This window comes from Sminthopsis crassicaudata, chromosome 1 (assembly GCF_048593235.1).
Source record: "Sminthopsis crassicaudata isolate SCR6 chromosome 1, ASM4859323v1, whole genome shotgun sequence".
NCBI classification, from domain to species: Eukaryota; Metazoa; Chordata; class Mammalia; order Dasyuromorphia; family Dasyuridae; genus Sminthopsis; species Sminthopsis crassicaudata.
Window position 1 is genome coordinate 274,275,724 of NC_133617.1, and position 72,089 is coordinate 274,347,812.

Sequence of the window (72,089 nt, forward strand, 5' to 3'; positions counted from 1 at the left end):
GTGTTATCCCCACCTCTCAATTCTTCAATCTCCCCTCAGTCAACTACCTTTCAGACTCAGTTATCCATGGGCAACTAGAAGGCAAAGTGAATAAAGTGCCATGCCTGGAGTCAGGAAGACTAATCTTCCTGAGTTCAAATATGGCCTCAGACATCTACCAATTGTGTGATCCTGGACAAGTCACTTAAATCCATTTGTCTCAGTTTCCTCATCTGTAAAGTGAGCTGGAAAAGAAAATGACAAATCACTCCAATATCTTTGCCAAGAAAACCCCAAATAGGGTCACAAAGAGTCTGATAAGACTGAAAAATAACTCAGCAAAATTATCCCAGGTAATACTTTTTTGACAAAGGTTCTATGTACTCTCTTCATGTTCTCAAATAACAGATGATTAATCCCATGCCCTCCCTCCAAAAGGAATTAACTGATCATTAAAGTATTAGTTGATAGTGGCTTAAGATATAATCTTTCCCAGAATTAGACAAACACTTAGATGGATCTATGATTTTCACAGTGTAGGAAATCCACCCTTCACCAGATCAGATTACAATCCAACTCTCTTTTCTAGTTCATGCAATTCTACCTATGTTCTTCTGTAATTCTTCCAGGAACAAAGCTACGAAAGTAAAGTAACAAAGAAAGAAAAGATTCCTAACTGCAAGGCCCACTAAAAGGATGATAGAAAGAAGCAGCAGGGAGGACTCTTCCTCCATTTCCATCACCTACTCCCAATTGCCTGTGTACTTCCATGATTATTTTAGGGAACCATTTCCTAGGTAGTGTCTCTGAAAAGGCCTCTGCTAATAAGAGGCTTAATTAGACTATCTCACATTAGAGTGGCTTGTGGGGGAAAGAGCCCAGAAACCACACACATACACACACACACACACACACACACACACACACACACACACACACACACAAACTGGAATCAGAAGGACCTGAGTTGTAATCCTATTTCACTAACTAGCTATGTGACTCTAACTTCTTCCTTGTCAAGTCATACAGCTCTTTCCCTTTCCTTTTCTATAAAATGGGGCTGTAAAAACACAGCATCAATATCATAGGATTATTGTGAACATCAATTGAGATAACATTTGTGAAAGAATTTGTAAACCTTAAAGCACTATACAAATATTAATTATTATTATTATTATTATTATTATTATGTAAGAGCAAATATTTATCATACTATCACAGATTCCTTAGCTCTAATGTAAAGCATATGTACAGGCAAAGTATGTATATGCAGTCAATAAGTCAGTCAGTCAAAAAGTATTTATTAATTATTTATTTATTATGCACTATAGTGCTGGTGATAACAAGTTGTCCTATAACTATAATCCCCCTAGAATGGACTTTTTCCCTAGCATAGCCTTCGAGGGTTTATGTGGATGCCAAAAAGCTCAGCTTGCTGAAAATGTAAGGGTTATAATGCACAGGCATGATTTATTTATTTATTTATTTATTTATTTTAACAGAAAGGATCCCTGTGTTTAACAGAAACTTTAAAGAAAAGCCTAATTTAATATGAAAAAGTATTGAATTTTCAATCCTTGCTAACAAAGGAATTTTCATGGTAAAACTGAAACTGCAAAATCTTAAGCTTGAGAAATTAAGAAATAATTGTCAGTACTGGACATTTTGGGTACCTAACTGTTGAAATTCCATAGCTGAGCATCCCTCACCTCCCACCCCATCCCCCCAACCCTCTGCCACCCACATACAACAAGCTAGGTTATTTCACTTTATCCCCCTTCACTTTATGAAAGTCTCACAAATTCACTGCGGCAGACATATCATACAATAAAATTGTTCCATCTGAGCTTGGGAGGAGGCTGAAGCTTCCCCTGCTCAGGCAAATGTTTGCAATAATAGAATTCATAAAAAGACAGATGGGAGTAGAAAATGTTGCAATGAAGAATCTGGAATGAGATGAGATCACAGCATCGGCCTGTCTTTTGTGGACCTGGACAATGATCACAGAGGCAGATTGGATTAGGGAAACCTCTTGACTGGAAGTTCAGAGCAGTCGCCAGATAAAGGACACGCTTCAGGGAGAGACGGCTGAAATAAAATGCATCAGATTTACAGCTGCAGCGATGAAAATTTAGAAGTTTTCACCACTGTGATTTCATCCAAAGGTGAGTAAAAAAAGCTATGCTCACCAAGAGATCCTTATACATTCTCATCTTTTCTTAAATACAATGGAAAGAGTAGAAAATAAGGTGCTAGACTGTTGTTTAATTCTCAGGTCAGTAATATCTGATTGTTGAGGTTTTGGTTTTTTTATTGTTTTTTGTTTTTTTTTTTTCTGGAGGAACCATTCAGGTGTACGGATTCCTGATTGAGAAACAATTCATTAGAAAACCATTGAGGATTGTTCAGTGTTCTTTGCTCCATTTCATTTAGCCCCTGCAACCCCAAGGTTTTCATTGTTTTAGGAAATAAGAAATAAGTTGAAAATCCCAGGATAACCCTATTGAATCTTCTATTTTTCCATGAGCTAAGGAGTTAATGAAATAAGAACCAGCTGATTCAGAAATACAATTTCACAACAATATCCAGGGAAACATAGGGGGAAGTGCCCCAGTCAATGGGTTATATTTCAAAAGAAGAGGTCAAGTAATCTGCTGACCTAAATACTGATTATACTTGAGAACCCCAAAGTTGCCCATTTCAAAAACAGCCAAGGTGGGTGGATAGGGATGGCCAAATTGCCAAATGTCTGGATCTTTGGGCTTAGTCAGAGGGCTCTGCTTGTGTTCAGTGTCTAGAGGAAGAATTTGTGAGACCTCTCAGCTGACACAGAGAAATCATCTTATTACTGGACAATTCCTTTACCTCCTTTAAGGAATAGTCCCCCTTCTCCCCCCCCCCCTTCATCCTTTATTCTCTTCCTAATCCCATCTGTATTGGAGTGCAAGCCAGTCACTCAAGCGTAGCTCCGGGTTTCATTGTTAGTTCCAAGGCACTGTGGTTTTAAATGAAGTGAGCTGTCTGCTTGCTGGTGTGACTTCCCATCCAGACAATTCTTTCTTCCACCCTTGTAAACAGTTGACTTTACCATTGCTTGGAGGAGGGAAAGCAGAGACTCAGCCTGAAAATGCTGGGAGTCCTAGAGAATGTTAACTTTATACATAACAATGTAAAATGTCTTAAACTGCACTGTCTTTTGGGACATCCAGTATATTGCTAAGTATAGGAAAAGGGAAAAAGAGAGTTAGGATTCCATTCTCATAAGGGTGAGGTCACTCTAGAGGCTGGCCAGCCATGCCATTGGAAGTCAACTGTCTTTTCCAGTTTGACTTGAAGACCTGTTCTGCATTTCTAAAGTAAGATTGAATTCTACTTGAATAAAATCTCTTCATCTAAAAAATATACTTTAACATTAAAAGGAAATGAATATTATTAACTAAGAATGAGTACTCCTGATAGATATTACACATCATTTTCTTCCTATTTTCCTAAACATATGGCTCTGAATCAGGAGTTCTTAGTCAATTTTTCAATCAGGGACCCCTTCTCAGAGTCATGTTTTTAAATGCATAAAATGCAGCAAAGGCAACCAATTATATTGAAATGCAGTTGTCCAAATTTTTTTAAATTCACCTTAACCCAGGTTAAGAATATCTATTCAATGTGCTATACAAATGCAAAGAACTCCAGAGTTCTCTCTGTTCTGACACTTACTAGCTTTAAGACTATCATTTGATCTGTCTGAGTCCCAATATGAGCTCATCTACAAGAGTATAATGTGCAGAATGTCTTACAGACCTGCAGTGGAAAGAGTTCTGATGCTGGGAGCAGAGTTTGTGGGTCTGAATTCAGCTTTATTCCTTCTTAGCTGAGTGACCTTGTGAAGGTCACAACCTTCCTGGATTTCATTTTCTTCCTCGGTATAATGAGGGAGTCATATTCTATGACCTCTGGAGTTTCTCCCAGCTCAAATCTATGATCCTAAAAAATACGCCTCATAAGACTGTGGTGGAGGATCAAATGAAATAAAGCATATAAGGTGTTTTGCCAGCCTTAACAAACAACACAGATGTCCACCTTTCAGGTTTCTATGGAGGAAATGCTTTGTAAATGGATAACATCTATGTAAATGTGAGTCATTTCTGAGGCAATTCAACTGCAGGGAAAGGACATTCTCCAGAAAAGAAAAACTGGCTACTTAAATCCAATAGCAAGTTGAATTTGAAGTGATCCTATGTCCACTTCTTTGATTTAACCTGTTAACCCTACCTTACCTTGCCTTCATCTGAATTAGAGGTATCTTAAGTTTTCAGCAAGAGGCAGTCTTTCTGTATTATCCCTTCAGAAGGAAACTTAAAATTGTAAATTTAATTACTATAGATCCTAGGAAGAAATTGCATCTTTGTTTTTTTAGCAAAAGATTTTGCCTCCTTAGTGAAGCCTCTTCTCAATTAATCCATTTGAAATTGGTATTTATTGTATTGTGGGGCATATGGACAAAAAATTCTCTCTGCACTTAAGTAGTTAACCAATACAACCAATACCTATGAAATACATACTAAACAATAATAATAGCTAGCATTTATATAGTGCTTAGATGGCACAGTGCTTCAGGCTCTGGGCCTGAGATCAAGAAGACTCATCTTCCTGCATAGCCTCAGCCACTTACTGTGGGACCCTAGACAAGTCACTTAACTCTGTTTGCCTCGGTTTCCTCATCTGTAAAATGAGCTAGAGAAGGAAATGATAGAACACTCCAGTATTTTTGCCAAGAAAATAAAAAATGGGGTCATAAAGAGTTGGACCCAATTGAAAGGACTAAGTATTTCACAGATGCTATTTCATGTTATCCCCACAACAATTCTATAAAGTAAGTGGTATTATTATCCTCATTTCAGAGATGAAGAGACTGAGGTCCAAAGAGGTTTAATGTCAATAAATATAAAAGATCAGGGGGGCAGCTAGGTGGCGCAGTGGATAGAGCACCACCCTTGAATTCAGGAGGACTGGAGTTCAAATCTAACCTCAGACATTTAACACTTCCTAGCTGTGTGACCTGGGCAAGTCACTTAACCCCAGCCTCAAAAAAAATTCAAAAAACAAAACAAATAAATAAATAAATAAATAAAAGATCAATAAGTGTCTTCCTGATTCTGAATCCCAACACTGCCATTTCACCAAAATCTAAAACTTATAATAAGTAAAGATGAGGTTATAGTACAATAGGTTTCAGAGAAGGGAATTTGATAAAGGATAGAGAAGATAGAACTTGCTTACCTTTCAGTTTCCAAATGCATAAGGTGAGGCAATTAAACTTCTGGGGAGTTCTGAGCTGCAATTGGATTAAACTACCAACAAGGATCCCTTACAGCTCTAAATTTGTGATTTTATTGACCCCAGGAGGCTATCTGGAAAGGGTAAGGGCTAAACTAATCCTTGAAAGACAAATAGGATTTAGATAAACAGAGAAGATAGAATTAAGAAATGTCTTTCTAATCTGGGAGAGAAGAACCAGAAGCCAAGAGTGAAAATGTCCAGTTTCTGAAACTGGAGGCTAGTCTGATCAGAGTGAAGGATTGCTGTTCATCCTTGGTTCTGAAAATGGACCATAGACATCAGGAAGGGAATGTCTTGACTTGCAAGTGAATTGGATTTTAAGGGAGACGAAGCTGTGCAAAATCATCAGCCTCACCCTCTCCTCCAGAGTCATCTGGATCCAGTGGTAAGATATAGATCAGGATGACTGGTTATGGTCCTAGATGCAGTGGGGCATTTTGACCTTTTTAAGCTAAGATCTTTAACAGGACTCAGTTTGTCTGAGGCAAAGCCCATTCAGTCAGAAATTACTTCCTGAGAATTGAGGCAAAATTTAACCTAGTTTACCTTCATAAAAAAAATCAATCTGGGAGGATAAAACTCACCTTTCTGGCCAGAACAGAAACAATTGCTACTTACATTTACTCTTCGACCTCAAAACCCAAACAAAGAGTAAGTAGGGCCTGTGCGGGACTCTATTATTGCTTAATTGGTTATTGGTTATTATTGGTTAATCAGTGAAAGTCTGAGTGATTTGGATTTAAGCCAAGTACCTTCATTTGAATTCCAATGGGCTTTATCAAAGCCAGAGTCCAGGAAGCCTATTTACCAAGTAGGAAGGATTTAGATTTCTCTCTTTTGAGGTAAAAAATGCTACCTCTAGAGTCCACTACATAGGTAACACAGATGTTCTGCGTCAGAAATAGAGATGAATATGTTGGTAGCTGCTGGAGGCTACTACATGACTGTTTGTATAAGATATTCCTTTTGCCTTAGAGTTACAGAAGCTAAGTGCCCTGTATTCTCCTGAACAGTCCCCATTTAAAAAAAAACAAAAATTCTATTCTATTGTCCCAATAAACTATTGATGAAATGCCCCCAAAAGTTTTAATGTTTCAGTGAATAGTAACTGATTCTCAGCAACACAATGATCCAAGATAATCCGAAAGGGCTCAGGATGAGAAATGCTATCTGCTTCCAGAGAAAGAGCTGATATTTTTTGAATACAGACTGAAATATGCTATTTTTTCATTCTTTTTATTTTATTTGAGTTTTCTTGAACAAAATGACTAATATGGAAATATTTTACATGACTGTATAACCTATCTCAGATTGCTTATGGTCTCAGGAAGGGATTCAATTTAGAACTCAAAGTTTCACAAAAAAAATTATTTTAACATGTAATTGAGGAAATATAAAGTATTATTAAAAATAAAATAAATAGTAACTGAATTCATTATTTCATCAGAATTTTTAAAAACTCACAAAATATGAAAAATCACAGGCTGAAAAAAAAACACATTTCAATGCCTCCACAAAAAACATTCATATTAGCCCTTACTAAATATGCCTCTAGTAAAATGCATTGAAAAGAGTATTGGATTTGAGTCTGAAGACCTAAATTTAAATCTGGGTTCTGTCCTGCCTCTATGACCTTGAGCAATTAACTTCACTGGAGCATAAGGTCATGGATTTAGCATTAAAGAGGACCTTAGAGTATTGATTCAACCCCCTCATTTTACAGGTCACAAAACTAAGGTCTAAAAAAAGTAAATGACTTCAGGCTTATCCAGCTAGTTAAGTGACTGTTGAGGAAGTATTTTAATTCAGGTCTTCCTAATTCTGACATGACAACTGGGTGGCAAAATGAATAAAATGACAGGAGTCAGAAAGACATTTCTGAGTTCAAATTTGGCCTCAGACACCAGCTGTGTGACCCTGGGCAAGTCACTTACCTTTTTGCCTCAGTTGTAAAATGAGCTGGAGAAGGAAATGGAAAACCACTCCAGTATTTTTGCCAAGAGCTTCAAATGGGATCACAAAGAGTTGTGCACAATGGAAATGACTCAATAACAACAAAACTTCCTAATTCTCAAGTCAAATATCTGATTTACTATGATGTCTCTGAGCCTCAGCTCCTTCCCTTTATTGTAAAGTGTAGATGAGGAAGGAATTTGGGATTAGCTGCTCTTTAAGGTCTCTTATGTTTACATAAGAGCATAGCTTTGATGGCCAGGTTGGATGGCACTGGTGATGAGGGACCTCATTGTTTTTAACAGTAAAGGCCTGGAGCCTAACAGGCTCTGAGTGAACCTGTAGGAAAATCAACTTTGGAAATAAGGCAAAATTGATTATGTGTCCCAATTTGGAATTCAGAAAATATGGTTATGGTTTCCTTTGCAAATATAAAGCAGCTTATCAGCTGGGTGATTTAAGTTAGGGCTGAACAAGGCAATCATTCAATATTATACTTTTAAGTTCTGACCTATCCATGGAGGCTCATTTGGGGCCCAGAAGGCCTTGATACCCCTAGCAAGTCACTTAATCTCTCTCTTTTTCAAAAACCTGTCTTAAACCTCCCTTCTTCCTCCCAGTAGAGGTGGCTGAAAAAACCAATGTCATGTTGCTTTTAAAGGCTTTGAATTCCTGCCTAGGTCAGAATAGGTTAGTCTGTGCAAAAAGCTCCCATAAGGAATCTTGAGAAGGAAAAAAACTGTAAATTCAAACAAAAAGAGACAGAGACAGAGAGACAAAGGGGGGGTGTAGAGAGAGAAAGACAGGAGGGAGAGAAAGAGAGGGAAAGAGGAAAAATTTCTGGATCTGGCTCAGATGAGTTAGGTTTGCATTCAAATTTTGTTATAGGTAAACTGGTCAAGTTGCTTAAACTTTCTAGGTTTCCTCTTCTATCAAATGAAGGGATTGGATCAGCTAATCTCTAAGATCCCACACAGTTGTCAATATAATTGAGGGTTTTCATAAAGGGACACCTAATGTATGAACTCCTTCCTCTCTCTCTTAGCCTATTTATTGAATTATAGGACATAAAGTGCAGGTAACAAAGTCAGGAAACTGTTAAAGGACCTCTCAAAGGAGGGTGATTTCATCAAATGGAATAATAGCCCCATTACACCAATCTATGACTCTTATGATCCCAAAATGAATAATTATGTTAGTTTTCCTAAGATATTTGTGTTTTTGTAAACTATGCCTGAATGGCCTGGCAGATATAACAAAATTTAGATACAGAAGGAGAACCATCTCTATTCACCACAATGAAATATTTTGATAGAAAGAATTCAAGAGATTCCCAGAATCAGCAAAATTGAATTTTTTCCTCAAAGCATTTAATTGTCATTACTCCAAAGTGCCAGGTCAAGACTGTGATTGTTTTTGTTGATTTTTATTCTATCACAATTTCTCTCAATTTACATTTTCTTTTTTTTTTTTTTTTCCTTAGACTGGGGTTAAGTGACTTGCCCAGGGTCTCACAGCTAGGAAGTGTTAAGTGTCTGAGACTAAATTTGAACTCAGGTCCTCCTGAATTCAAGGCTGGTGATCTATCCACTTTGCCACCTAGATGCCCCTCAATTTACATTTAAAAAAAAAAACAGTCCTATATTCTGTCTTAACCTAACTATACCATATTATGTAGTCATGACACCAATTAAATGTATTTTTTCCAACCAATACAGTGTTTGTTGTATGCTTGCCAAAAAGACTATTTTATGGAGAACTCACATAGTTCTCATCTTTCTTTGTTTGTCTCTATCTCTGTCTCACCTGAGCAAGTGCTTATCTGGTATTCAAAAAAAAAGGAGATACAAGGACATTCAAGGTCTCACTTAAGAACTTTAGAAATGATTGTATGACATGGGAGACACTGGCACAGGATCACTCACCATGGTGTGGCCTCCTCAGAAAAGATGCTGTGCTCTATGAACAAAGCAGAATTGAATTAGCTCAGAAGAAAGGCCAGAGGTGAAAAGTTAGACAACCCACCCCAAATGTTCAGAGGAACTATTTATTTCTGACCTGTAGCAGAGCATTCTGAGCTCATATTGGTCTGATCGGCCACAGTCGGACACACTGTAATTCAATTCTAACATAGTGATATCATTTTGGTCCTCTTCAAAAACAAAGGACAACAACTATTGTTCTATACTCATGGTCTACATCATTGCCAACAAAATGAAAGCCTTTTTTCATCTTCAAAGCTTTCCTCAATGAATTAACATATCACATTGCTTTTCCTTGTCTTCACTTTCCTAGTACACAGCTTCTTTCCCTAACTCCAGTTCCAACACCAGGAATTCAAAAGAAAGAGAATCCAAAGGGGTAGGGAGGCAAAGTGTTCAAAATCAGTAGATTCTATAATTCTGAGTTCTCTCTAATGCATTTTTTAAAATTTACTTTTCAGTGTCCAGTCCAGCCAGAAGAAAAGTCAAAATCTCACAACATCTTTTGACCAAAAGCGTAAGAGATTTTTTTCTATTTTCTTGTACTTGATTTTTCTCTATTAAAAAAAAAAAAATATATATATATATATATATATATATATGTATATATATATATATATAATATATATCTTGTGTATATTGGAGATGAGATTGGGTTTTAAATTAATTCTTGGTTGCACAACAAAAGATCAAATTTTCCTGACATTTTTTGAAAAACTAAAGGCCACACTTTAGAAGAATTATATTCCTGACATTCAGGAAGTCACAAGGGAAGTAAGTGATAAAAATCACTAATGATAAGGGGAAAAGATTGAACTGTGGGTGATATGCTACCTGAGGAAATGTTACAGAAGACCTTTTCCTTTCATTAAAGTGTCAAACTTTATGAAAGTCCCTTTCATCAGTCTATTACTCTGGATTTAAACTAGCCAAAAGTAATTGATGACCACAGAAAGTTGAGAATCAGGAATTATCCACAACATCATTATCTTTAGCAAACTATTCCTTTCTCTATTTCTGTGTCTTTCTCTGCAAAATCATGCATATTTGCTTTACAAAGACAATAAGGATGATTGTAAATAGCTTTTTAAAATGTAAAGCACTAGAGAAACTAAGAAAGAATGACTGAAAAGTTATATTTTGTGTCAATATTAACTTAAATAAATATAATTTAACACAAAACAAATTTAATTAGGTGTATTGGTATTTATTATTGGTTTTAATAAATCAATTTTTTAAAATGTAAAGCATCAAATCATAACTTCTAAACTAACTAAAAATTTAACTGAAATAATTAAAAAAGTTTAGACTATAAAGTCACTCAATGTGAATAAGATTTATAAACTTTTACATCCTTAAAAAATGCTTTTAAAAAAATAATATAAAGGGTGTCCCAAAAGTATTAGTGCAGTTTTAAGTTCTTAAAACTGCACTAATTTTTTTTGGGATAGCTGTATAATTAAAATTCACTATTTCCTATACATATTGTTATCATGTTGTGTTGATTACCCTGTTAGACTGTGAGCTCCTAGAAATAAAGAACTGTTTTGAGTCTTATTTTTATCTCTAGTTTTTAGCACAGTGCCTGATACATGGTAAGGAGTTAATAAATACTTAGTATCTTTTTTTCCTGAGGCAATTAGGGCTAAGTGACTAGGAAGTGTTAAATGTCTGAGGTCAAATTTGAACTCAGGTCTTCCTGACTTCAGACCGGTGCTATATCCACTGCACTACCTAGCTGCCCTATAAATACTTAGTATTAACAAAGAAAAATGTTTGTATCCTGATATTCAATCATCCCTTATTCTATTGGCCTTGCAGGTAGTTTTCTCTATCTCTAACTTTATTTCCTAAATTCAGATTCTTAGAGCCAAAAGAAAAATAGCTTAGAATTCAAATTCAAAGATTTGGTTTCAGCTTGATCTCTATGAACACACACACACACACACACACACACACACACACACACACACACACACACATATACACACACACATTCAGTTTCTTCATTTATGAGATGGGAGATATTAATACTTCTTGAATACCTATCCTACTACATTAGTGAACAGAAAGTGTTTTATAATTATACTTTATAATTAGTGGTCACAATAAGTTAGAGGTAATTTCTGTGTTTAAAAAACATGTTGACGTTGTTCCAATGCAATATCTAACCCCTAACTTTTCATTTTGATCTCTGAATCAGATCTTTGAAAAGAACTTACATGTTTCAATTGAGTGACATCCAATATTATTGAGTATGAGGATCCCTTTTTAACATTAAAAACAATTTTCAGAATCCTATATAATAGAAGCAGTGGATAATAATAATTAGCCACAAGTAATTTCTATTAAATTAGAAACATTGTCAAATTAAGTTGTATTTTATTCCTCATAACTATATCTACATACATTTGAAAAATAAAATAGTATCACATATGCAAGGCTCAATATTTAAGATAGAGGTTTATTTATTACATTTAGTTATTTCACGCCATCACACATCCTACTTCAACGACTCAGTGTGACATGGAAGTGACTCTTGGTTCTTGAAGCTACACCAGCAGATTTTACTATGCTGAAAAGATTTCAAATATGGTAAAGTACAGACTATCTAATTCTGAGAGCAAACCTAGCTAAGTAAGAAGAGTCTCATCATCAATGGACTAGTACGATAACATAAGAGACAAATAGAAATACATCACAACACTCTGGGGCCATATGTGCTGTGGCAATGGCTCTTATGGTAGAAACTTAGTCATTGGTGCATTAAATGTAAGATCTTGCCCAGTGACTAAAGAATGGCCATTCTAGTGGGGAAACTAAACATCAATCTTGACATTCTATAAATGAAACTAGTAGACAAAAGGAAATAGCATTTAAACAAAAGGCTGGTTCATTCTCTTTGAAAAGAGAAATAAAAGGGTTAGTAGAGTGGGGTTTATTGTATATAAAAAACAAGAAGTTTCATATCATAGGATATTTGGTTATCTATATTGCAATTTTCAAGAAAAATATTTGTAAAAGGACTATCATGAATATAATTGCAGCTCATGCTCCAATATATGTTGTGAAGGATGAAAAGATATAAACATTAGGAATGACCTGATAAGATGCAGTAAATTAACATATGCTTTAATACTCAGGAACTTCAATGCAACAGCAAGAATAGAAGAAAATATTTTAAAATACATTGGAATACATAGTTCAGAGCTAAAAAAATTTGGAATTGAATAAGGTTTCTTCAGGACAAGGACTGTTTTTGCTTCTTATTTGTATCCCAAGTTCTAATCACAGAATAGTAAGCACTTAATAAATGTTTGTTGATTAATTGACAAATAAATGAATACATTCTTCAAAAAGTAACCTGGAAAATATGGAAATAGCACTGAATAAGATACAAAAATAAAATTAATTATGTTCCAATAAATGGGAAATAACTGCTTACTGGTGTGGGGATCAATCCTAAGTTATCTGTATAAATAAGACATCATTTCATTAGAAGAAAGATAAAAAAAATACCAAATTAAAATAAAGAAAAATATGGGAAGATATAGTTTGTGACTAAGACAACTCCAACTTAGGAAGTTATTATTCTAACTATTGATAATGGAAAATGGGAAATGAGTAAAAGAATAGATATCAACACTGGTGTATCACCAGCTGAGTACCAGATAGGTACTCAAGAAGTAGGAAATCTAAGGAAATTTAACTCATATAAATCAATCATTACAATGGAGACCAAAAGTCCTTAAAAATTCCTTTATGCAGAAAAAAATTTATCTTGCCAGAAGAAAGATATAACTAAGTGCAACAATAGTTTAAAATATAAAGACAGTAAATTGTGATTAAATAACAATTTCAGAGAGCATAAATGTGGAAGTAGTACAACTTAACGTAGGGACCATGTTTTTGCTTTTCTTTGTTTTCTCAGTGCTTACAATAGTGTCTAACACAAACTAAACACTTGATTAATGCTTTTTGGCTGAATGAAAAAGGAATAGGCAAGTTTTCTCAACTTGCATCCTATAGCAAGTCATACCTTTACAATTTGAAGGACGGCTGAAAAGTGCATTAATTACAAGATAACATTGTTTGTTGACTGTATAACTATACTTATTCAATCAGTAGAGCAAAAATGACACTTTAAAATCCTCTAAAAATAAATAAAAATTAAAAATAATAATTAAAAAATGATCTCTCCTCTAAAAAGGTGTCTCTCATGAATATGTTAACACAATATAGGATTCCTTGAATGATATAACAACAAAGAAAACATTATCTTGTGACCCTAGGATTGTTAATATTAAATAAGGCAAAAAAAATGTAGGCTTGCCAAAGGTACTTGCTATGATCATGGTGAACATACAGCACTGGATCTAGGTGGTGAAATCCTTCAATTGTTCTTGTTTGAAGAGCACTTCAGAGCTTTCTACATGAGATTTAAACAAATGATTGTAGAATTCCTTGGTGATATAAGTTGGATGGACAATCCATAGTATCCATGAATATACCTGTCTTGGTCAAATACTATGTATAGACAATGTATTAAGTTTGCAATTAAATAGGAGAATAGTGCATAAGATCACTTTGGGGAAAGTATGCAGTGTTTTTAATGACCCAAATCTACTTCTTGAAACAAAGACTCATCATTTTTAAACATCAATGTTCTTCTGATGATACTATACCGTAAGTCTTCAAAGCATGGGGTAGTCTAGATCTTAAAATAAAGCTGTGGTTCACTCAAAGGACATTGCAGAGGTGCCTGGTTTCTGTGAAAAGGCTATGATATATTACCAAGGAATTATTGCTGTTGCTTTTACTGTTTGTCCTTCATTCTGGAAAAAGACCATGACATGAGGAAGGGGATACCATGACAGGCAAGTGAATTGGATTTAAATAAGGCAGAGCTGTGCAAAGTCACCAGCTTCATTTTCTACTCCATCATCTGGGTCCATTGACAAGTTATAGATCAGGATGACTGGAGATGGCTCTGAAATAGTTGTGTAGGAAAACCAATGAAAATGATACATCACAGAGATTTATGACTAGAAAAAGAGATGGTTGACCATACTTCCACTGATATCTCTGCAATGCCCTGATAGAAAGGCCCTCCAATTATTGGATGGACCCTCACTGTGGTTGATTTAGAGGATATAGACTAGATTAACTCAGTATCAAAAAAATGTTAAATTATGGTCTACACCATACAAGGAATATTCTTTTCAGTAAAATTACAATCCATCTGTGGCATTTAAAAAGCTCATAATTTCTGGATAATTTAATCATTTTATTAATTTAAAAGAAGAGTGCCTGAAGGTGTCAATCATCTCTGATTGGTTAACAATTAGACAAGTGGACTCTGTTCACTTCAATGAAGGACTAGAGTGACATCATGTCACTTTTAACCAGAGATACTACTCCTATACTCCAACCACCCCCACTCATGAAGACACTACATTCCAGACACTAGCCTGAGTTAGTTGGGTGGAGTAGCAATATCCAGAATGAGGAGAACATGAATCCTGTCTTCCATCAACCCTATCTGTAAGAAATTGAGCAAGGTAAAAAACTGTTTTTAATTTTTTTTTTTAATTTTTTTTATTATATATATATATATATATTTTATAATATTATCCCTTGTATTCATTTTTCCAAATTACCCCCCCTCCCTTTTTCCCTCCCCCCGACGACAGGCAATACCATACATTTTACATGTGTTACAATATAGTCTAAGTACAATACATGTGTGTGAATATCATTTTCTTGTTGCACAATAAACATTAGAATCCGAAGGTACATGCAACCTGGGCAGACAGATATTAGTGCTAACAATTTACATTCCCCTCCCAGTGTTTCTTCTCTGGGTGTATCTACCTCTGTCCATCATTGATCAACTGGAAGTGAGTTGGATCTTCTTTATGTTGAAGATTTCCACTTCCATCAGAATACATCCTCATACAGTATCGTTGTTGAAGTATACAGTGATCTTCTGGTTCTGCTCATTTCACTCAGCATCAGTTGATTTAAGTCTCTCCAACCCTCTCTGTATTCCTCCTGCTGGTCATTTCTTACTGAGCAATAATATTCCATAACTTTCATATACCACAATTTACCCAACCATTCTCCAACTGATGGACATCCATTCATCTTCCAGTTTCTAGCTACAACAAAAAGAGCTGCCACAAACATTTTGGCACATATATGTCTCTTTCCACTCTTTAGTATTTCTTTGGGATATAATCCCAGTAGTAGCGCTGCTGGGTCAAAGGGTATGCACAGTTTGATAACTTTTTGGGCATAATTCCAGATTGCTCTCCAGAATGGCTGGATTCTTTCACAACTCCACCAGCAATGTATTAGTGTCCCAATTTCCCCACATCCCCTCCAACATTTGTCATTATTTGTTCCTGTCATCTTAGCCAATCTGACAGGTGTGTAGTGGTATCTCAGAGTGGTCTTAATTTGCATTTCTCTGATCAGTAGTGATTTGGAACACTCTTTCATGTGAGTGGATATAGTTTCAATTTCTTCCTCTGAGAATTGTCTGTTCATATCCTTTGACCATTTATCAATTGGAGAATGGTTTGGTTTCTTATAAATTATGGTCAGTTCTCTATATATTTTGGAAATGAGACCTTTGTCAGAACCTTTGTTTTTAAAAATATTTTCCCAATTTGTTACTTCCCTTCTAATCTTGTTTGCATTAGTATTATTTGTACAGAAACTTTTTAGTTTGATGTAATCAAAATCTTCTATTTTGTGATCAATAATGATCTCTAGTTCTCCTCTGGTCATAAATTCCTTCCTCCTCCACAAGTCTGAGAGGTAGATTATCCTCTGTTCCTCTAATCTATTTATTATCTCCCTCTTTATGCCTAAATCATGGACCCATTTTGATCTTATCTTGGTATATGGTGTTAAGTGTGGATCCATATCTAATTTCTGCCATACTAATTTCCAGTTTTCCCAACAGAAAAACTGTTTTTAATTTAATTATTAGCTATTAATATGAAAGAGAAATAATCATTTCTCTCATATTCAATTTAATGATACCTCATATGCATAAAAATTACAAATATATATATATTTTCTGGAAAATATAAATTTCTTTTGGGTGGGGACTGTTAGTCATTTTATCTGTATCACTAATACAATGACATTTGTTGAATTGAATTGACTTGCAATAAAACTGGTCTTGAAGTCCAAAGAATGGCAAACACTAATTTATTCTATTCTCCTGCCCTCAGACAAGACCACATTTAAGCCATTTGAAACAATGACACCTAATCCCGATTTTAAAGACTTCCTGAGAGATTCCAAAATTACTGTCACTAATATTCCATGTTGTCTAACTCCTACTCAGAAAATCATGCTTATGTCTACTATAAAACCTTCAAGCTACAATGTAGCCAGATGTCTATCTCTATTTTATATGACAGGCTTTCCTGTCAGATTTTTTTCCTTGCTCAGAATTCTCTTTCCACATTTTTCCATCCTTTTCTTCATAGCTCTCCCACTCAGGACTCATTCTGAGACTAATGATTGCCAGTCACACTTTCTTCTGATCCTAATTCACAAGAACCCCACATTTTGTACTCTGCACATCCTCCTTACATACTTGGTTTCTAGGTCTGCCTGTTATTATTATTTTTAATTGAACTCCTGAATCAATAACCAAATTGAAACTGAGGAACTAAAGATCCCTCCTATAAAAATCCAAGCTGTCTGATTGCATTATACACTGATGTTTTGGTATTTGTCAAAGTCTTTAGCCTCTATTCCCCAATGTTTAAGAAGGATACTATTTGTTAATTCAAGGAACATGCATATTAAAGAACTGAGCCATCATCTTCCAGTTAGGAGTCCCTGGCCCCTCACCTCCTCCCTACTCCTACTGCTAAGAAAGATCAGGGTGGCTGTTGTCAGGTTTGAAGCCTGAAGGCCAACAGCAGGAACAAGATGTACTGTTGAAACTAGAACATAAACCAGCCTTTCAGGAGCAAAGACCCACACAATCAAACCTTTCAGCTGTCCATTTCCTGGAGTGGGTTTAATATACTCTACTGTGGGGACCCCATGGAATAGCCCCAAGATATTGTACAATTTTGAAAACCAGAGCACTATAGCTAAGTTAAAGTGTTTGGGTCAAGGGAGAAAAAGGAACAGGAGGAGAAAACAAAGTGATGTGTTTTACCTTCTTCTTCTCCCTGAAATAACAGACAGAAAATGTTTAATCTTTCTAAATATCTGCCTTTCATTTAGCATCTCTAGATACACAGGTTTCATTTCACAAGGAGGCAAAAGAGCAAATAAGCTGGAGAGCAACCAGACTCACTCCCAGGCCTGGCAAACCTCAAGTATGCCATTGCATGGCTGAGTACTTCACATTCATGCAAATGACTTAGTAAGATAGTGACCAGTTTCTCTCTACTTGTTCTAGCCCACCATAGCTGGGAGGAAAAAAAAATTCATTTTTTTCTGATGTTGAAGTATTAGATTTGGCTCCTTTATCACGTGAGAAATGCATCAAAAGAAATACTGAGGAAGCCAAAAGATTATTTGAAAAGAAGAAAAATCTGGAAATTCTGAGTAACAGCCCTAAGTACATAACTTCACAAACATGGGCACAGCCTTCAAGTGGTTACTATGGATGACATAACAGACAGATCCCAGAACTGAGGAGTCAGAAAAACTGGAGATTGAAAATTGCATCAGTCACTTATTGGCTCTGTGACTTTGAAGAACTCTTAATATTCTTCAGCCTCACTTTGCTCATCTGTAAAATGGGGATAATAAAATAATAGCCCCTACTTCTCAGGATTTTTGTGAGGCTAAAATGAAAGAATATATGTAAGTACTTTGTAAACCTTAAAGTGATATATAATTGTTAGTTATAGTATAGTAGTTCCTCTTAACTTCAAGCCTAATGTTCTTTTAATTACATGACTATATTGGGGTTGAATGAAGCTAGCTCACAGTTCATCAAGGATTTTACTAGATTTTTTTTACATCTATTATCTTATTTAAGTCTCAAAATAATCTGTAATGAAGATAGTGAAAGTATTTTGCCAGATGAAATAAAATGGTCTAAGAGATTAAGCAATTTATTTAAGGTCAAGCTAGTAAGCAACAGAGCTGGAACTGTCTTAATCTTTTCATCTGCAAAATGGGTATTTTATCCTCTTCATTATCTCCACAGAATGTTGAGAAAATAAATTTAGAATACCTATTAAAGTATTTTAAAACATAACTCTCTGAGTAAAAGTTATTGAGTTTCTCTTTACCACTTACCTGTTCATCAGGGAGTACCTTGTTCCTTTGGCACATAGTTAAACTAAAAGGAGTTAATTGACTTCCTTGAAAATTTTGCCTTGAATGCCCAGCTCCTATTATGTCTCTGTTTGCACCTTGGCTTTAAGACTGCCTTTAATCATCCCAAGAGTTCTAACATACTGGGCCAGATCTAGGAAAGCAAAGTTGTGTGACCCAAGACAAGTCCCTTAAGTATGACTAATGGGAAAGATGAAGAGTTGAGAGAAAGGGGGCTATGCAGAGCTCCAAGCTGGGAATGCTGTGTGCAGGACCACCCACTGCAAAGGCTTGCAGCCACAAAATGAGCAATTTATCTCCAAGAGTGTGCCACTCAACCTGGATTAAGGTCTGACATTTCCCTGGTTCACTGCAGAATCTATGAACATTGGACTTTCTATTACATCCAGGAAAGAAAAACTACTTTCTTCTAATGCAAATAGTACAATCCAAATGCTCTAAATGGCTGGAATTGAGTCAGAAATCTAAATTGGGCCATGGCATGGTTCATTTCCTGACCTAGATAAACCAAACTAGCTATAAATCAACTCCCTAAACAATGACATATTGATGGTAAAATTGACCAGAGATCACAAATGCAGAAATAGATTCTGTTCCCTCTTACTCTATGGGTAGGGTATGAATCTGGATCTCAGATTTGGAACTGCTCTCAGATCAACAAACACAGATGAGATATGAAAAATAAAAAGTACCTGCTGTATGACTTGTCTCCAGAAGAAGCTAACTATAAACCATGTTCTAACATGACCAAGGCTTATTTCTCCACCATAAGACTAAGTTAAACTTTGTTTTGCTTCCATAATAAGCAGATTCACATCTAAATAATTCTCTAAAATAATTCATAGGAGTGAAGAAGGTAATTGTGGCCATAAGGAAAACTTTGGAGCCTTCTTTCTCTTTTTTCTTTTTTTTTTAAATTTTATATTATTTTTAATTTATGCAATAAAACAAGCATTTCAATAATAGCATAATAAAAAGATGCACATGAAACTGAAAATCTATTATCCGCAACTTGCTACTCCTTTTAAATATGTAACAAAATTATCAGATACATTTTTTTATTCTTCCCTCTTATACTAGAGATGGTTACTATTTGATACAAATATGTATCTATGTAAAATCATTCTCTCTATATCTTTATGTATCAGTTCTTTGTCTGGATGCAGATAGCATCTTCCTTCACATGTTCTTTGCAGTTAATTTAGTATTTATAAGAATCAAAAAGATTTAGTAGAGCCTCCTTTCCATAGCTATAGAATGAATACTGTCAAGATATTTCAACCAAAAACATGAAAAGGAGAAACAAACATGTAAGTATTATTCCCAAATGAATAAATAATTCATGTTGGCATAATGATCCTCTGCTGTTCTGTTTTGGTCTTCTTCTTGGTGTTCTATTCTAAGCACTACATATTGGGAGGCACATTAGCTTTCTGGCACACATCAACTAGAAGAGTCACAGCATTGGAGAGTTTGAAGGGACTCACCAACTCATGTTTGAAAGGAAGTCCCACCATAGCATCCCTAATCTCTGCTCACGACCTCCCAGGAAGAGAGATCCATCACCTCTTGAGACAAACCATTCTACTTTTTGACATTGATGATTGTTTAAATTTTTCCTAAAATACAGTTCAAATTAGCATCCCTAGAGCTTCCAACCATTATTTCTACTTCTGACCTCTTGAACCAAAGAGAACAAGTTTCCTTCTTCCTCCACAAAATAGCTCTTCAAAGACGTGAACAAACGTATCAGACTCCCTCTGAGTCTCTTCTGTTACCAAGGTAAACATGTCCAACTGATCTTCCTATGTCATGAATTTGTCAAGGCTGTTTTCCCCCCTTTTGACACTCCGGGATTCTGTTATTGTATTGCTTAACACATAGCTCTCTAAACTATTACTGGAAGCTATATATCCCTTGGCTGTATTGGTTCCCACATTACAACTCCTATTGAGCTTGCACCCATTAAAATCCCCAGATCTTTTTCAGAACAATTTCTGTCTATTAATACCTTCCCTACATTATAATTATGGAGTTAATTTTTTTGTGCCAAAGTATAAGAATTTCCATTTATCCCTATTGAGTTCCATTGTATTAGATGCAGCCCAGTACTCTAGAGTCTAGACTTTCAAGAATCTTTTGAATTCTCTGTCACCAGCAATTAACTATTCCTTCAGTTCTGTGCCAGTTGCAAATTTGATGAGCATACTATTTGTGCCTTTATCCAATCCATAGATAAAAATATTAAATGGCACAGGACCAAATATGGTTTCTTGAGGTACTCCACTCAAAGCCTCTTGCCACAGACACTGAGATTTTAATAACTACTCTTTGACCCAGTCATTCAACCAGTTTTGAATACATCTGATTGGGTTACTTGCCTAATTCTATATCTCTATTTTCTTTGCAAGAATAGTATGAGATATTTTATCAAAATTTTTGCTAAATCTAGGTAAACTATTCCCACAGCATTCCCCTTATCTACTAGTTTAGTAATTCCCTCCCCCCAATGTAATGATATCAATCTGGCATGACTTGTTCTTACTGATTCCCATGTAACCTCGTTGTAATCACTCAGCTTTCCTTTTCTAGATGTATTCCAATCACCTTTTTAGTGATCCTTTCAAGAATTTCCCCCAGAACTGAAATCAAACTGGGCCTATAGTTTGCAAACACTTTCCTTTTCCCTCTTTTGAAATCAGGGTGACATTTGCCCTTCTACTGTTCTGAAGTAGCCCTGTAAATAAAGCGCATGGCTTGGAATCAGAAAGGCACATCTTCCTGAGCTGAAATCTGGCCTCAGGTACTACCTGGCCAAGTTAGTTAACCAGTTTGCCTCAATTTCCTCATCTATAAAATGAGCTGGAAAAAGAAATAGCAAACCACTTCAGTATCTTTGCCAAGAAAATACCAAATAGGGACATGAAGGATTGAATATGATTGAAACAACTGAACATCAAGAACACATTCTGTAGTATCTTGTTTTCCAAAATCTGTCATATGCTACCAACAATTACTCACATCTGCTATACCTATCAAAAACGGAAGATGTGGTTCATCTGGGCCATGTGACTAGAATATAAAGTCACCTGATTTTTCTTATAATCACCTTACTTATCTTGTGAATCACTTTTCTGTTAGTGATTTCCCCCCCCCCATTTCCAGAGTAAAGGACTTTTCTTCTTTTCAGAAAAAAAATAGAGAGCATTAATGAGAACCCTTATGGACTCAAATTCATGCCATATAAAGGTTATTCAAAGCATGTGTAGATATAGAAGATGAAGAAGAGATTTCAGAAGGGATTGAGAGTTTCAATGAAATAGTTTAATATTTTAAAATGAGAGGGACTTTTTATTCTCAGAGTTCAAAATTAATATTAATGGGTAGAATTTTCAGAAAGAATGGTATTGATATAATAATGAAAAAAAAATCATCCTAAATGGGAATAGAAAGAAGATAGTGAGTTCCCTGTCACTAGACATCTTCAAGCAGAAGCTAGATGGTCATTTGTCATGGATGTATTTAAAGATATCTGTATGTAAGGGTTTGCCTAGAAGATCATTGAGATTTCTTCCAAATCTGAGATAATGTGACTAATTTTAATCAACATTAAGTCAAAGGAAAGTTTTCTCCAATTCTTTTTAAAGGATTGAATTTCTAGGCAGGTAGTTGGCCTAGTAGGTAGAGCAGTGGACCTAAAGTCAGGAAGACTTTAGTGCAAATTTAGCCTCAGGTTCTTACTGTGACTTTGTGCAAATATTATGTGACTTTAGGCAAAGGTTTTTATTCTCTGCCTTAATCCACTGAAGGAGAAAATTGCTCCAAGTATCTTTGCAAAAAACAACAACAACAACAACAAAAAACCATTTGACACAAAACATTAGATACAACTGAACAATAAAATGCTTTAGCCAGATTCAGGAAAAAGACAACATTTTTTATTAATTCGAAGAGATGACCCATAACTCTTCAATGAAAAGTATGAATAAGTCAGTTCTTTTTCTTACCTGTAGGTGGTAGCAGTTACTGATTATCACATCCATGGGCCTTTAGAGCTTCTACCCCACAGGAATGATCGACTTCAGGTCTTTTGCAGAGAAAGTGAAGAAAGGAGGTTTGGCCGTCTCCAGAATGGGCAACAAGGACAGCCCGTGGCCAAAACTATGACCAGACATGGTAAGTAAGCCCTGTTATCTTTCAGGAAATATGTAACTAGGTGACACTAGCTTCCTATTCCATGATGTCCATATAGATGTTAAGTTCTGATCAGTGATAATTGGGAGTCTGACCTATATCATCCCAGCAATTCAAATATTGGCACAGTTTAGGAAATCCTATATATCTGTCTGATTTTCAGCAATGTAGGTAGCTAATCCCCAGGATCCTTAATCTGACAGATTCAAGCTTTGCCATATGTGGAGAAGGAAGAAAAGAGAAAGAGGATATACACTTGCATGAAGATTTTTCAAGCCAACATAGTCTTTCTTGCTTTCCTTTCAAAAGATGAATCATCTACAAGTGAATCCAAGTATTCATTTCTCTGATCGTGAAGAGGGTCCAGGTTGATCCAGAGATAAGTGAAATGGAGTTTTATAGGCATTCAGATCTAAGCATCCTTTTTTCTTTCTTTTTTTGCTGAACTAAAAGAAATGGCTGCTGAATTTTCATTATAATCCAGCATAAAATTAAGGTCTACTGTCCTTCCTGAATCAATAAAGACTTTCTTGGATTCCTAAAAATGACAACTGGCTTCATTTAGTAACATTTCATCTGCCCCAACAAAGCCATCTGGTGTGGAGTGTAATAGAAAGAACAGTAGATGTAGAAGCAAAAGACCAAGGTTTGAATCCTAGCTTTTCTATTTATAAGCTATGCAATATTTTGTCCTTTGGATATCAGTTTTCTAATCTGGAAGAGCAAGTATGAATTAACTATTAGAAGCCTTCTACTTTGTGATCCTATGACCTACTTTACTAAAATGTCATAAGAATAAGCAGGATTATATATGAGCAGCACTAGGAGTTTAATGCAAAAGGGGTACAACATTCAACAAACTTTTATTAGATTCCCCACAATGGACAAGACACTGTGTCAGGCTCTGGGAATTTTTTGTTGTTGAGTCATTCTTCAGTCATCTCCAAGTTTTTGTGACCCCCTTTTGGGGTTTTCTTGGCAAAGACTTTGGAATAGTTTGCCATTTCCTTCTCCAGCTCATTTTCTGGATAAGGAAATTGAGGCAAATAGGATCAAGTGACTTGCCTAGGGTCACAAAATTACTGTGTCTGAGGCCATATTTTAACTGAGGAAGATGATTCTTCCTGACTTCAGGCTTGGCACTCAATCTATGTATCACCTAGCTGTCCCAGGCCCTAAGAATTTAAAGATAAGGAAGAAAGAAAAAGAAATAAAGAAAAGTCCTTGACTTTAGGAATTTAGTAAGCACTTATCAACAAAAGTTAACTTTATCAATTCATTCAATTTAAATGCATTTTAAAATTCTATCCCCATCTGGTCTGACTTTATTTTAACTTGAGTAAAAAAGAACCAGAAAATATCCACAGCTATCATTAAATTGTTTTAAATTGTTATATATCTCTTTTCCATTGAATAGCTCTACCATCATATTCCAAAAGGCAGAGGTGGTATTCAGTATTAGAAATCACATTGGAATATGCTAAGACAGTGGCTCTCAAAATTTTTGTCATAGGACCCCTCTACACTCAAAAAGATTACTGAAGATTTCTCCTAAAATAGCTTTTGTTTATTATGGGAGTGATATCTATAATTATTTAGAATATTAGAAATTAAAATGTCTTAGTTTTATTATAAAAGTTGGTTTTGATTTCACAGACCCCCTAAAGGGGTCTCAGTCCCTGGACCATACTTTGAGAATCACTGTTCAAGGACATAATCATGCCTCAAAATCTTATCAGTAAATAATCTGTTTTTGAAAGAGAATGCATCCTTTTTAAAAAATAAGATGCTCTTTGATCTTGGAAGACTTGGAAGACTCAGGAAGTAGGGGACACCTATATTCATCTACATGTCATGCAGAATTCTACTAGTTCTCCTCCAAAGAAATAACTCTGACAGAGGAAAGCATTCTTTTTATTCAAAGAAAGAGTCCACAAGGACCCTGTGATCACTGATCTATTGATATCTTGGTAGTGAAGTTCCCCATTGCTAGATATCAGAACTCAGCTGGATGATTACTTGTCAGGATGTTATTCACATGCTTTGATCAGGGATTCAATTAGTCTATTTTCAGGGAGTAATTATGAGGGAAGCACTTTGCAGAGCTCAAAGTACTGTACAAAAATATGTTGCTATTGTTATTATTATAATTATAGGCAATCTCTGAGATCCCTTACAACTCTTTATTTCTGTGACATTATGATAAATTTCCAAGGTTAGTAAAACAGAACTCTCTGACAATTAGGCAATTTCCATTTCTCTAAAACAAATCAGGTAAACTCCCATGATGCTAGACCCCTAGATCTAAACTACAGGGGTATAGAAGTGATTCTTTTTTTCCCTTTCCCCATCAAAAATGTGTTAAGAGAGATTATTTCACCTCACATCCAAAAAAATTTCCACTTGCCTTTCTGGAGATTCTCACTCTGCATTCTGATTTCAGCAACTAGCACAAAGTCCTTAACCAACTTTGTATTGAGTATTGGCTACTAGAACCATACACAGAAATAGAGGGAGGCAAGGCACATGGTACCACTGAACGATAATGCTATTTCTGTTCTGCTCTGCAGTGGGAATTTCTGAACCCAAACCATTAATTTTGTGTGCAAATCGAGCATATGGAAAATCTCTGGTAAGTAAGATAAATTAAGCTACCTATATTTGCTGGGTTATGCCTATGCCATGAACAGACACACTGATATCTTTAACTTTGGACTTGAGAATGATAGAAAAGCATCTCACTATTGAGAGCCTCTGTACTTTTAAAACCACATTGATTTTTACCCCACTATAAGGCCTCTTTGGGCAAGAGATAGTTACATATCATTAACAATTCTCTTTTTTTATATCACATATTTTTTAATTACAGCTTTTTATTTACAAAACATATGCATGGGTAATTTTTCAACATTGACCTTTGCAAAACTTTTTGTTCCAAATTTTTCCCTTCTTCCTCTCACCCCCTCCCCTAACTGGCAGGTAGTCTAATACAAGTTAAATATGTCAAAATATATGTTAAATTCAATATATGTATACATATTTATACAGTTTTCATGCTGCACAAAAAAAAATCAGATAAAGAAAGGAGAAAAAAACTGAGAAAGAAAACAAAATGCAAGCAAATAACAACAGAGAAAGTGAGAATGCTATGTTGTGTTCCACATCCTGTTCCTATGGTCCTCTCTCTGGGTCTAGATGGCTTTCTTCATCACTGAACAAGTGGCACTGGTTTGAATCATCTCATTGTTGAAGAGAGCCACGTCCATCAGAATTGATTGTTGTATAGTCTTCTTGTTGTCATGTATAACAAACTCTTGGTTCTGCTCATTTCACTTAGCATCAGTTCTCTCCAAGCCTTTATGAAATCATGCTGCTGATCATTTCTTACAGAACAATAATATTCCATAACATTCATATACCACAATTTATTCAGTCATTCTCCAATTGATGGGCATCCATTCAGTTTCCAGTTTCTTGCCACTATAGAAAGGACTGCCACAAACATTTTTGCACATGTGGGTCCCTTTCCCTCCTTTTAGATCTCTTTGGGATATAATCCCAATAGAAACACTGCTGGATCAAAGAGTATGCACAGTTTGATAACTTTTTGCGCATAGTTCTTAACTGCTCTTCAGAATGGTTGGATCCATCCACAATTCCACCAACAATGCATCAGTATCTCAGTTTTCCCACATCTCCTCCTGCATTGGTCATTATCATTTCCTGTCATCTTAGACAATCTGACAGGTGTGTAATGGTATCTCAGAGTTGTCTTAATTTGCATTTCTCTGATCAATAGTGATTTGGAACACCTTTTTATATGACTACAAATAGTTTCAATTTCTTCATCTGAAAATTGTCTGTTCATTTCCTTTGACCATTTATCAATTGGAGAATGGCTTGAACTATTATAAATTTGAGTCAATTCTCTATATATTTTAGAAATGAGGCTTTTATCAGAACCTTTGAATGTAAAAATGTTTTCCCAGTTTATTGCTTCCCTTCTAATCTTGTCTGCATTTGTTTTATGTTTACAAAACCTTTTTAACTTAATATATCAGAATTACCTATTTTGTGATCAATAATGATCTCTAGTTCTTTGTTGTTCACAAATTCCTTCCTCCTCCACAGATCTGAGAGGTAAACTATTCTATGTTCTTCTAATTTGTTTATTATATCATTCTTTATGTCTAGATCATGAACCCATTTCTACCTTATCTTGGTATACGGTGTTAGGTGTGGGTCAATGCTTAATTTCTGCCATACTAATTTCCAGTTTTCCCAGCAGTTTTTGTTGAATAATGAATTCTTATCCCAAAAGTTGGGATCTTTGGGTTTGTCAAATACTAGATTGCTATAGTTATTGACTATTTTGTTCTGTGAACCTAACCTATTCCACTGATCAACTGCTCTATTTCTTAGCCAATACCAAATGGTTTTGGTGACTGCTGCTTTATAATATAGTTTTAGATCTGGTACAGCTAGACCACCTTCATTTGCTTTTCTTTTCATTAATTCCTTTGAAATTCTTGACCTTTTGTTCTTCCAGATGAATTTTGGTTCTATTTTTTTCTAAGTCAGCAAAATAGTTTCTTGGGAGTTTGGTATAGCACTAAATAAATAGATTAGTTTAGATAGTACTGTCATCAACAATTCTCTTTTAAAACAATTCAGTTTTAATGCAACTGGTCTAATGCAATAGGGAATGTTGCCAAGTTGGTTTCAAACAGACACAGAAGATGTTTTTGTTCCCTCTTTTGTTACTAACTCACACTAGGTGGCCTGGAATGGGAAAGAGGGGAGGTCCTTCACTTTGCCAAATCAATCAACAAGCATCTATCCAATGTCTACTATAAGTCATTCAATAAATCATTTTGAGAATAGCTAGTTAATTCTAAGTTATATCTGAGGGAACGATAAGATTCTCATAAGAAAACAAAATACCACTCAGCCTAATCACTTAGGATAAGTATTCCTTTTAAATGTTTCTATCACGGATTCCCTTGACATTTGAATGAATTCTATTTCCCCTCTTTTATCTTTTAGACATTAATATCTTTTATGCAATCATATTGCCTTGGATCCTCCATTTGGCATTAAAAATCCTCCATAATCTTTTCTATTTTTTCAATATTTTTACACCTTACTCCTTAACACATACTCTTTGGCATTGGCTTCCTGTGTGCTTCATGAATATGACACTCTGTCTCTAGACTTCAAGCATTTTCTCTGGCTGTCTCCTGTACCTGGAATACTAATTCTGTTTTCTAATTTCTAATTTCCCTGGCATCCCTTAAATCCCAACTAAAATCTCATCTTCTATAGGAAGCTTTTCCCAACCCTCTTAATTCTAGTGTCTTTTACCTCTTTTAATTATTTCTTATTTATCCTGTTTACAGCTTGCTTTGTATATATTTGCTTGGAAGTTGTCTCCTTTATTAAAATGTAAGCTTCTTGAGGGCCTATCTTTTTATTTCATCTAATCCTCAACAATTGTCTGTCAAGTAGATTAATTGAGTGTCATCACCCCAAGTGGACAAATGAAGAGACTACATTAAAAAGAGGTTATATAAATTTGCCTAAATTCATATGGCATATGAGTTAATTCTGGGCTCACTCTTTGAAAGTCAAGGGAAAACAGGACAGCTTTCACAATAATCAGGATGCCTAAAGACTTAGACCTAAAAAATTGTTCTCAGGAGGGTTTTATCAACATCTGAAGTTGGGTGGATGGGGGTAGGAGGTAGGGAAGGAAGACAGAAAACAGAAATCAAAGATGGTGGCCTTAGAAAGGAAGAAGTGGAATTATTACAAATGCCAACATATGCTCTATCCCTGTATATCAGGGGTTCTCAAACTATGGCCTGTGGACCATATGTGGCCTGCTGAAGATGTTTAAGCAGCCCACCGGGTTATGGCAAATGGGCTGAGGGGTGTAGACAGAGTGTGAGCTTTTGTTTTTACTATAGTCTGGCCCTCCAACAGTCTGAGGGACAGTGAAATGGCCTCCTATTTAAAAAGTTTGAGGACCACTGCAGTGTAAACTATATGACCACCATGTCAGCATGATGATATAGTGGATGGAGTGTCTGGTCTAGAATCAGGAAGACTTTATTTCAAATCAAACTTCAGATATTTCAGATATTTACTAGATATGTGTCCTTGGTCAAGCAACAACCTCTGTTTATTTCATTTTTCTCAACTATCATATGGTTACAATAGGATCTACCTCCCAAGGTTATGAGAATCAAAAGAGAGAATGTTTATAAAGCACTGTCCACAATGCCTGGCACATATTAAATGCTATACAAATACTTGTCATGGTTAATGGAAAGAAAATTGATCTTGGAATCAGAAGATCTGAATTTGAATTTCAATCTTGATACTTATTTTGCTATATGGCCCAAAGTAAGTTAAGCTCCTTCTGCCTTTATTTTGTCATCTGTAAAATGGATTTGGCAGCCAAGTAGTTTTGTTGGTAGAGTTCTGGGACTGGAATCAGAAAAACTTATCTTTCTAGGTTAAAATCTGGCCACAGACCTTTACTAGCTATGTGACCCTGGACAAATCATAACCCTCTTTGCCTCAGTTTCCCCATCTATAAAATGCGGTGGAGAAGGCAATGATAAACTACTTCAGTATCTTTACCAAGAAAACCCAAAATGAGGTCACAAAGACAACAATGACAAAAATGGAGATAATAGTACTTGAGCTCCTTCCATCACAAGGTTTTCAGAAACAAGTCTTTTGCAAATGCTTAGGTGCACATAAATATGAGTTGTTCTGATATAATAGTCCAGACAAGAGTGGCAAAGGCCTTGACCTGATAATCATTGTGGGATGGATGATGAAGGGACCTGATGATAAATTCAAATAAAGGGGATGAAGGAGAAGGAAAAATCATAGATAATTCCAAGTGGCAAATTTTGTTTCATTCCAGGCTAGCAGTTTCACTAAATGGTCACTTGTCCCTTTTGGCTTTTCCTCTGAACTTATTAAAAGTCAATTTACAAAGGTTCCCTTTAAGTAAGTTCAATCAATACTACCAGAAACACAGCATATGCTGACACTTTTCTTTCATCTTTCTGCATCACACAGATATCTCAGACCTCACTACCCATGCCCAGGATCACCATGAAACAACCTCCTGTGAATGAAGTAATAGCAACAGAAGAAAATGACCGAACTCTGACAAAGGAGTAAGTTCTTTGTGTTTTTGAGGTTTTCTGGCAAATACCTCTCTGGAAGAAGGATAAAGAGTAGCAGGTAGCCTAGGTCAGAGGTCATCCAGTTACTCAAAAACCTGATCCATCCTAAATCACCTTCAAAGGAGGGCAATAAACTTCTAGTCTCTAGAGTTGCCTCAACATTCATTTCTTCAGGATTAATCTGAATTATTTTTTGATAGAAATAAATACATTAACTTGGGTGATATTTATCCATTTCAATATATTAATTTGGTTTTATTTTTTTATTGATTTTTTAAAAGCAGTCACCAAACACGTATTAAGCATTTTCTAGGTGCCAAGCCCTGAAGTAAGGAATTTGATGCAAAAAAAAAAAAAAAAAAAAAAAAAGAAAAGAAAAAATAGTTTCTGTCTTCAAGGAACTTAAATTCTAAGGGAGGGAGAGAGACAACACACAAATACCCATGTAAATAAGTACATACTATGTCCCTTTGGAGCCCCCAAAACATTGGTATCAAAATTACCTTGTGAATTAAGCCAGGGGTTCCTTGTTATGGGAAAAGAAACAAAATTTATAAATAAATATTCATCTACAAAATACTTTTTAAAATTCCTTTGCTCTACTCTATCTCCAGCTTTTTAAAATAAATATTGTTAATTAATTTTTCTGCTTCACCTCTGCTGTTAGCAATTGATCCCTCTACAAATAAGCATGTCTGTAATATAGTACAAAATATAATATACACATAGTATCTAGCAATAGAAATTAAACTTGGAAACTAGGACTGATCCATTGTTAATCTTTCTATTTCTAGTGCCTAGCATAGTGCCTACATTATCAGGCAATTGTTGTCTATCAAACTTTATTATTTATTGTATTATTATTATTGCATACATATGCATGTATATATATATATGTATGTATGTATATGTATGTATGTATGTATGTATATATGCATATATATAATTGTTTTTTTTCCAAAACAGAACCAATTAAAGGATTAGTAGCTTAGAATAAAGGCACAGGAGTACTCTTTTATCCCTTTTTTTGCTCTTGCATTTGTAACATTCGTTCATCTTCAATAAAGTACCAGTGAATTACAGTGATTCTCCTTTCAGGGATATGTAAAAAGATAGTAGGCAATAATTATAAAAACATTTAGAAATATGACTCATCAAATTGACAAATACTTATTCAGTGCCTACTATGCCAAGCACTGCTTGGTGCACTAAATTGCTAAATACAAAACATTGCTAAATATAAAGTCCCAAACAAGTATTTGGTAAAAGTACTAAAATGTTTAACCCTACTAACCTCAGTTTCCTCATCTTATAAAATGAGCTGAAAAAGAAAAAGGTAAAACATTTTAGTACTTTTACCAAGAAAACCCAAAATCAGTTCAGGAAGAGTCAGACATTACTGACCAACAAAACCATTTGTGAGCCACTTTAGGCACTAGGGATCTTCAAATACTCCCCGTCTGCTGGGAAATAAAATGTACACAAATAAACATGATACAAGGTAATGTCTTGTGAATAGAGGTTGTTTCATTCTTTATATTTGCTTTCTCAAACAGTTCCAGGTACTTGGTAGGCACATAAAAATACTGGCTGACTGATTATTGATTGAAGGTAGATAAGATAAGGCAAAGGAGTGTTCAAGGAAAATTTGGCCCTAGAAAGGTCATTATCAACTGGAGATAAGGCATGAAGCTTGGAAGAAAGTGAGGATTTAAACAGGCTGAGTAAGCTGGGAATGCCTTCAGTCCATCAAGTCAATAAACACTTCTGCCAGTAGGGCTGCAGTGACTAAATAGCCTCTTAGCCCCTGATAAATTAACATTAAAATTGTCTGCATCTCCTGAGTTTATTTGTCATTTAAAGTTGTCTTCCAGGGCCATTTCCAGTAGTCTTGCCACTGGACCCAGATGGTTCTGGAGGGGAAAATGAGGCAGGGACCTTGCACAGTCTTCCTTCACTTAAATCCAATTCACTTGCATATCATGATATCCTGGATGTTTTGGTCCTTTTCCCAACAATAACAACAAAAGTTGTCTTAATTAATTAAAAATTAATAATAATGTATATAGTTACAGTTATGGGGGAGAGAGGGTTGGTGACAAAGAGATTCTCATAAAGTCTTTACTAATAGGGCACAATATTTTACTCTTGGATATCCCTCAAGCTACTTAAAAAAACACATTTTGATGGGGGAAAAAAAGACAAGCACTTTTGTCAGACATTGCTAACACACACACACACACATACACACACACACACACACACACACAAAGATTTGGAAGTTTAAAAAAAAGGCAATGGTCTCTGCCCTCCAGGATCTTCCATTGAAATGAAGAACAGTAAACCTGCATACATACTCTGATGCACCAGATGAGGGGGGAGGGAACAACTAGCACTGAAATCAGATTATAGAGGATTCTAAATTCATGCTAAAATTGACCATAGGAAGGGTTGAAGGTTTTTCCTTTCTGAAGTATTGCTCCTTCAGGATTGCTCCAGGGAATAATCTAGCCACCCAACTTCCTTCTGGCATTAACCTGAAAAAGGGAGAATTATGAAAACAGGAGCAGAAGAGTTCCTTCTCCTCCTTCTCAGGAAAGGGACTCAATACCATTGCTATGAGACAGAGAGTATAAATTATTTCTGTTCCGTCTCCTTCTCTCTTTAGACCTAGAAGACTGGCCAGGAAGATGCCTGAGGATGATCCAGCCTTTTCCCAGGGAGCAGAAGCGTCTGTACCACTGACAGGCAGAACTAGCTGTGGAACTCCCAATATCCTTCGGAAAATGTGGATGAAGCACAAGAAGAAGTCAGAATACTTGGGAGCCACAAACTGCGCCTTTGAGGCTGACTGAAAGGTGATCTTTCCTCCTGGAGCTGCTGAATTCTCCAAATTTGGGATTGCTTTTGCAGTGGCAATGGTCGTTTCCAGCTCCAAATAGTAAGATCCCCAATAACACGATAATACATGGTATTGAGTCACACCCTCCTCTCCTAATGGATAATTCAAAACATACCATTACTCCTTCCTTTTCGCAAATATACCTCCCTTGAGATAGAGGAACAGAATTTACCCCAAAGACAAGATATTTCTTCTTAGAAGCAGTCACAAACTTAAAAATTTTTTGACTTGATGTGTATTCTATCCATGTGTTTTCTAGCAAAATTTTGATGCAAACTCTTTCCTGTTTTCAAAGATCTTCATAGGAGGTTTCCTCTTCTCTAATCTATCATCTATACAATAAGAGGGTTGGGTTAGATCAAGAGTCCTTAGTCTAAGGTCTTTGACCTTTTTAAAACAAATACATATATTTTGATAACTATATTTCAACTTCAGTTTCCTTTGCAATTCTATATATTTTATTTTATGAGTAGCTAGGTGGTACAATGCCTACTATGATCAAATCATTTTGACTTGCCTCAGTTTCCTTATGTGTAAAATGAGGGGGACAAAAAATGGCAAACTAATCCAGTATCTTTACTAAGAAAACCCCAAATGGGATCACAAAAAATCAAGACAACTAAAAAATGACTCAACAACAATAATATTTGGAGGTATTCATTGATTTTATGAACTACCAGAGGGAATCTTGACACAAAATAAGTAATGATAAAAAACTCTAGGATTAGATGATTGAGTTCTAAGGTCCTTAACTTCTCTCTGCTCTGTTAAAACTTCTCCTTACTCTGATGTCATTATAAGAGATGGATGTTGAGTCACCAGTGAAGCACAATGGTCCTTTCTATGCCTCTTACCACATTCACTTGTTTACTGAATTCTTTTTTATGAGTATTCATAACTGGTATGATAAAGTACCAAAAGATATTCCTTTATTAATTCCAATATCAGCTTCAGTCAGTCAAGATATTTCTGTCAAGACTTTGGAATCATGGTATGTGTGAATCCTTAATTCTTTTATGTATTAAGACATTCTGGAAGAATGACTAAGAAATATGTGGTATTCCAAAGCATCACAGTCTAATAGAAAAATAAAAAAAAACATATTTATATAGAGCTTTTAACTTTCCAAAGTGTTTTCATATACATTATTTCATTTCATCCACTCCTAATTCCCTTTAGGCAGGAAGGGTGAGTTTTAATACCCTTGTTTTGCAGATGGGAAAACTGAGGCACAAAGTTTATTTAAATGACTTACTTGCCCACAATCAAACAGCAATTCAGTTACCTATCAATCAGCAATTGACTCATCTAGTGGAACTTGAAACCAGTCTCCAATACTCTTTCCTTGATATTATGCTATCATGTCTTTGTCTAAGCTCTATAACCTAATTGTATATATGACCTTGGTCCTATCATGTCTGTGTGTGTGTGTGTGTGTATGTGTGTGTGTGTGTGTGTGTGTGTGTGTGTGTGTTCGTGCACCTCTTTTCCCTTCCTGCAAAATGGGGAAAATAATACCTGTTCCCTTAATATTTCATAGTATGCTGCAAGAATAAATAAGATCATTTTTGCAAACACTTCTTCAGCGTAAGTTATTATATTGTAATTTCCCTTTTGGAAACAAGTAAAAACTTTAAGTAAAGTGATTAAAAGGGACCCCATCAAAGATTTCTAACTTAAACAAATAAACTAATATGTCTAATGATCATGCTAAAGAATGGTTTCTTAAGCTTAGATCCATGAATTTGTTTCTCTTTTTTAAAAATATTTTGATAACTATCTTTCAATTTCCCTGATTATTTTATAATCCTATATATTTTATGTCATGTATTTAAAACATTATACTGAGGAGTCCATAAGCTTTACCACACTACCAAAGGGGTTCATGGCACAAAAAAGCTTAAGAAGCTCTAAACTGTATTCTCCAGATTTTTAGAAGAATACCTAACCTTTCTTTTTGACCCTAATTCTTTTTCTTTTTCCTTTGGGGTAATACTCCTGAACTTACAAAGATATGACTAGATGAGAACCTATTAACTACAATTAATATAATTTCAGGTATAAGACCCTATTCCCAGCAGCCAGTTTATTTAAAACACAAACATATATGTTATATGTATACTTGTGTGTCTATTTACATGCACATATAATTCTTCAGACTTTAAAACTAATCTTTGACCAAAGAAAACAAATCATTTTTGAATGGGTAAAAAAGATTACTAAGAATTCATTAAAAGGTCTTTCTTTATGAGTGAAAATTGGAAGAATGATTTTTTTTTCCTAAAAAAAATTCTGCTTTAAGCTTAAGATGACCTCTGCTTTTCTTATCATTCCTTATTTGATCAGGTTTAGAGTATGATTATTAATATTTTCTTTGTTTTACACAATTTTTTCTACTGCTTCTGCTTTGGTTTACACCTGAAGTCCCAAAAGTCTTGTTTGGATCATTAAGTAGATGTCTTACTATGTAGAATGGACACATGCATCAACAATTCCCACATCACATATACCAAGACATTAAAAAATAAAAATCCCAATCTAATGTCCTTAAAGCAAGATTCCCAAGGGGAAAGAGAATGCTACTTGGGCAGCTTGTTCTTGGTAAGATTGTCATTTCAATTTCATGCCCTCCCTATTATATGAAATTCTTCTGGGATCATAGATTTACAACTGGAAAATTCTTTGGAGAATCATGCTGTACTTGAATAGAAAACAGAATTTCCTAGTTAGTCCTGAACTACAAGAACTAAGTGACTCAAACTTTAATTTGAACTCAAGTGAACTCAAACTTCAAAATGAGGGGACTGAAAATCTAAGATTCTTAAAGTTCCCTTCCAGCTCTGTGTCTATGAACTTTTGAAAGAATCAGTGTCATGGAAGTGTGCACATGAGGTAAATGATTATGATTTTGTAATTAGATTTTCCTTTACTCTTTGGAAATCTTATGGTCACTATCACTTTTTTTTCCTGAGGCAATTGGAGTTAAGTGACTTGCCTAAGGTCACACAGCTAGGAAGTATTAAGTGTCTGAGGCCACATTTGAACTCAGATTCTCCTGACTTCAGAGCTATTGCTCTATCCACTATGTCATCTAGCTGCCCCTTCATCACTGTTTTTCCCCCCCAATATATTTACTAAATACTCTTAGGTTGCACAATTTGCCACTGAGTGCTCTGAATTAGAAAGTTCAGAACACAAAAAGACTTGAGTGCCTGGGATACGGACAAAAAACATCCCTGCCCTCAGAGGAACTTGCAATCTACTGATATCCATGCCTGGTTACAACATGGAATTTGAGTTCATTTCTTAAGGCCCATGCTACTAAAAAGTACAACCTCAAATTCCCCCAAACCTTAAATTCTCATATAAATCACAAATTTAAGAGTATAGTGATCTAACCCAAACCATCAAGGTATGAGGAGACCATACTTGCATATCTTATGATAACCATAACCTATCAAATCAAATTGTTGATAACCTGTCCATATAGCACAAATACAATTCTTATGCTTAGGACTCAAGTTCTATAATGACTCCTTTGGTTCTAAACAAAGGCATATTTAAATTATCTAGGATATGGGTACTAAAAGGTTGGAATGAGACTAAGGAATTGTGCCCAATCTACCAATTAATAATTTAAGATGTTATTTATTTTTGTTTTAATTTATTTAATTTATAACAATTTTCAATACTTGTACGTGGGGAATTATGCAAAATGTAACTTATTTAATATTTATTTATGTAATGCCAATAGAATGCTATTCTCATGTGGTACATATTTTGCCTCACTCATTCAAATAAAAGTAATAGATATGCTTTGTATGTGACATGAATAAAAGCAATAGGAAATACAAGGGAGTGTGTGATTCTTTTTGGATGAGTAACAAATTTCTTTTCTATCATCCCACAGAAGGAAAAGAAATGCGAATCTGCTGTGCACTTCACCTTTCCCTAAGTTAGAATGAATCAAAGGATTCAAAACATTCTTTCCATTGTCTAGTTTTAATATTACCAACTCTGCCCAGGAAGTGCTTTAGTCCTGGCAAAACACAACAGCCTTCTTCTTCTTTTGGATTTGTGCTACATCTCTAAACCCCTCAATCAGTAGGAAAAGTCTCAGAACACATTGACCATTCAAATGCTTGGCTAGTTCTCCCTGATGGGATGAGTGATGCCAGCTGATTTTCATTTCACACTCAATCCCATCTGAAACTTCCTGTGTGAATAATGCCCCAGCCACTTGCTGAAGACAAGGCCAACTTCCAGGTTGGTTGGTCTGGGTGGTGTCTCCATTCAGAATGACCAAAGCTGGTGTTTTCTCATGCCAGAGGAATCAGAATTTCCAGGACTTGTAGGGAAAGAAAATAGCCTCTGTTAGGACCCAGTCCAATAAAATACCTCACTTCTTACATGAGGGCTCTTTGAAGCAAATCTTCATTTCTTCCCCAGCCCACAAAATCCCTGTAGAATTTGCAGATGGACAGGGGGTAGGAAAAGCTGTCTCAGATGAAAGGACAAGTTTAGAATAAATAATGTGACAAGATGTCTGTGTTTTCAGCTTTCTTTGGTGCATGAGGGGAAAGACAGGAAACAATAAGCATAGAGAAGAATTATGGCTTCTCCTAAAAGCTATAATTTTCTTCAATATTCAACCTTAATACTGAACTCAGACAAATTCAATCTAAAATTTTAAGAATTTTAACTTGTTGGTTTGCAAATAGATTTAAGGAGAAACCAGTCTAAGAACCAGTCATTAGTCCTGAGAATCTCAGTTTTTGGCATTTTGGATTTGGAACAACTCCAGATTCATTCATTCATTCTTGAACATCACAAGATAGGATAATAGATTTGTTACAGAAAGGATCTTTTGAAATCATCAAGTTCAAATTCACTATTTTTATAGATGAAGAAACAGATCCATGGAAGATTTCAAGGTAACAGGGGGAATAAGTCTCAAAGCCAGGAGTCAAATTCAGATCTTCATCAAGCATTTATTACTTACAAGGCTTTGATTCAGATATTGGAAATATAAAGTAGAAAAATGGTCCTTAGGGACCAAGGCCTAAAACAGGAAGTTTAAGAAAAATAGAGAATATGCTATTGATAGAAGGTGAAAGAAGCTGACTTATACTGTGTCATGGGCTATAGCTTTTAATAATGAGCTAGGGGCTTTAGCAAACTGATACCAGATTACTCAGTCAAAAAGAATCTCATTTAGTCCAGGGACTGTTAAAGGCAACTATTTCTCAGTTGAGTGACCCTCACTTTTCACAGGGGAATTGCCAGGCCATGATACCTAATATCTCTAACTCTAATAGAAAAGGGAACCTTTCACTGGGTGCTTCTTCAGAAAGGGGATAGATAAAAGGATGAACAGAAATATCAATAGCCAAAAACTGCCTCCAGTAGAGAACAAGATTCAAAATTGTTGCCATCATTTACTCGCACTCCAAGCTGTATGACTCAATGCCTCCATATGTTTTGGCTCTACATGTCCTATGAGCCTTCCTGCTTCTTCCTCCCTTTCTTCCTTCCTTCTCTACAGCTTTTCCTTCTTCCTTTCCTTTAGGCATCACTTTCAGACTGGTAGGAATAAGGGAAAGTTACACAGAAGAGGTGGCCCTTAAGATGAGCCTTGAAAAAAGAAAAATCTTGAAAGGTGAAAATGATGACAAAAGTCATAACTGGGCATTGCAGCATCTGGCAGAAATTTAGTTGGGAAAGTGGGTAGGGAGGTGGAGACCCCCAAATGCCCTGAAGCCAACATATGCAGACAAGACTGATGATTCCAAGCATCCTGTGTGACCTGAACGCTCAGACCAGATATGTGTATGTGTATATATATGAGTATATATGTATATATGGTCCCCCCTGGAACTTTTTTTTTTTTTTGTAATTCCAGTACTTAGCTCAGTCTTAACATAGAAAATGCCAATGAATGCTTGTTGATTGATTGTTAGCTCAGTCTCAAGTCATTTACAAAGCAGTCACCTAATAGGTTCTTAATTCAATAACTCATGATTTGAGCTCCCTTTCTAGTTTGTCTTTGATGCTTCATATCTCAGTGTTCCCTAAGAATGATTTTTTTCCAATTCTATAGATCCTAAGTACTTCAAGTACACAATTACAGATACATTTTCCATCAAGAGGAGAAAGGAATCTGAAGACATGAAAAACACCAATACAAACTTTAATTCTGATATGTTTAATATCATTTTATATCTCATTTTAATATCTCTGGTAGCTCCAGAATATAGCCCCCCCAAAAAAAAAGAAGAAAGAAGAAGAAGATTATAAGCTCTGTAAGTGTTGTTCATGATAATTAACCCCCAATGGGACAGCTAGATGCTATAGAGCACCAGCCCTGAAGTCAGGAGGACCTGAGTTCAAATCTGACCTCAGACACTTAGCACTTCCTAGCTGTGTGACTCTGGACAAGGCACTTAACTATGATTGCCTCAGAAAAAAAAAAGATAATTAACCCCCAAATCTGAAAGAACTATATTAGGCCATTTGGTAGAGGATAGAAAACAGGAAAGAATGTGTTGTTCCTTCTCATCTAGGCTTTAGAAGGTTACATTATATAGAATTTAGTCAAGGGTATCCCATAGATATAATTAAGGAATTTTGCTTAACTTGAAAGCAAGGTAAATTGAATGGATATAAGTAAATGTTAACATTCAAAAAAATCTGTACTAAACCAAAACACAAGATTGGGTGAACTCAGGACCAAGAATTCAACAACATTTGGTGCAGACAACCCTTAATCACATAAGATTGGATTCAAACAGTAGATAGAATTTCCAAATTATATAATAAATAATTTTCCCTATAAGTACTCATGATGCTACTTGACTTCAGTGATTCTCTAAGGTTGCTAAAGATAGCTACAAGGAATTTGGAATTTCCCCAGGTCTAAGAATCACCCAAAAGAGCCTGGGATTTTTTCATCTCTCGGCATTTAAGTACATTATTTGGCATGTTTTAGTAGGAATTAAATAAGTGCTTGTTGTTCTATTGACTATCTCTCATTTTATCTGGGCTAATTAATTTGATAAACTAGCTATGATAATCTATTAAATAGGTCCCAATAGATTTGATCTGTACCCTATGTAAGCTAATATTTTTATTTTAACATGGTCCTAGAACATTTTAACCCGAAACAGTTACTCTATTGGTGGGAATTTCTGGAATGTGTTCGTCTAAAGGAAAAGATATTTTGGGGCTGAGGAGCTTCCTGGATGTTTCTCATCACACATCATGTAAGCAGAAAACTATGTTACCTCTGTATACTAGAAAAATCCTACTCCTGATGTCAAATCTCTACCCTACATATGTGGTATGAATATGTAGAATAATCAGAGTTTGAAAGAAAACCCCTTCTTCATAAGGGTCTAGGTGAGAGTGTTGGGGTTGGGAGGGGGATCCCAAAAATTGGGGTCACAGAATGGTGTCTCAAAAGAATTTGCAAGCTTGACCCATCTCTTTGGGTCAAGCATAAAACATCTCCTTGTCAAGGGGCAAAGTTTATTGTGACGCCAATTACTAAGTTCCAAGAGAATTCAGCAGAGCTACTGAAGCAAGGAGACACATTTATCCAGCTTTCTATCACTGACATGCTAAATATAATTCTATGGCCCAGAGAGGTAGTCTCTGGAATTTGGTTCTTGCTGACCAGCTTGTCACTCACCAGTCAGCAATGGAATTGAGGAGTGGTCTATTCAGAATCAGACAGATTTTCAGAACAATAGCATTCCTAGGTTGGATGAGGTGGGGGGGCAAAGCCAAAGAACTTTGGAATCAGATTGTCGGAACAGAAGCCCCCCCAAATCGCCACTATATTTCCCTAAAAGCTATACTCCTTCAAGAAGAATAACCCAGGAAAGGATAAAGGCAGGAAAGGAAGTGTGAGCTAGAGACTTGGGCATTGGCTGAAAATAGCTTTCCTGATTTGGGGGAGAAGGTGATAAGAGGAGAAAGAAGGAAAGAGAAAACAGGGAGGAAGGAATGAGGAGCTAGCTCAGGTTTGTTTCCACACTACTAACTTCCCCGCCCTCTGTGGGAATGTAGGATCCCAGTCCAAAAGAAGTTACAGATTGGGTTGGCGGGATGCCCTGCATGCTGCCTTCCTGCCCCAGGCCAGCCCAGGAAGTGAGTGGCAGGGAGGGGACCCCTCCCTTCCATTGAGTGGGGAATTCAAAAGTCGCTAACCTCTTCAGGATCCCGCCTGTTCTGGGCCAGTTGCTGTAGTTGGCTGCCAGCCGGGCAGCTCCCTACCAGCAGAATTAGCTGTCAGATAAAACCTGCCGAGCTTGTTGGCATGCAGGACCACATTGCCTCGTACAACCCCCAGCTCCACACTTTTTCTTGGCCTTCTTCAGCCCATTCCTTCCCAGAGCCCCAGGCCCTCGCTGCTCAGCTATGTGACAACAGAGCAGGGCAAATCACTCCTCCTCCCCCCCGCCCCCCATGACATTTCCCTTCTGCCCCCCCCCACCTCCTCAACCCTGGCCACCCCCTTGCCCTGAAGGCTGTGAGAGAGAAGGACACGGTACCCTTCTGTCGTCAGCTTCAGCCTCTCCCTCTTCCCTTGCTTTGGCAATCAGTGACTGGTCATCAGGCGTTTATTAAATACTTACCATATGACAGGCAGGGGATGTAGAGAATGGGAAAACACACTCATTCCTGGTTAAAAAAAGGCAGATAGCAGGGGGAAAAATAGTTTGAGATCAAACAAGCCATAACAGAGTGGAAGTGCTCCTACATGAACTGAATCTTGGAGTAAACTTGCCTTTCTGGGTGTAACTAAGCAGACATCTGACATTTCACAAACACACTCCTGTAAGCATCCTTGCCTCTCACGCAGGCCAAGGAAAGCAAGGTAATAATTCAGGGAACACTGACCTCACCACAAGAGCAGCTGTCTTAGAAACACATTCGCTCTCCTTCCCACCTCCCAAATAACTGGGGAGGTGGATTTCAACTTTTAAAACTTCAGGGAAACAGTTGATTGAGGAGCAAAAAAGCAGGTTGCAAAGCTGCTCTGGAAGCTGGGGATAGGAGTGGGGGTGGAGGAGGCCAAGCCTGCTCCCATTCATGTTACTGTTCCTATATTTACAAATCAGCATAAAACAGACCTGCAGCCCCAAGGAAGCATTTTCAGACCCCAGGGTTCAGTCCCACAAGTCACTGAACAAAGAAAATCCAGCCAAAACAAAACCAAAGTCATTCATCTTCTTGACTCTAGGAGGATCTGGCCAGCCCCTTCTCTTCTGTGTCTTTGCCAGGATGCAGCTGGAAACCTCAAAGTTATTGTTTATGCTTCCAGAATGGACCTCTTTTCACTTTCTCCATCTGTTTTCTTTTTCTTCCTTCCTTCCTTCCTTCTTTCCTTTCTTCCTTCTTTCCTCCTTCCCTCCCTCTCTTCCTTCCTTCTTTTCTTTCTTTCTTTCTTCCTTACTTATTTTCTTCTTTTTCTCTCTCCCCCTCTCTCTTTCCCTTCTCTTTTTTCTCTCCTCTCTCTTTTTCTTCTTCTCCTTTCCTATTTTCCCTTTCCTCTGCTCTGTCTTCCCTTCCCCTCCTTCTTCTCCTCTCCTCTCCTCTTCTCTTTCTTCTCTTCTCTCTTTCTCTCTCTCTTCCCTCTAATCCCACTCCTACCATGCCAGAAGGTTTTAGTCATTATTTGTTCTTACAGAAAATGCTAAAATGTCTAACTTGTGTGGAATGTGGCTTGCTTTGGAACACCAGGGGCAGGGTAGCTAGTTTCCAGATCATGAATTGATCATCACATCACAAATAAGTATCTTGTGGCAATTAAGAACAAAGTCAAATCACTTATTTCTTTCAAAAGTCTATTCAATTTGGAATACCTTCTCTAGAGAAAGATTGGGGATGCTCTGAGTACTTTTACTCTTGGGATAATTCTTAATTCTCTGGTCACAGAGTAAGGTGGATGAAAAGGTTGTTCCCCCCCCCTCCCTTTCCCAAATATTTTTTTCTAAGATAATTTTCCATTCCAGTGACCAAAATAAATTAATTTTTTTCTTGCCTTTCTTGCAGAGTGTTTTGCAAACTCCCTCTGGCCAAATTGATGGCTGTCTTTCTCTGAGAAAACAGGAATTACAGGGTAATTTGGGACTTGAACTGTGATCAATTAAGGGCAAGGTAAAGGTTGAAGCTGATAGAGGTCTGCTCTGGTCATGAAGCCAAGCCCTTTTACTCCTAGGCCAGTTTTGAGGTCACCTGTTTAGAACTTATTGTGTAATTAATTAGGATCTTTGACAAATGTAGCTGCTGTCAAATCTTTTGATGCCCAGGATAAGTTTAAGAACAGTCAGGGAAAATTGTAGGTCAGTGCCCTGTTTTCCCTTTATACAGGCTTGTATAAGAGAACCATTTTGAAACTTGAATATGAGAAAGTTGTGATAAATTCTACATATGTTTCTTAGAATTTAGAAATCCCTGCAATTCTAAGCCTAAGGAACCAAACATGAAATAGATCTATGAGTTCTTTTGTGCATCTATTCTCTTTTAACAGCATATATTAGAACTCATTCATGCCTGAGCAATCTGTGCAATTTTCAAAAATAACAAAACAATATGATCAGTCCATCTTTTTTGCTTATACATTTCTTCATGATACCTTTTATTCCGCATAATTCTTTATTTGTAATGTGTTACAAACTATTCACACAAACTATGTGCTTTCTAGTCAGTCAGCCAATAAACATTTATCAAGTACTTACTATTTTCTAGGCACTGCACTAAGCATGTGCTCTCATGAAATTCACAGTGTAATGAGAGAGAGAATATAGAAATAACTATGTATAAACATAGTTTATAATATATGTGGTGACTAGACAGAATAAATACATACACAGATATACTGAAAATAATCAGTAGAGGTAGGGCACTAGCTTTAAGGGGCATCAGGAAAGAATTTTTAAAATATTATTTTATTTAGAAGATTTATTAAGAAAATTTTTAACATTCATTTTTACAGGATTTTTGAGTTCCAAATTTTTCTTCTTCCCTTCCTCCCTTTCTCCTCTCCTTTTCCTTTTCCTCTCCTCCCATCTTCCTAATATGGTAGATAGTTTGATATAGGTTATACATGTGAAACATGGTTTTATATTAGTCACAGTTGCAAAAGAAGAAACAAATCAAAAGGAAAAAAAACAGAGAATAAAGTGAGTAAAAAAAGTACTTCAATCTGAATTCAGAGTCCATTCATTTTTTATCTGGATGAGTATAGCATTTTCCTTTATGAGTTCTTTTACTTATTTTGGGTTGTTGTGTTTGAGAAAAACTGAGTCAATCATAGGCGATCATCACACAATGTTGCTGATACTATGTATGATATTTTCCTGCTCTTTTTACTTTGTTTCAGTTCGTACAAGAATTTCCAGATTTTCCTGAAATCTGCCTGTTTATCATTTTTTAGTACACAATAATATTTCAGTGCATTCAAATGCCACAATTTATTCAACCAGTTTCCAATTGATGCACATCCCTCCAATTTCCAATATTTTGCCAATATAGAAAGGGCTGCTATAAATATTTTTGCACATGTAAATTCTTTTTCATTTTTATACCCTTTTTGGTTTATAGACTTAGTAATGGTATTATTAGGTCAAAGGGCATTTACAGTTTGGTAGCCCTTTGAACATAGTTCCAAATTACTCTCCAAAATGATTGGACCAGTTCAAAATTCTACCAACTGTAATAGTTTTAATTAACGTCCCAATTTTCCCACATCCTCTCCATTTATTATTTACACATTTTGTCATATTGGCCAATCTGACATGAGGTGGTATCTCAGAGTTTTTAAAAATTTGCATTTCTCTAATTAAAAGTGCTTTGGAACACTTCTTCATATGCCTATGGATAGCCTTTATTTCTTCATCTGAAAACTGTCTATTCATATCCTTTGATCATTTATCAATTGGGGAATGACCTTTATTTTATAGATTTGATTCATTCTCTATCTATTCAAGAAATGAGGCCTTTATTAGAGACACTTATTGTAAAGATTCTTTCCCAGTTTTCAGCTTCAGAAAAAGCTTTTTAATAGAAAATAGGATATTATCTGAGTCTTTGAAGAAAGTCAAGAAAGCCAAGAGAGGGAGATGAAAAAGGAAAAATACTTTGGGCATGAAGAACAGCCAGTGAAAATGCTCAGAGTCTGGGGATGGAATGTTTTATGCAAGGAATAGTAAGGAGACCAATGTCATTTAACCACAGAGTGGGGTGAGGAAGTTAGAGCTAGGGGGGAAAAGACTGGAAAGGTAAGAGGGGATCAAAATGGTTTTGAAAGTGAAACTAAGAATTTTCTATTTGAACTTGGAAGAAATAACCTTTGGAGAGTCCTAACTCATTTTCAATTCTTTGAAAACAAAAACTATTCAGTGACTCACAATCATACAACATTAATAAAATATTCATATTAAGAAAATGAATCTTAGGTTGAGGAGTGGGAAGGGACAAAGACATAGCTCTCACTGCAGAAAAATGTCTAACATCTGACCAGACTCAGGTCAACTAGAAAAGATTTCAAAGAAATATTTCTAAGAGCTGCCTCAAAGGGAGGAATGCCTAGGAAGAAGCAAGTTATTTAGGAGATCTCTGTGAATGGAAGATCACTTAAAAGGTCAGGAGCTTCTTCATTTGCAGTTCATCCTGAATTCAAAGAAACCTAGATAAACCAAATAACAAGATCTTGCCATGTATGATTTGTGTGAGATACAGCTATAAGGCTAGTTTGGTTAAGCAGTGAAGAATAGAAGGAAGAGTAATGTGTAATGACACTAGAATGAGAGTTTGGGGCCAGGTTGTGAAGGGACTATAAAAACCAAAAAGAAGTTTTAGTCTATCCTACAAACAAGAGGGAACCAATGGAGTTTCTCCATTAGGGGAGTGTCATGGTCAAACCTGTTCTTGAGGACATCAGTTTAGTAGTTATGTGATAAATAGATGAGTGGGGAGGAATTTGAGGCAGGATCATCTATTTGGAGATCACTACAGGAATATAAGTGAGAAGTGACGAGAATATGAACAAAGTTGGCCTTGTAAAGGAGAGAAGTGAATAGATCTGAGAAATACTGAGGAAGTTTATAAGATGATAGGTTAGAGGAAAGGCAAGGTCAAGTAGAAGTTTTTAAGGCTAAGGGTAGAAGAACCAACAAAAGGAAATTCTATTCTTCATCTTATTTTCATCATAGAGAGAAATTGGTTGCTGGAAAGGCAATGATTAGAATCTTGAAGAAAATTTTCCCTCTATCCTAGCAATTGAGAAAGAAAGAATTCTGGACACATATCTGACATGCACAGATTTCAATGAGTTCAAATAAAAAATTGGTAGCATCCCAAATCTTAATATGATTCAGGGATTGCCAGCCCTGGAGGGAAGGGAAATGCTTAAGAAATTTTGAAGAAACAAAGGGAAACAATTCCAGTGAGAAGGGGAAATGGAATCTGTTTAAAACGACCAAAGTGGATGCATTACTAGCCAATTTGGGTTTGAAATATACAGAAGATAAAACCAAAGTCAGGTACAGACATGACAATGTATGACCAGGACCTGGGAAAAATACTAAAATTCAGAATAAATGAGTTCAGACTGGTGAAGGAAATTAAAAACAATCAAAAGGGTTTTGGAGTTATTGTTGTTGTTGTTTACTAATATTAGAGAAAGAAGATCATTCAAAAAAAGGATAGGAGCCTTTTTGTTTGGGGACTGGAAAATGACAAAAATCAACAAAAGATGGAAGACAGACTTGATCAATTCTTATTTTGTTTGTGAAAAGGAAGATGACTTTTACACTGGAAATGACTGGTATCAGTTGAAGAATTGTGCTCATTTCTTGTGCTACAATTAAGCAGAATATTGATAAGCTACAGAATGTCCAGGGGAGGACCACCAGGATGGGGAAAAGTCCTGAATCCACATCATCTGTTGTTTTTCCTTCATTCTTGAAGAGGACCAAGGAATCAAGAAGATGAAGACATGACTTGTAAGTCAGTTTGATTTAAGTGAAGGAGGACCATGCAAAGTCACCAGCCTTCTTTCTTCTCCTGAGCCATCTGGCTCCAGTAGCAAGGTGCTGATGGCCCTGGATGTAATGGGAAGACTTAGCTTTTTTAAGCTAAAGTCTTTAACATTATCTGAGGATCACTTGAAGGGTATGGACTTATTGTAGCCAGGTAAAGAGAAGATTAATTGAATGTATGCTAACTATCTTCAAATATTTGAAGGGCTGTCATTTGGAGGAGGGTCTAAACTTGTTCTGTTTGGTACCATAGGGCAGAGCAAACAGCATTAGCTGGAAGTTGCAAAGAGAACAGTTAAGGCTGGGATGCCAGAAAAAAAATTCTAGTAATTTGAGCTCTCTAAAAGTGAAACAGCTTGCTTGAAAAGGTGATAGATTTTCTTTTCTTGGAAGTCTTCAAGCACATACTGAATACTTACTGAATGCATCATAGTGGGGATTTCTTTTCCATGTGTATACTAAGATTTACTCTAGATGGTCACTGAGATGGACTCTAGATATATACTGAGAAGGACTCTAGATGGACACTGAGATTTACTCTAAATGTTCAATGAGAGGCAGCTAGGTGGCGCAGTGGATAGAGCACCAGCCTTGAATTCAGGAGGACCCGAGTTCAAATTTGATCTCAGACACTTAACACTTCCTAGCTGTGTGACCCTGGGCAAGTCACTTAACCCCAGCCTCAGAAAAAAAAAAGGAACAAAATAAATGTTCAATGAGATGGGCTTGAGATGGACACTAGATGGACCCTGAGATGGACTCTAGATGGACCCTGAGATGGACTCTAGATGGACCTTAAGATGGACTTGAGATGGATATTAGGTGGATATTGAAGTCCTTTTCAAGTCTCAAATTCTGTGATTCTGTGATATTATAGGGTCACTTTTCTTCTGAGCATATTCCTCTTTAGGAGAAGAAGCTAACATTAAGGAAGATAAGCAAAAAGCATTGCTTTCTTCAGACATCCCTATTTTGTCTGAATCACTGGGCTAGGGAAAAGATACAATTATCACAGATTATAGCAGCTATCAAACAGAAAACATGCTCATTCTGAAGGCAGCATCATCAATAAATACTTAGCTTTTTATGATGATGATAATGATTCAGAAGATCAATGTAATCAAATCTGATAATGGACATTTTGGTGGTATAGTGGAGTCAAGAAGACCTGAATTCAAATTTGGACTCAGATACTTACTAGCTGTGTGACCCTGGGCAAGTCATTTATCCCTGTTTGCCTCAGTTTCTTCATCTGTAAAATTAACAGGAAAAGGAAATAGCAAGCCACTCTAGTATCTTCACCAATAAAACCCCTCCAAAAAGAGGGTTGTGAAGAGTCAGACATGAACGAAAAATGCAAAATCTGATAAAATGTCAGGTGCTATATTTAAGTATTAATTTCTTTCCAATGTTAAGGATCTATCCTATTTAGGTCTTTTATCTGGCAGCAGAGGGAGGAAGGGCAGACTGTCAGAAATTCTTTTTTTCTGGGATAAGTTATTTGAAAAAAAATTTTGTTTGGTTCTTTCCACTTTGATTATGGAAGAAAAAAAATATTTTGAAAAACCTGTCAACAAGAAAGCCAGGTGTGCAGCTGCCTCAAAGTCAATTTATAATGGGAAAAACCAAATGACATAATTCACACACTTGGTGCCTGTCTGGGCAGACAATAATAATTCTTCTCTTCATATTCCCATAACTAGCAGTAGCAGAGTTCAGAGCTTTATTCTAGGATTCCAGAGACTTTTAACTTAGTTTCACAGAAATAGAATGTGAGAGCTAGAAGAGCCTTGGCAATGATCTAATCTGACCTCATTTTACAGATGAAGAAACTAAGGGCAGAATAAAGATGTTTTTGCCCAAAGTCAGGAGATGACAAAGGAACATCTTCTCAAGATATCAGCAAAGTATGCAACGATAGTATTTAGTAGAAGCAAAAACAATAAAAAAAATAAAAAAACCAAAATTCTGTACACAAGATTTTAGATTTTTTTTTAACACAAAGACAAGATATGGGAAAGTTTGTTGTTATTTTAAATTTTTAAGGGCCAAAAAAAAAGGAGAATAAAGGAGAACTTCTATGATAAATGGAACAAAAAATGTTGACTAACTTTTAAAATTGACAAAGTTCCCACACTGAGCAGTTACATTTTCTTTTACTTGACAAAATGTAGGAAAACTTTATAGTTTTCCCAAGACAGATAAAGGTATTATTAAAATATGAATGAATTTCCTAGAATTCCCAATTCTATCATCTGGTTCTTGTTTGCTTTTAAAACATATTAAAATAAATTTAATCATTATAAATGTAACAACCATATCAAACACATTCAAATTACATATTAAAAAATTAAGTAGATTGTACCCCAAAGTGCAATCTTCAATTATTTGTATTTCTGTAAAAAAAATCTTTTAATTTTAACAAGATAGTAATAAAATTATCCTCTTTATTTCTATCTCCCTTTTTTAAACTTCTTTTTTACTTCCTTCTATGTTGGTTTCCAGATTGTATTGTTATTGTTACTATTATTATTTACATAGATTAAGTTCTTGGAAAGAAAAATGCTTAAAATGCTTAACATGCATTAACTGGTTTCCTCTCATCTAGGGAAAAAAAAAACAGTTTAACATAGTAGAGAGAGTTCTAAAGTAGGAATTTAAATTCCACCTGTGTCACTTAAGTGCACTTGCACTACTTAGCTCACAGAATGGTATGAGGACAATTTGATATAAATCTAGACTATTACATGAACAGGCCTTGAGAAGAGATAGAAAATATAGAACAAATAGCTGTCAAGGAAACAAAATGGTAAATATTTACCATTGCTAGGTACCTAAATCTTTCAGAGTTCTGGGAGCTATATCAGCCAGAGGCAATATTGTGAAGTAGGTGAGGTTTGTCTTCAGAATTATAGCTCTTTGCATTTCTGTACCTTTAATGAATATTTTTTAAAATATGAAATAGTCTTATTTTTAAAAACCTTTCCCTGAATTAAAATAACAAATTATATTAATGGACTTATTTTCTTTATTATTACTAATTTAATCATCAACACAAATATTTCAAAGTATTAACAAGAAAGAATATTATTTAAGAAATTAGGAACTATTAGGTACAGTTTAGATCTTTTAAAGTATCTCTTTAATAAAGTAGTAACAAAATTTCCCTGTTTTTCAATCTTCCAAATTTCATCTTTTTCCAGTATATTTTTCAATATTTTGTTGATGTTCTTTCTTGCCATGATAACAGAAATGTAAAAAGAGAAGTTACTCAGAACAGTGGCTTTATGACTAAATATCACCCTGTCATAAAAAAGAGAGGTAGATACTTGTTAAAGGTTTTCTTTTATTCTGATGGAGGAGATCCAGTGCAGAATCTCAGCTATAAATAAAGGATTTATTTTTGGTTTGTTGATCATCTATATTTTTAAAAGTGATGGAGAAAATGTTAATGTAAATGCAGATTAAATTTAAAACTGTCATGCATAGATTTTTTAGAGCTAATTGTAACCATTTACTAGCATGCCCCTACATATCATCTTCAGAAGTCAGCATAAGGCAAATTTGTATACAGAGCTAAACATAAGAGAAAAAAAAAACAACTACATTGCTAAGGCAAAGAGATACAATGTATTGGTTCTGGTCAAATGAGGCACCTAAAAATTGTCTACTCCCAATTCAGAATGGATTACATGAAGGAACAAAGCCTAAAACTCAAAGAATAGCTGTCAGAGAACTTAGTTCATCTTGAGGATTCCACTGCTTGTTAAAATAATTGTAATGAATTTTTTTTTAAAAAGCATCATTGTGATTAATCCACCACTGATATTTGTGACTATGAGGTCTTGAGTATAATTTTTAAAAATATATATAATTCTATAGTACTCTTTACTCAATTTCAGCATGGATATTTGGAATAATAACTATTCAACTCATGGCCCAAGTCTCTATCTGATTTATTATTTTACTGGTAGACCATACTACAGTTGAATAAACTCTATTAAAAGCATTTAAGACATGAGTCATTGGAAATGATGAAGAAAATCAAAAAGTAAAACAAGAAATATAATCTCTGCTATCCAAAGGGAATTATAAGATAATTATTCTTAATTTTTTCTGATTTCTTCATATAGTGGAAGGACATAGTCATGTCAGAAATCATAGTCCCAATGGTAGATACATAATACTGCTTACCTTTTAAAGTCTCTTAGAACCCTCCAAGGCAGATTGGGAAAAATGTCTGGAATCTCTTGTTTCAACTAATCTCTTTTGAGGGAATGGGCATATAAAATGGGCATGCAGGGATATAAAAATATATCCCTAATAGCTAGTTTAATGTCTGCAGCATAATAGGTAATTAATAATTTTTTGTTGAGTAAATGAATTAATTAAATTTCAGATGTTACCCTGGAGTCCAGTGGTTAGTAACGTGAGTCTAAATTGTCATTTTTCTTCCATTGTTTCTTGCTGTTTTATTGAGGTTGACAAAGAGACCCGAAACTCTAAAACTCCTTGAAGAAGAAATTCTCCTTGAATCCTCTTCTATGACACCCACCCCAAGGAACCAAGATAAAGTGGTTTATGTTGGTGGGACTAGTTGAAGTATTCAATTCCAAGATTTTCTACTTCTATTGTTGGCTCAAAACCACTCCCAATGACAGCATTAAGGGAATCTCATTCAATTGAAACTTCTGTCTGAGATTTCCTTATAAAAACAGCGATTTTAAACCCTCTCCTTGCAGAGGAGCTAATATGCCATGCCAAGGAAATTCTCTTTCTTCCTGGCATAGCAAACTCTGCCCATGGGATATTCTCTTTCAGTGTTACCCTCTCTTTATCCTCACCTATTTCCCTAATGAGTCTTTATATCTATCTGTCAGGACCTTGCCACTAAGGAATTCAGCCTTTCTATTCATGCATAGCAAAGGCTGACTTCCCAATGCCTATAATAAACTTCTTTTTTTTCAGTCTAGCTTTTTGGGTTCTTAAATTCCTTTACAAAGGATCTCTATGCCACCATAAGGGGGGTTTCCCAAAACTCCCTACCCATGTGTTGAATTCCAAGGGGATTTAGGGGAGCCAAACCTCTTCATTTGGTTCCCTGAACCCCAAACCTGCCACTAACCTCATCATTTAACTCCCTCACCACCAGGAACCTAATCTCCTCATTTTGGTTCCCTGAATCTAATCTCATCAAGGTGCCGCTACTATTAATTTACTACCATGCTCTACCTTGCTCCAGACCTTAAGAATTTACAAATGAGTTTATATTCTAATCCACTATTCTCTTTTATTGTCATTATCACTCCACTTGACAAGGAAATTAAATTTAAGCTGATTGAAAAGGTTTCTAGACTTTTTGATGTGCCAGTTATGATTGTTTAATTATATCAGCTAAACTTCTGTAGGAAAAAGTGATAGTTTGTGACCATTTCTGTTCCTATATCCAATTTCCTACATTTATTATTTGTTTAAATCAGAGCTATTTTGACCAAATATCTTCTCAGTCTCATTCTTCTATGCTAATCAAAGGAAGGAAGGAAGGAAGAGAGGAAGAAAGGAAAAAAGGAAAGAAGGAAGAAAAATAGTATGTCATTAGTTCTTTCTCTGGAGGCAAAAGTTTTCATCATCAACAAGACAACTTTTTGCAAAATACCTCTGAGCAAAATACCTTTGGATTGAAATAATATTTTTCTTTTCTTTTACTAAAAATTGTATTAATGTATGTGGTTTTTATATCATCCAAAGAGTCATTCCTTATAATAAAGAATTTTAAAAGGGAAAGAAAAAAGTCGTAGATGGATATGGCTCTTTTCAACAATGAAGTAATTCAGGCCAATTCCAATAGTTGTGATAGAGAGAGCCATTTGCATTCAGAAAGAAGACTATAGGGACTGAATGTGAATCACAACATAGTATTTTTACCTCTTTTGTTGCTGTTTACTTGCTTTTTTTCTCATTTTTTTCCTTTTTGATCTGATTTTTCTTGTACAGCATGATAAATATAGAAATATTTATAGAAGAATTGCACATGTTTAACATATATTGGGTTACTTGCTATCTAGAGGAGGGGTTGGGGGAAAGGGAGGGAGAAAAATTTGGAATATAAGGTTTGCAAGGGTAAAACTATCTTTGCATGTATTTTGAAAATAAAAAGCTATTGTTAAAAAATTAAATAAAGTAAATTTGGGTGGATATATAAAAAAATAACATGACATTATATGCAGTTTGCCACTTATGTTCCCCTACCTCAGTAAAGAGATAGCAGAGTAGAGTTTTCTCGTATTTCTTCTCTGGAGCCAAGGTGGGGTCCTTATACAAAAATGTAGCACTCCACATTTCAGTAGTTTTGTTGTTGTTCTTTCCATTTACATTGTTGCAGTTATTGCATACTTTTCACAAAGTATCAAAGCATATATTGATTGAATTTAGTGGATTTTACTGAATTCCTTGTAGACCTCTATTTCCTCATTCCTTACAAAGACACTGGCATATTAACTGCAATTGTCTTCTCTGTGCTTCTTTTACAGAAATTCATTCTGAAGACTAAAAGAGAAGAAAACTGGTATTCCATGAAAATTATTTCTGGTTGCTTTTGGATGCTTGATAGAAACGAACTCCATCAACTATTAAATTAAAGTAGGGAAGCTTATCACTAAGGGAAGCTTATGAAACAACTTTCCAATTAGCTACAATTTCCTTTTTAGGGGGAGTTTCTTTTATAGCAAATATGTCAATATTGATATGATTCTGTTTTTCTAGTAGGAAGTTGACTAAATAATCATTGGACAATGATGTCTCATACAAAGTACCAACACTTAAGTTAATGTTTACAGATGGCTTAAACACTGTGGATCTTAATATCATTAACTTCCTTTTCTACCATTTTACTACTCTCACTGCAGAATCAGATGGGGATCCATAAGATTGAGGGTCATTTTGTATTTTCCATGGTTTCTTTGGTTGCCTTAGCCAAACAATTCATCATCTAATGGCTAGACTAATGAAAATAAGTCTCTTTTCACTGAACATCCATCCCAAAATATTCACATCTAAAAGAATGCTGTTTTTCAAAGTAGTCACCCTCAAAATTTTTTCCAGAATACCTCCTCTGGAAGTATCCTTTGGAATTGTCTTCAGAACCTGTAGTATATTTTGTTTTTAAAATTCTCAATAGTAGCAAGTCTTTTTCCACTGAATGTTGCTTTAATTTTTAAAAGGACAATATTAAGGCCTATAAAGAACACAAAGACTTAGGGAAGATGTACATGAATCCTGCACTAACAAGAGAGATCGTGTTTAGATAGCATTAGATTTGTAGTAGATTTTTTTTTTAGTTTAAACCTCCACTCTGCCTCTTTTACCTTCCACAAAAATGTCAAAATCACTTAGCTTTTCTGAACTCAATTTCCTCATCTTTAAAATGAACGAATTGAACCAGATGAATTTTAATTCTAAATTCATAGTCAATTATCTGATGCAGAGCAAAGGAAGTGGAATCCAAATGTAGACTATGAGTAAAATTAAATACAAATAATAACAAAATCTGATCATCTCAGAGATAAAAAATGAGATCATAAAAGAATACAAAATAAATGAGATGTTCTTTTCTTCAAATTCATAGATATCAATTCAATTCAAAAATAATAGATATAAATTTTTATTTTAACAGGTTTAAAAGGAACAGAATTCATGATTCCACACATAGTTCTAATCCTTATTTATTTTTTTATTTTTTTGTTTTTATTGATACAGTACCCATTGTAAGCACTATTATAGAAATAAAAGACTCAAGTAGGCATTTGTTAGTAATATTTTTGAACTTGGATTTCTAAACTTGTATTTAGCCAAAACCCAGAATAAGTAATCTTTCTTGCTCTTAACCACTATGCAGGGTTTAAGGTAGGTAGGTTCAAGTTAGATGTTAGCTTTTCTGTTTCTTTCTCCAAGACCCAATGAACAGATAATGGGAATTAGATATTGAGGAGCAAAACTTGTTCTTTCCCTTCTTGACTAAGAACTGAAAGTATATAATGGTGAGACTGTAGTACAGATAGAGAAAGCTATGTGTTTCTCACTCTCTCCTCCACTTGCCTATTAAAAAACTAGTTCAAAGTTCACATTTTCATTAAGTTGGACAATTTTGCCCTTCTTTTGGGAGAGGGTTTAGCTCACAGAGAGAAGCTGACTTAGGTAGTTGTTCAATTCATTGACTGCTTCCTATCCTAGCAAATGTTTTCCCCCAGTCCTCACTATCCTTTCATTGATATTATTTTACTCCTCTATCTAGATAAAAGAAAATATAGTACCTATTAATAGATAATTAGATATTGTGTTGTATATGTCTACATGGAATGTCTAAATATATGGATCTTACCTACTTTTATCCACGGGGTAAATGTGATTTATATCTTGAGGAGATCAGGATGAGTAATTGTAAGGCTAGCATTCTATTCTCCCCTGAAAGAAAGGGTTATCAAACTAGAATTATATCTATTTTGGATACTACTTTTAGGCTCAAGCTGCTTTCCTGCTCAATGTCTCTTAAAGGAGAGGGTATTTCAAGCTTATATGCCTTCTACTTTGGTACTTTCCCACTAGTTGGGCTAGTTACACAAAAGATCATTACAAATAGTGAATAATGAGTATTCATTATTTATATTTTTCTTTTTTTTTTTTTTCTGAGGCTGGGGTTAAGTAACTTGCCCAGGGTCACACAGCTAGGAAGTCTTAAGTCTCTGAGACCAGATTTGAACTCAGGTCCTCCTGAATTCAAGGCTGGTGCTCTATCCACTGCGCCACCTAGATGCCCCGAGTATTCATTATTTATGCATGTAGGTAGCAAACAAAAATCAGAGAGGTTTTATAGATTAGAATTTTTTTTTTTTTTTTAAAGAAGAAAGAAGCAGTTCTTTACATTAGAGAAAGATAAGCTCTTATTCAACAAAGAGAGATCTTGGTATCACCCAAGGGTAAATTTTCATGAGATCTTTATAGATGTAAGCTAAAAATCAGGAGCATATTGAGAGACTGTCTTCTCTTACATATCTGCCATAGAGTCTATCTCTTTTTTTTTCCTCTGGAGTTGTTTCTCAAGGGAGTCTGGAATCACATATGTTTCTCTTGAAAAAAGAAATAATGTCTCTACTCTTCAAAGTTTTGACTCCAGCTCTGCTCCTTACATTGTAATAGTGTGAAATCACCATTTATACCACCAAATAGAAGTCTTGTGCAAAATGCTTCAGGCTTAGCTGGAAAGTTAGGTTATATATTGCATAATCAGTGCTGACATAGGTAGAGATGTGGGAAATTGTCTGAAAGGCTTCGGAGACATTGAGTTATAGGAAGGAGGAAGAACAAACAGGGACTTCTTCAGAATTCACAAAATCAATGAAAGTACATGGAAATAGTACATCAAAGCACGTTTCCATAAATAAGAAAGTCCAAAAGCACAGATAGATCAATAATATAAAAATAAATATACCTCTAGACTTAGTAAAAAATAATTCTTTTAGGTAAAAGTGAGCCAAACCTGGGAAAGAGTGATCTGTGCATGGGAGCCATTTCTAAATCTGACAGGTAGAAGACTTCCCTTTTCAGGAGTTACTTGTCATGCATTTCTTACACATAATGACTCCATCTAATCTTTATATTAAGACTGTTCATAAAATAAATTATTTAAGAAAAATAGAAAAAGATAAAAAATTATTAGGAACCAAATCTAGTGAGCAAGAAAGAAGGATGAGCTGAATAGGATCCAAATCCACAGCCTTATTAGTGTGGTTGAGTCAGGAGGCAGTATAGCAAGCTAGGTCTATGACTACATCAGTACATTAGCACACAGAAGAAAGAATCTAAGCCATCACCAAAGAAGGCAGAAGCTTTGGAAAAGCTGGCTACATCAGAAAAAATAGTCACTTCATCCGTTATGCATCTTGCCAACTGTCTTGGCACTGAATTTCCCTACTTAAAATGCTGTTTCTGAACCCAGTTTTCTACTTGCCTTTCAGTTTTGGTTCTCCAGAGAAACCCAGCCTAGATTTTGATTTACATGTTTCTATATTTTATTGATTCAAATTCCATTCCCTTTCTTAAAATTGTTTTTACTTTCATCTTACCCCCAAACTCTGGCAACTACCCAATATGAACACTGGCTAACAGTCCCTTTGTGCAAGGATATAGCAATATTATCTGACTTCCCTATATATATTGCCTATAGATAATAATGACAGAACCAGTGTCTATACTGCAAGCATTCTAGCAAGAGCTTATAGAAGCCTCAGATTTATGGTGACAGTTGGAGCAGATAGAAAGGAGGAAATTAAGGAAATAGCTTCATAGCTGGATGTATTTGTTGCTCTGTAGAATAAAAATTGTTAGGCCACAATTGGAATCATCTCATCTGGCCATTAGAATCTTTTGCTAAGTGGGCAAAGAATTTTCCAGAGCCCCAAAAAGCTAGGACTAGCTTTCATACAGGTTATTATTATTCATGATGATCCTTCATTTTTAAAAATGTATTTGTTTATTTAAAACTTAAATACAAAAAAAGAAAAAAGCTAGAAAAGGAAAAAAATGACATTGTCATATGCACAGCAGAATATAAAAAAGATTCAAATATGAAACAGTAAATTTTCATTTCAAAAAAGCATTTATAATAAATACTACATGTTGTATTCAGCACTATCCATCTTTTTTTGCTTCGTTATAGGTTTTTTTTTTGTTCTCTGTTGTGCACTTTTTACTTTATTATTTTTTCCCCATTTCCTCCTTGCCATTTTCCCCCTGCAGATTACAGTTAAGCATGGATATATTTACACATATATACTTACATACATATGCACATATATAAAAATTTCTATAATCATATAGATATATAGACATCTATGTCATGTTGGACTGAGATTGTCCTCCATCCTTCATTTTCAAAGAGGATCAATGAAATCAGTATGTTGAGGTAAAATACTGGGTGATAGGTGATATATCATGCATGAATTGGATTTAAGTGAGGTAGAGTTGTACAAAGTCATCAGCTCATTCTCTCTTTCAGAGTCATAGAAATCCAATGGTAAGACAAAAGTCAGAATGACGAATGATGGCCAGTTTGCAGCATGACTTTGGTGTGTTTGATGCCCTGTCAAGCTTCCAACACATTGGATAGATGCCATATGGAAAACTTTGGGTAGGACATAGACAAGAGCCATACAAGATAGATTATGCTCTTCATCATTGGAGAGAATTATCAAATTGATGAAATCACAGATCCATTTGAGCATTGAGTATTGAGAGTACTAGATGACCTTTAAGATTCCTTCCAATGCTACATTTTTGATCCTATTCCCCATGTTGGGATATATGACAAGTGACACTGTTCTTAATTTTTAAAAACATTCCCTGTTTTTCTAGTGTAACTATGAAGGCAAACACAAAATAGATGATCCAAAACATTTTTAAGTGGGGGATACATTAGCAAAATAAGCATATAAACTTCCAAGATGACCATCATGAAGAAAATACTCCTAGTACATTTCTTTCCAAAAATATAATTTTTATATTTTTATAATACTTTATAATTTTATACTTTCTAATATTCAACAATTTGTGACAGGACAATTTAATTTCATCAAATAAATTCATCCTCTCTATTATTTTATGCCTGGAAGTTAGGGTTTTGGGATTTTGTTGTTATTTTTTCCTTCAGTATTCATATTATCCACCACAGTGCCCACCTCTTTCTTCTTCTCCCAGCATAACATAATTTTGTAGCTTTTCTTATTGAGAATATAAGCAATTGGACATAATTTAAAGATTGTATTTCCTTGTGGCAGAGGAGCCAGGAAGTCCTGAGACTCTGATTTAATTGTGGTAAATAAGTCAAGTAAATAATTTCTATCACGGTTGAATACAGTAAAATCTCTCTATTATGAGATTAAAGGACAGCTAAGTGCTTCAATGGATAGGCCTAGAGTCAGTACCAGAATTCAAATTTGACCTCAGACATTAGCTGTCTGTTTACCTCAGTTTCCTCATCTATAAAATGAACTGGAGAAGGAAATGCAAAATGCTCTAGTATTTGCCAAGAAAACCCCAAATGAGGTCACAAAGAATCGCGCACAACTGAAAACGATTCAACAACAAATTATGAGATTAACTCAACCACAACAAAGTCTTTGCAAACCAGTATTCCTTCTTCCTTAATGCAGCTTTTCTTTCCAACTCTTCTCTTCTTTGACCAGGGAGTAACTTGCAGGTGTGTTGGAGGAAACAGCCTCCCTAGGAGACAGACAGGGTTGCCAAGGCACCAGCAGATCTGATTCTAGAGAATAAAACCTCATTTCTTTGAGGTGGCCGGAGGTTTATTATGCCTGAATCTATATTTCACCTGTTTTGCAGCTGCTGTTTTTCAGCACATCAGCCAATGCAAATCTTATTCAAAAAGCTTCCTTCATTCATCAGTACTTAATAGCATTTGTTGAGCATTTACTATTTAACAGGTATTAGAGAGTGGAGGTACCTATCACAAAGTAGCAGTAGATGCAGCTTGGAAGCAAGCTAAACTTTCAGACACTTACTAGCTGTGTAAGTCTGGGAAAATCAATTAACCTCTGTTTGCCTCAGTTTCTTCACCTGTAATATGGAGATAATTATAGCACATATATCCCAGATTTGATTTAAGGTTTATTTGTATATTTGTAAAGCAATTTGCAGATCTTCAAGTGTCATGTAAATGTTGTCTCAAACACTTATTAATTACGTAATCCTGATTTTGTAAATTAACTTACCTCAATTTCTTCAACTATAATATAAGGGATTGGACTTGATGGTCTTTAAGATCATTGACTTTAATGTGTTTATATTTTAGCAAGATAAGGAGACAGAAATGCCCAAAACTCAGAATTTAGAGATTATTGAATGTTTACAAGAGACAAAAAGAGGAAGTTAGATGGGAAGAAGTGAAGCAAAGTTGTTTGTTTGGGGTTTTTTTGTTTGTTTGTTTGGGGTTTTTTTGTTTGTTTGTTTGTTTTTCTGTCCTATCATAATGCACGAACAATTCCAATAAAGTTGTTCCTTCCCATTTCACTTTTTTTTTTTTTTTTTTTTTTTGGCTATGGCAATTGGGGTTAAGTGACTTGCCTAGGTTCACACAGCTAGGAAGTCTGAAGCTAGATTTAAACTCAGGTCCTCCTGACTTCAGGGCTGGTACTCCATCCACTGCACCATCTAGCTATCCCCTTTTCACATTTTCCTTATGGGTGTTCTTCTTTGAAACCAATCACCCTTCCCAGCTGTATTTGTATTTTAATTGAAATCATCTGATAATCAGTAACAAAACCAGAGGTAAGCAAATAAAGAAAATTTAATTGGCCATCAGTTTGGACACCTTCAAAGTAGAAAGATGGGAAGGACAATTACAAATTGCAGGATCAGGAATAAGGGTGGTGAGAGTATTCTCATTTTTTTGACTGGGGTCAAGAATTAAGTTAGTATCTTGAATACTAAAATTTTTTTGTATATGCAGCTGGGGTTCTTATGAAATATTATATGGAATATATAGAAAGAATAATATATAGAATATTATTATGGAAATGGATATATAGGGCCCAACCCAGGAAGCTATAGAAAGAGGTGACTTAAGAATGTACTACTCTAGAAATGTCAAGGTTCATTGAGCATTGAGATGATAAAGCAGTCCCCTTTTAGCCACTAAGCAGGAAGAACAGATGAGTTAAGAGATCTTTTAAATGAAATGGGACTCTTCTCTGGTCTGCTGAGCATAGCAAGTCTCAAGTATCTCCCTAGGCCGGTAGAGACTGGGCTGGTGCCCTTCTCCCACACCCAGAAAAGGCAAATTCTGTGCACATGGAAGTTAAAGCACAAGTCAAGTCAATATTCATATATTAAGGGCCTATTCTGTGCCAGGTATTGTATTACTCATTAAGACATTTTTTAAAAAGAGGCAAGACAAGTTCCTACTCATAAGGAGTCCACAGTTCAATAGGGGAGGCAACATACAAACAACTGCATACAAACAAGATATATAGAACATAAATTGGAGATAATTTCAGAAAGAAGACACTAGCAAACTGGGAAAAAATGAGAAAGAAAATAAGATTCAAGGAAACAACAAAAAGAATGAAAATGCTATGTTGTGATCCACAGTCCCCACAGTCCTCTCTCTGGGTGTAGATGGCTCTTTTCATCACAAGACCATTGGAACTGGTCTGAATCATTGTTGAAGAGAGCCATGTCTATCAGAATATCATTGTATAATCTTGTTGTTGCAGTGCATAGTAAACTCTTGGTCCTGCTTAATTCACTTAGCATCAGTTCATGTAAGTCTCTCCAGGACTCTCTGAAATCATCCTGCTGATCATTTCTTGTAGAACAATAATATTCATAACATTCATATAGCATAACTTATTTAGCTGTTCTCCAATTGATAGGCATCCATTCAGTTTCCAGTTCTTGCCACTACAAAAAGGGCTGCCACAAATATTTTTGCACATGTGGGTCCCTTTCCAAGAGGAAGAGAATTCAAAAACCGCTATTGAAAATGCTGGGAGTCAATCTCTTGTGTGAAGAACAGCAAGGAGGTGGATGTACCTGAATGGTAAAGTAAGTAGAAGGAAGAAAGGAATAAAAAGAGTGAGAAGGTGGGAAAGGGCTAGATTGTAAAAATCAAACAGAGGATTTTATATTTGATTCTAGAGGGATCCCTTGAGGGAACCAAGAGAACTGATTGAATAGGGAGGTTCTTTGTGAGATATAGGAAGATTCATTTGACAGCTAAGAAAAGAGTGGATTGGAATGGGCAGAAACTTGTGGGAGACACCAATTATCAGGCTATGAAAATAGTTTACATGTAAAGTAATGAGACACTAGGGCAATGGTAGAGTCTGAACAGAGAAAGAAGGCATATATGAGAGCTACTGGTCATGAAGCAAATAAGACCCCAGCAAAAAGACCCCAGGTTCTTTGTAGTTAGATGGGCCATATGGAGGAGCAACTGGAAGAAGGCTTTTATTGAATTTAGGTGAGAGAAGCATTGACAAAATTATCTTGTCCTTAAGTCTGCCCCTTTGTTGTTCTTAACTGGGCTTTTGTTGCAATGGGCCCTTGTGGAATTCCTTTCATGGACAAAATTATGATGACTTTTCAATTACTGTATACAATTAGAAGATCAAGTTATGATGTCAACCCCAAGGAAATTTATCTCCTGTAAAGGAATCTACTGATAACATCATTTCTTCACTAAGTTCTTTTAGGAACTTTGCCAACCTAGTTTCTTTTCCCTTATTAATCTTAAATTGCACTAGAGAACTTTGCTCACCACCTTTCCCCTTGTTAATGTCCTAACTCCTTTTTGGAACATAATCCCCTGCCAATAATAAAATCATTGCTTCTTGATTTGGAGATGGTCAAAACCTACAAATTTTTTAAAGACACCTGACAACACTAGCCTGGAGCCCCAACATATTTTGGGGGTCACCCTCTTGCATCATGTTATTGGAAAGTTAGAAGAAGCTACAAGACTTGACAATAGATTGAATATATGGTATGAGAGAAGTAAGGTTTTAAAGATAACACTTAGGTTACATAGGGTAGATAGGAGAATATAAATGCCCTCAATAGTAATGAAAAAGTTAAGAAGAGGGAATGGTCTGGGGGAAAAAATAATAAATTTTGTTTCAAACTTATTGAATCAGGCAGTTTGGTGACATGGTAAAATAAGATTAATAAACGCACCTACCTCCTGAGGTTGTTGGGAGAGTAAAATTTAGCATACAGCCTTAAGTGCAATTATGATAATGTCTATGGAATATCAAGTTTGAGATATCCAATAAGCAGTCAAAGATGGAAAATTAAAGAGTTTAGGGTTGAATAAAGTCATCTGAAATCATAAGCAGAGAGAATATGATTGATTCCATGGGAGCTAATGAGATTACTGAGCATAATAGTATAAAGGGAGAGAGAAAGAGGACCTAGGACAGAGACTTGAGAGATACCTATAATTAGGGGGCTCAAGTGCATAGATGAGACTGAGCCTAAATTTTGGGTCCTTGTGTCTTTGGGTCCTTTTTTCCTGAATATTGATAATTAAACATAAATTCTGAAATAGAAGTGCCCAATCTTGGAATATTATGATTTAAAAAGGTTAAAAGATCCTGGGTCCTTTGACTGGACCTACTAGAAAAAAGTAGTTTCTGCATCAGAAAGATGATCACTGACAGAAGGAAGAGTTTAGCTGCTTCTCTCAGAAGTTCAAGCCTGCCTGCAAAGGGATTTTTGGGTAGTACATTAGCAAGATAAAATGGAAAATGCAGTCCCACAAACTGCATCATGTTTTGATGTTTCAAATAGCAACCTCCTATGATAGTATATCAGTAGTAGCTGCCTACTTATTTAAGTTTCCTTTAACACACACATGAAGGTCTTATATGTATTAAAATTTTATTTTATGTGGAGGAAATAGTTATCCAATTCCTAATTTACATTATACATTGAATACTTTCCTACTCTTCTTTTTAGGGAAACTCTAGGTATGAGTCAAATCTTAAGTTAAAAATAAGTTCCCTTGGGGAAGTAGAGTAGGGTTATTAAAAAGCCAAAGAATTTAAGAAAAAGATCTTGATTTTTTAAATTCAACTTAGTGGAGAGGAAGAGGATATAGTATCCCAGCTGCCTGGGCTAGCAGTGTTTTTATACGTACACATACACACACACATACATACACTCACACATGTACACATAGTAATATATATACACACATATAGTTGTATTTATGTCTATGTAGCTACATATATACACATGTTGTATCATATACATGTATTGTATATGCATTCATATATGTGCATATACAATATTTATTTTATATATAAATATATAAGAACTATTTTATATATAGTTATATCACATTATATTACATTATATTATGTCATATCATAATATAATATTGCCTTCTTATTCAGTCATTTTAGTTATAGCCAACTCTTCATGACTCTATTTAGGGTTTTCTTTTCTTTTTTTTTTTTTTTTTTATTCATTTTTCCAAATTATCCCCTCCCTCCCTCCACTCCCTCCCCCCGATGGCAGGTAATCCCATACATTTTACATGTGTTACAATATAACCTAGATACAATATATGTGTGTAAATACCATTTTCTTGTTGCACATTAATTATTAGCTTCCGAAGGCATAAGTAACCTGGGTAGATAGACAGTAATGTATTTAGGGTTTTCTTGTCAAAGATACTGAAGAGTATTGTTATTTCCTTCTCTAACTCATTTTACAGATTAGAAAACTGAGGCAAACAAGGTTAAATAGCTTAACCAAGATCATACAGCTAGTAAGTGTCTGAGACAGATTTGAACTTTGGTCTCCCAGAATCCAGGCCCATCCACTACTCTATCTATTAATTACTTATTTACATACATGTTTTTTCCCTTCAATAGAAAGCAACCCTCCTAGAGGGCAAAAACTATATTGTTTCTTTTATTATATCCTCAGAGCCAAACCCAGGTCCTGCAATTTGTAGGAACAGTAAACACTTGAATGGCATGGAACTGAACTGATTTCAGCTTAATTAAAATATTATCACAGGAAATAAAAGATTTGGTTGACTTGTATTGTTAGTGGGATAAATGAAGGGCAAACTCAGCCACATATATGCAAAGTAGGAAAGAGAAGATAAATGGCCAGACAGACCATATTACTATTGAAGTCCCTAACTCCATCTCTGGGAAGCCTTTGGCCACAATGGAATAAAAGAGCAATGTCCTTTTTCTCCTTCTCACTCAAGAGCACTTTCAAGTGCAGACAGCTCCCTCACCCTCTCACAAGTGACTCACACTTAGAAAAATGTGTCCTGCCCTAACTCCCATTCCCAACTTCTTCTTAATTGGCACAGTAGAATTTAAGAAAAGATAAAACAAACAGAATCTGCACTTTTTATAAAACTGAGGAGTCAGAACAAAGGAAAGTATGAAAAGCAAGAATAATTTCTGGTAACAGATTCTATAGGAGATTATCAGGTATGGCTTATTTTGCATATACTAATATATTTACATGTTATTTCCCTCAGTAAAATATAAACTCCTTGAGGACAGGCACTATTTAGTTTTTGCTCAAAACAGTGCCTGAGACACAGTGGGTTTTACTCCCTGCCCAGATAATATTTCCATGGGAAACTCAAACTCAAAAAAATTAGAAGCTGCAGTTTACCAGCTTGGCAACATCTTTTGTTGTTGTTGTTAATTTTTAATTGACTTATTGTTTTTAATAATTTAATAATAATAAATAATAATTTAATATTTTAAATATTGACCTCCAAATTCTTTCTCTCCTTCCCTATCCATTGAAGAGGCAAGCAAAAGGATCAATTATATATGTGAAATCATGCAAAACATATTTCCACATTAATCACATTGCAAAAAAAAAAAGGCAAGAAAAATAAAGTTAACAATTTATACTTCAATTTGCAATCAAGATTCATTATTTTTTTCTAGAGGTTAATAGCATTTTTCATCATGAGTCTTTGGAATTGAGGTGACATCTTTTAAAACTTGGGTTTGTGTTGACATCTTTTAAAACTTGGGTTTGGAAGATTCTGGGAACCAGAAATCAGAAAAAAAAATCTGCCCCATATCTTGAGAGTCATAGGGAAACATGAGGCTAGATTAGTACATTGAGAGAGAAGAGCATAGATGCTCTCCCCTACTCTGAGGGCTCCTGCAAACAGGATTCTTGTAAGCCTTTGTTGCAAAACCTAGAAATCTCACTTGTGAAGGACCAGGGAATTATGAAGAATTGAGAGTGACAGTTATTGGTTAAATCAATGAATTATTAAATATATTTAATTAAATATAATATAATATATTAATTAAATAATTAAATCCATGAATACATGGAGCCCAGATACCTACTTTCTCTCTCCCCCCCCCAACTGCTCTAAGAAAATAGTCCCCCACTAACCACACAACTCCTCCAATTTTTTTCTCTCAAATTGTCTCTGTTTTGGTGAGAGGGAAATGAATATAAGAGAAAATGCTACTTCTTGTAAACAATAGCACATGTTGCCAACTTTCCTATCCAAATGAACTATATAGCTATTCACACTAATCAATGGGCTTTCGTTGATACCACTTTATTCCCCTTAATAAAATGAAAAGTCGTTAACTACCAACTTTGTTTATGTGATTGACGCTGGCACAAGTAAGGATTGGAGGAGGAGGGGAGCATGATTTTTTGATGTCTTTACAGAGACAAGAAACATCTCTGCTTCACTGTGAATTTTTTGAAGTTGGGAAAGTGAGGACCCAAAAGTTTGGGGTCCCAGACCAGTATCACAAGGTGTCTCAAAAGAATTTGCAGACTTGAATCCATCTCCTAGTGAAGGGGCAAAGCTTTATTGAAAATAGTGATGACCCCATTACAAATCGGATTGAATTATAAGAGAATTCTGTAAAGAAACAAAAGCAAATGAGAGATATTTAATCCAGCTTCTACCATAGATATGCTAATTCTTTGGCTCCTAAGGTAGAGACCTGGTGATCCTCCCTACTTCAAGGTGAAGACGGATCGACTTGCTGAGTAGATCCTGGAAAAATTGTTTAGTACTTAAGAGGTGAAGTTTTGTTATTGATACTCTCTTTTCTTTCTAGAAAGATCCCGTTTTCTCTCTTCTGGAGTTAGAGGAGTTTCTTTTGCTGCCTTCTATCACTAGACTGAGGTTTCTTGAGAATTAGGACCAAAAAAAAAAGATTGTTTAATGAACAAATGGAATAGGTGATTACCCATGCATCATGACATGAGGGTTTCTGGGTAAGTCCCACAAAATCCAATTTCCCCCATGCATCTGGCAGAGTGTTTGGAATAGTACAGCATTCTAGATGCATTCCTTTGGCTTTTAAATGTTTTTCAATCCCTTATCTCTTAATGAAATGCAAATACTCTGAAACTGGGAAATACCTTAAACTATCATAAGATGTTACTCTAGAAAGAAATATTTGGTTTTGTTGTTCAGTTTTATCCAACTCTTTGGGACTCTGGAGGTTCTTTTAGCAAAAATTTCAGAGTGGTTTGTCATTTCTTTCTGCAGCTCATTTTGCAGATGAGGAAATTTGTCTGTATCTCAGACTGAATTTCAATTCAGGTCCACCTGACTCCAGACCTGGCACTCCATCCAGTGCACTACCTAGCTTCCCAGGGTAGTTTATTAGGTGCATCAATCCAGGTGAAAGCAATTAAAATTTTGTAGGAGAGTCTCTGTAAGAATGAATGACACATAGGCCCTAGCATCACAGGAAAAGTGGAGGAAGCCCAATAATATAGAGAAAGAGTCAGAAGACAAAGTTCTGTGATCATTCAGGCAAATCACTTGGCCCCCTCTAAGGTTTTTTATATATAAAATGGAGATAATAATATTTATATTCCCTATCTCACAATTATGAAGTCATATAATAATAATAATTATTAATAATAATAGTTGCTATTATTATTATAACCAGCATTATTCAGAGCCTTAAGGTTTGCAAAGCACTTTACAAATATCTCATTTTATCTTTACAACAGTCCTGGGAGATAGATATAGTATTATTATTCCCATTTTACAGATAGAGAAACTGATACCATCTAGATTCTTTTGAAGTATTATATAAAAATATTGTCTTCATTTCCTCAGTTCCATAGCTTATAACAGGTAATTAATCTTTAATGGTTTAAACTGAATTTAAAACACTGTAAAAAAAAACAAGAAAGGTAAACTTTCCTAGTGGTGCAGTCTTGCCTAAGACCCAAATCAATTAGAATCAGAATGAATAAACATTTATTTAGTCCTTACTATGTCCAGGTTAAAGAGCTGGAGAGACAAAGAGAGGATTAACATAGTCCCTGTCTTCAAGAAGCTTATATAACACATAAAGAAACTAAAAGAGGCAGGATGAAAGAGATTACCTTGCAGAGTTGGAGACATGCTGAAGACATTGATGAGATTATATAATGTGTAAATTTCTCCATACATGTGAATTATCATGACAATTGGGCAGTGAAAATAATTGGAGGAAAAAGTTATAAAATTATCAATAACATTTTCTAATTATTTCACTTGAACTCACACTTATTATCTTCTCCCATATCCATTTTCCTATTCCCCAAATTCACTCTTCTTCAAGAAAGAAAAAAAAAAAAGACTCAGAAGTTTAAAAGTTTTGGATCCTAATTTTAGGAGCCTCTGCCCTAAGTGAGCTTTGCCTGAAAATGAAATGATACAAACCATCCAAATAAAAATGGCAGCTCCAACATAATAAAAGAGATAAGAGACATTCCTCTTCTGGGATTCCTAAGGGAGTACTCATATTGTTAATAAAACCATTAATGTTATCAGAGATTATTAATTCTGGAAGTTGATTAAGATGATTGTCATTAGACGTGTTTATAAGTCAAAAAGAAATGTCATACTGAGAAAAGCAACCCTCTTTCATGCCCCCATTTGTTCCTATTCATGCTGTTCTGGGAAATCTATTCATTTGAACATTATCTCCTGAGAGATAGATAGTTGTTACATTGGTAGTAGGACTGGTAGAAAAGAAGAAAAGAGAAAAAAGGGAAACTAAAGGAAAAGGAAAAGGAAAAGAAAGAAAAAAGGAAAAGAAAAGCAAGAAAGAATAATAATGAGAAAAACTGAGAATACACTTGAAAAGATAATAGAAAGGACTTTAATACTGACTGTAATGATTTTATCCAGAAGTTTAACCATTGTAAGTTAATTGCCACAACAAAAAGACAAAAAAAGCTTAGAAAAACATCCTAATGGGAAAATATCTGACATAAATTGTCAAAGTGAAAGAGATTCTGGCTTTCAAAGGCAAAATCAGATTAGAATATAAATTTATTTCTAAAATCTTATGAGTAAAAACAAAGAAAGAAACAAAAAAAGGGGGGGATTGAAGTAGTTTAAAGAAAATATGGCAATATATTCAACTAAGCAATATCTTCCTTAGGAGAACAGTGAGGTGGCACAATGGATAGACCCATGGAGTCAGGAGGACCTGAGTTCAATTCAAAACTCAAACACTTGACAGTATCTATGTGACCCTGATTAAGTCACTTAACCCAAATTTCCTTGCAAAAAAAAAAAAAAAATCCCAATATTTTCCTTAGGGCATTCAAGGGTAGAAGTGAAAGGAGAATCAGAAACAAAAGAAAAATGGGAAAGATTTGCAAAAATGATTTTCCCAAGCTGATTTTTCCATGAAGGATGGTAAAACTACTATACTTGGATCCTGACATCACTGTTCCAAATGTGCTTATGCAGGAAGTAGAATTGGCACTAAACTAAACAAATATTGAAATGACTACACATAGAGAAGATCTGTGCTGCAGACAGCATAATTGAGAAGATTTTAAGGAACTGATATATAAGGTAAATAGAGAGACAGAAGATATCAAAGATATAGAAAACATCTGGGACTTTATTAATATTGAAAAAAGTCATCAAAAGAACATCCATAACTAGTAATCTATATTTCTTCTCTCCCATCTGTACAAAAATTTTATGAGAATCAACTAAACACAAATCTATAGCATCCTTAGTGAAAGTATAAGCAGAAAACAAGAAAATTTTTTTGACCAATATTCAACAATGGACTGCAACTTTCACATTTCACAATTTAGTGAAAAATATAGAGAATATAAGAACCTATTGTATCCATTATTTGTTGATTATTTTTTTTAAAAGTTTATTCAATAAAACAAGAGGTTACCTTACAGACTCATTTACAACAAGGTGCCTCTCCTGCATGCATCAAAATTATTTGTAATTCCATGAAAGATGAAACAAAAGGAACCAGAAATGTATTCTTGCAAAAGGTAAATTCCTTATTTAGAAAGAGATTCAGCAGAGAGTCAGGTGGAAGTGGAATTCTCTTTGCAGGATAAGGTTCTTTAGATGTTTTTGTTTATGAGGAAAAATTGTATTGATTGTATCAAGTTCTTCAGTATTGCAAATACTTCTAGAAGAAATATATAATCAGTCATCAAAACCATTTGGTACTAGCTAAGCAATAGAGTAATTGATCAGTGGAATAGGTTAGGCTCACAAGACACTATAGTCAATGTCTATAGTAATCTAATATATGACAAACCCAAAGACCCCAGCTTCTGAGATAAGAACTTACATTTGACAAAAACTGCTGGGAAAATTGGAAACTAGTATGGCAGAAACTAGGCATTGTCCAATTCCTAACACCTTATACCAAGATAAGATTGAAGTGGGTGCATAACTTAGACATAAAGGTTGATGCTATAAGCAAATTAGGAGAACAAGAGATACTCCACCTCTCAAATCTGTGGAAAAGGAAGGAATTTATGCCCAAAGAAGAACTGGAATACATTATGGAATGCAAAATGGGTGATTTTGATTATGTTAAACTGAAAAGTTTTTGTACAAACAAAACCAACAAAGCAAAGATTAGAAGGGAAGCAGAAAACTGGGGAAATTTTTTTACATCCAAAGATTCTGATAAAGGCCTTATTTCTAAAATATATGGATAATTGACTCAAATTTATATAATACAAGCTATTCTCCAATTGATAAATGGTCAAAGGATATGAAAGAACACTTTTCAGATGAAATTAAAACCATTTCTCGTCATATGAAAAAATGCTCTAAATCACTATTGATTAGAGAAGTGAAATTTAAGACAATGCTGAGGTACCACTACATAACACTCAGATTGGCTAAGATGATAGGAAAAGATAATGATAAATGGGATGTGGGAAAACTGGGGCATTATTAATACATTGTTGGTGGAGTTGTGTACTGATCCACATATTCTGGAAAGCAATTTGGAACTATGCCCAAAAGGCTATCTAACTATGCATACCCTTTGATTCAGCAGTGTCTCTATGGGGTCTGTATCCCAAAGAGATCATTAAAAAGGGAAAAGGATCTACACATGCAAAAATGTTTGTAGCAGCCCTTTTTGTAGTGGCAAAGAATTGGAAACTAAATGGATGCCCATAAATTGGAGAATGGCTGAATAAGTTATGGTATTTGAATGTTATGGAATAGTATTGTTCTACAAGAAACAATCAGCAAGATGATTTCAGAAAGGTTTGTAGAGACCTCCTGAACTGATGCAAAGCAAAGTGAGTTGAACCAAGAGATTATTGTATACAGCAACAAGAAAATTATGTGATGATCAAGTATGATGGATATGGCTCTTTTCAATAATGAGGTAATTCAGGACAATTCAAATAGATTTGGAATAAAGAGAGCCATCTGCATCCAGAAAGAGGATTGTGGGGACTAAATGTGGATCTCAACAATCACCATTTTTGTGGTTGTTTCTTGCTTTTCTTTTCTTATCTTTTTCCTTTTTTGATCTAATTTTTCTTGTGCAGCATGATAAAAGTGGAACTATATATAGTAGAATTGCACATATTTAACATATATTAGATTATTTACTGTCTAAGGGAGGGGGTATTCGGGAGGAAAGGTTTTGCAAGGGTGAATATTGAAAACTATCTTTGCATATATTATGAAAATAAAAAGCTATTATTTTTAAAAAGAGTAGACCAAAACCAGATATCTATAATCATTCAAAGTTTCCACATTAAAAATACCAAATAGATAAAGAATGTCTATTGTCCAAATACCAATATGCATTTGGATAGATATCTTATAGAATTTGTACAATAATATGTCTATGTGGGACAGACAGTAGAGACAAACAATAAGATAGGACTAAAGTTGAAGAGAATGAAGAAAGTGACCTGTATTGCTTTCAGGAAATTGCCTTTTCTGACCCAAACTCCCCATAATCAAAATAACATTTCCTTAGTAGTCAATTCTGTTAGAATGCTTATTTTAAAAACAAGAATTCATTCGAATAAAACTGATATGTTAGAAAACAATTTAAAAATAACATGAATATTTCAATTGTTTCTATGAATATGATCATTTATATAATTGTGATTTTCCTTGTAATTCATTCTTCTCAGTCTCAGAGACCAGTCAAAGATTCAATTGCTAGAGAGGCAAGGTGTTGTTAAAGAAAGAACACTAGATCAAGTGTTTAAAGGCCTGTGTTTTAACCCTATTCCTCCTATATATTATTGTATGATCTTTGGTCAGTTACTTCCTTTGTCTTCTTTT

At 35.2% G+C, this 72,089-nt stretch overlaps 1 protein-coding gene across 1 annotated transcript; it reads left to right on the plus strand.

Annotated features, from left to right (window-relative positions):
* The first annotated feature begins 1,973 nt into the window (after window positions 1-1,973).
* Window positions 1,974-33,985, plus strand: VXN (vexin). Its single transcript, XM_074278802.1, has 6 exons — window positions 1,974-2,144; window positions 9,713-9,768; window positions 22,595-22,757; window positions 25,346-25,407; window positions 29,874-29,974; window positions 32,652-33,985. Exons 1-6 carry the CDS (start codon window positions 2,078-2,080, stop codon window positions 32,836-32,838), a joined length of 636 nt encoding a protein of 211 aa, XP_074134903.1. The 5' UTR covers window positions 1,974-2,077; the 3' UTR covers window positions 32,839-33,985.
* The last annotated feature ends 38,104 nt before the right edge of the window (window positions 33,986-72,089 follow it).

Bases quoted from the DNA above. Each gene is read 5' to 3' on its own strand.
- VXN (XM_074278802.1), top strand. From the start codon at position 2,078: ATGCATCAGATTTACAGCTGCAGCGATGAAAATTTAGAAGTTTTCACC. The intron at 2,145-9,712 runs GTGAGTAAAAAA...TTTACTTTTCAG, and splicing joins CACTGTGATTTCATCCAAAG to TGTCCAGTCCAGCCAGAAGA. The intron at 22,758-25,345 runs GTAAGTAAGCCC...TCTGCTCTGCAG, and splicing joins CAAAACTATGACCAGACATG to TGGGAATTTCTGAACCCAAA.